At 48.7% G+C, this 50,872-nt stretch overlaps 1 protein-coding gene across 5 annotated transcripts; it reads left to right on the forward strand.

Moving 5' to 3' along the window:
• Nucleotides 1-5,989: 5,989 nt before the first annotated feature.
• Nucleotides 5,990-32,658, forward strand: LIMK1 (LIM domain kinase 1). 5 transcript variants are annotated; one of them, XM_066274564.1, is made up of 17 exons: nt 5,990-6,230; nt 8,009-8,105; nt 13,642-13,741; nt 15,293-15,431; nt 15,753-15,862; nt 16,990-17,196; nt 21,900-22,005; nt 22,105-22,271; nt 23,381-23,564; nt 24,378-24,464; nt 24,794-24,925; nt 26,086-26,145; nt 26,412-26,477; nt 29,058-29,214; nt 30,813-30,868; nt 31,095-31,252; nt 31,350-32,658. In XM_066274564.1, the coding sequence occupies exons 2-17, from the start codon at nt 8,078-8,080 to the stop codon at nt 31,510-31,512; spliced, it is 1,920 nt and encodes a 639-aa protein (XP_066130661.1). In that variant the 5' UTR covers nt 5,990-6,230; nt 8,009-8,077; the 3' UTR covers nt 31,513-32,658. The 5 variants fall into 5 exon arrangements, with proteins under 5 accessions (XP_066130661.1, XP_066130660.1, XP_066130662.1 ...); XM_066274565.1 differs by lacking the exon at nt 5,990-6,230 and adding an exon at nt 11,546-11,980; XM_066274563.1 differs by lacking the exon at nt 13,642-13,741.
• The last annotated feature ends 18,214 nt before the right edge of the window (nt 32,659-50,872 follow it).

Consider the following 50,872-nt stretch of genomic DNA (forward strand, 5'->3'; position numbering starts at 1 on the left):
GTGGACAAGTAGATTAAAAAGCAGTGGTACATATATACCAGGGGTAGTCAACCTTTTTATACCTACCACCCACTTTTGTATCTCTGTTAGTAGCAAAATTTTCTAACTGCCCACCGGTTCCACAGTAATGGTGATTTATAAAGTAGGGAAGTAACTTTACTTTATAAAATTTATAAAGCAGAGTTACAGCAAGTTAAAGCATATAATAATAATTTCTTACCAAGTACTTTATGTCGGATTTTCGCTAAGTTAGGCAGAATAAATCTTTATAAAACAACTTACTATAGTTAAATCTATCTTTTTATTTATATGTATACTTTGGTTGCTCCACTACCACCCACCATGAAAGCTGGAACACCCACTAGTGGGCGGTAGGGACCAGGTTGACTACCACTGATATATACAATGGAATACTATGGGGCCATGAAAAAGAAGGAAATCTTACCTTTTGCGACAACATGGATGGACCTGGAAACTATTATGTTAAGTGAAATAAGCCAGGCAGAAAAAGAAAAATATCATATGACCTCACTTATTTGAGGAATCCAATGAATACTGTGAACTGAGAAACAGAATTGAGACAGAGGAGACATCAAAGGGACCAGAGGAAAAGAGGACAGAGAAAAAGGGGATGATAGGATGGGATAAACCTGAAGGGAAGGGGGGAGGGTGCTTTGGGGATGGAGTTGAGGGAATACGGGGGAGGGGGAATGCATTCAGGGCAACACTAGAATCTATGTAAATACAATAAATTAAAATCAATTTAAAAAATGGTTAAGATAGTAAATTTGTGTGCTCCTTCCTGAATTTTTTTTCTTTTTTCTGAAGTTGGAAATGGGGAGGCAGTCAGACAGACTCTCGCATGCGCCCGACCAGGATCCACCCGGCATGCCCACTAGGGGGCGATGCTCTGCCCGTCTGGGGCATTGCTCTGTTGCAACCAAGGCCATTTTAGCGCCTGAGGCAGAGGCCACAGAACCATCCTCAGCTACCGGGCCAACTTTGCTCCAATGGAGCCTTGGCTGCGGGAGAGGAAGAGAGAGACAGAGAGGAAGGAGAGGGGGAGGGGTGGAGAAGCAGATGGGCGCTTCTCCTGTGTGCCCTAGCTGGGAATCGAACCCGGGACTCCTGCACGCCAGGCCGACACTCTACCCCTGAGCCAACCGGCCAGGGCAATTTATTTTATTTATTTTTTTTTTTTTAAAGAAGAAGTTGGAAGAAGAAAGGAACTGATTTTTCTCTAGAGCCTCTGGAGGGAGTGTGGCCCTCGACTTTCGCCTAGGAAAACTGATCTAGAGTTTCTGGCCTCAAGAACTGTGAGAAAATTAATTTCTGTTGTTTTAAGCTTCCAAGTTTGTGGTGACTTCTTACGGCAGTCACAGGAAACTAATACAATAAACAAATGATTAACTATAATGTCAAGTGAATCCATGCTGTGAAGATTAAAACCCAGGGAAGGAGGCATAGAAGACAAAGTATGTTAAGCTTCTATTTATTTATTTATTTACTCATTCATTTTAGAGAGGAGAGTTAGAGTGAGAGAGAGAGAGAGAGAGAGAAAGGGGGGAGGAGCAGGAAGCATCAACTCCCATATGTGCCTTGACCAGAGAAATGCAGGGTTTTGAACCGGCGACCTCAGCATTCCAGGTCGACACTTTATCCACTGCGCCACCACAGGTCAGGCCTGTTAAGCTTCTTGAGATGGTTGGGGACACCTGACCTCAGGCTAAAGACCCTGTGATAAGCACATGTCTGGGAAGTCAGAACAGCACAGAGGTGCACCTTGGTTAAAAACATAAGAAAGAAGAAAAGGCAAGAAGTAGCCAGGGGCTACATTCTGTAAGGGTTGAAGTAAGGGCTCTGGATTTGAAAGCAAGCGAATGTCACATTTTCACCCATGTGTTCAGAGACTCTGAAGGGTGACAGGGAGAGAGACTTGGGGTTGTTGCACTATAAGTCCAGCTAGACAAGGGAGGAGGGTAAGTGGTAGAATTCTGGATATATGTATTTGCTAATGAATCAGATGCAAGGAGTAGGAAGACAGAATGAGTGAAGTCAAGGACACCTACAAGTTTTGGCCTGAACCACAGGATGGTGGTGGCATTTACTGAGATAAGAAACACATGGGGAGGAGCAGATCCAGGCACAAATCAAGAGCTCTGGCCTGGATGCATCAAGTTTGAGATGCTCGTTTGGCATCCAAGTGGAGATGCCAAGTAGACATTTAGGTCTTTGTGTCTCCAGTTCAAGGAGAAGGTGAGTGAGTCACGAAGCCACATGTCTGGGCGAGGAAGAGGCAGACTGGGTCTGACAGTAGGCACCGCACGATGCCAGCTCCGGGTAACAGTCTTGGGCACATCTTGTGACAGTGTATTCACTGAGCCTCTCGCTTGTTGCCAGCTTGTGCTCAGCCAGGCACTGGTTGGACAAATTCTAATCACTGACCTGGAGTAATACAGCCTTTCCCACAGAACTCTTAACTCCTCGTCTAAAAAAAATTTTTTTTTAAATGCAATCTTTTTTTTTTTAATTTTATTTATTTTTTTATATTTTACAGAGACAGAGAGTGAGTCAGAGAGAGGGATAGACAGGGACAGACAGACAGGAATGGAGAGAGATGAGAAGCATCAATCATTAGTTTTTCATTGCACGTTGCAACACCTTAGTTGTTCATTGATTGCTTTCTCATATGTGCCTTGACCGCGGGCCTTCAGCAGACCGAGTAACCCCTTGCTGGAGCCAGCAACCTTGGGTTCAAGCTGGTGGGTTTTTGCTCAAATCAGATGAGCCCGCGCTCAAGCTGGCAACCTCGGGGTCTCGAACCTGGGTCCTCTGCATCCCAGTCTGACGCTCTATCCACTGCGCCACTGCCTGCGGTCAGGTTCCTCGTCTAAAATTTTTATCATGAATCCCATCAGGAAAATATATTTGCCACTTGGGTTGTAAATGGGCACCTAGGAAGCCAGAGCTCTTAATTTGCAGCCAAATTAAGATTTATGGCCCTGGCCGGTTGGCTCAGCGGTAGAGCGTCGGCCTGGCGTGCGGGGAACCCGGGTTCAATTCCTGGCCAGGGCACATAGGAGAAGCGCCCATTTGCTTCTCCACCCACCCCCTCCTTCCTCTCTGTCTCTCTCTTCCCCTCCCGCAGCCAAGGCTCCATTGGAGCAAAGATGGCCCAGGCGCTGGGGATGGCTCCTTGACCTCTGCCCCAGGCGCTAGAGTGGTTCTGGTCGCGGCAGAGCTACGCCCCGGAGGGGCAGAGCATCACCCCCTGGTGGGCAGAGCGTTGCCCCTGGTGGGCGTGCCGGGTGGATCCCTGTCGGGCGCATGCGGGAGTCTGTCTGACTGTTTCTCCCCGTTTCCAGCTTCAGAAAAAGAAAGAAAAAAAAAAGATTTATGCCCTATCACACATACACATGTAGACATATTCACTTAAATATTATATACATACCTGACTATACAAATAATAAAATATGCTATGCTCATCACCATAGCAATGCAAAAAGAATTTAAGAAGAGTGCCTTAAAGATAAGATAAACAATTTCTGAAAGATTTTATTTATTAAAAATACTAAATTCCTTTTTTGCTTTCAGTTAAGAAAAAATACAATACCTTTATGAGCAATGGGGCTGAATATGTCAGGTCTGAGGACTTGGTCACTAGTTTTACCAAGAAATGTTGATGACAAGGAGCTCAGCGAAGGGTGGAAATGACAGCTCTATTTTTTCTTGCCATATTAGTATTGTCTTCAATCTCTTTTCTCTTCAGCAATCTTTTGTAGCCATGAGTCCATTCTGTGTGGGTTAGTTTTGTTAAAACTAGGTAATATAGACTGACCAGGCGGTGGCACAGTGGATAGAGCATCGGACTGGGATACGGAAGGACCCAGGTTCGAGACCCCGAGGTTGCCAGCTTGAGTGCGGGCTCATCTGGCTTGAGCAAAAAAAAAAAAAAAAAAAAAAAAAAGCTCACCAGCTTGGACCCAAGGTCACTGGCTCAAACAAGGGGTTACTCAGTCTGCTGAAGGCCTGTGGTCGTGGCACGTGTGAGAAAGCAATCAATGAACAACTAAAGTGTCACAACGAAAAACTGATGTTTGATGCTTCTCATCTCTCTCCGTTCCTGTCTGTTCCTATGAATCCCTCTATCTGACTCTCTCTCTGTCCCTGTAAAAAAAAAACAACAACTAGGTAATATAGCCTGACCAGGTGGTGGCACAGTGGATAGAGCATCGGACTGGGATGCAGACGACCCAGGTTTGAGACTCCAAGGTCACCAGCTTGAGCACTGGCTTATTTGGTTTGAGCAAAGCTCACCAGCTTGGACCCAAGGTCGCTGGCTTGAGCAAGGGGTTACTGGGTCTGCTGAAGGCCCACAGTCAAGACACATACGGGAAAGCAATCAATGAACAACTAAGGTGTCGCAACAAAAAACTGATGATTGATGCTTCTCATCTCTCTCCGTTCCTGTCTGTCCCTATCTATCCCTCTCTCTAACTCTGCCTCTGTAAAACAAACAAACAAACAAAAAAGAACACTAGGTAATATAACTTAGCTAACCAGGGACAGGCCCACAGCCCCTCCAGGTCCTTTCTGCACACTCCCTTCACCCTGCAATGTGGCTCTCTCCTTAAGCCCTTTCACCCTTGGGTGGTAACTGCTGCTACCCCGAGAGTGCGCCTGTCCTCACTAGTTTCCCTTAATTCTGCCCAATCCACTGCGTAATACCCTTTATTAAACTCTCCTCAATAATCCCAACTGAGTGCTCCTGTTTCCTGCCAGGACCCTGTAGATATACCCTATAGAAAAGCAACAAACAAGCAAACACATTGCTGTACAGCCAGGCTCTGAGGACCTCCTTGTCTTCTTGGAAACTTCTGTAAGGGCTCTATAACCAGAAGGCAGTGAGGGCACTAAATTCAATCTAAATATTAATTATTTTTAAAGCTCAGCTTCTTTATTTTTAGAAATCATAATTTGAATAACCTCCCCCCAACCAGGTAATTGTTTTGCACCCGGGGGGGTTGAGTGCCCCATCCCCTTACTGGCCACTAGCCACTGGCCAGAGCCATAGCAAGAGAATTCCAGCAATCGTGATGGCTGAAGCCAGAGCCTGGGTACCTCTGCCTTAATTCCCGGGATGCACTTGGGCACTTGGCTCAACTTCTCCTATCATAATTTCCTGGTTTGTAGGATGAAGTGGGAAGGTGAGAGATAGGGTTGCCCCTTCCCAGAAGGCATTCTAGGATTCTCCATTTGTAGGCCAGGTGCTATACCCTTCTAGTCCTGGACTGGGCACTTGTGCTTTGGGAGCCACCCAATTCCTCTGGTCACTTCACTCAACCAAAATCCTGGACTCTGACCTGGGTAACAGTCTGGGCGCATCCTGTGACAGTGTCTTCACTGGGCAGGGCAGCACCAGCATTGGAAAGAGCAAACCCCTGAGCACATCTGTCACTGTCTGGCAGAAGGTCACTCCTCCCCCAGGTCCTGCTCCCTTAGTTCTTTGCTTAGCGAGTGAGGGCCTGAGGCTTGAGCCATCGCCTTCTCGCCCCTGCCCTCGCTGTAGGCCTCAGAGAGGGAGAAAAACTGAGCTGCGCCCTTCTCCAATGCGGCCACCACGGTACGTCTCCTCCGACTCAAGTACCGGTTCTCGGCCTCCATTCAGCTGACTTGGGTCAAAAGGGGTTCCCGAAGGGAAACAGACCCCTTCTTGGGCTTCTAAACCAGCCAAGCTGCCGCGTCAGCACACGCATCCCTCCCAAGACTCAGTTTTCGGTTTACGTATCTCCGCCTCCAGGCTCGCGACAGAAAGCTGCGGCTCCGTAAAGATGAATGAAGGGGAGGAGGAGCCGGGGGGCGGGGCGCCGCCGAGGGCGCAGGGCGGGGCCGCGCAAGGCAATTCCGCCGTTTGCCCGCCCCGCCGTGCCCGCCTACTGTCGCAGCTCCGAGGCCCCGCCCCGCCCCGCCCCTTTGCTCCGTCCCCAGGCCGCCGCGGCGCGGAGCCGGTGCCGGAGCGGGAGTCCGAGAGGCGGCTGCGGCGCCGCGAGCCCGGAACCCACCGCGGCCGGGCCCGCTCTCTCCGCCTCCGCCTCCCACACCGGCGGCGGCTGCGGGAGAGCTTGCGGGGCCCGGGCCGCCCCCAGCCCGCCGGGCACCGCCTCCCGTCGAGTGCATGAGGTTGACACTACTTTGTTGCACCTGGAGGGAAGAACGTATGGGAGAGGAAGGTGCGCTGGGCGCGGGCCGGGCGGGACGCCAACCTGGGGACCAGGCGGGCGGGGGCGCCTTCTTGGGGGAGCGTGGGGCACCGGAGGGGCCTTATCCCGGCCGCTGCGGAGGCCGGGTTGGCCGCGAGGCCGCGCCCCTCCCTCCTTGGGGATGAGCTCGACCTTCCGAAGCCCGCAGGCCCCTCCCTGACACGCTCCCTCCGGGTTTCACCTCTTCAGCCCCGAGTGGGCTGTCCTCCTGCGGGCGGAGAACACCTCCTCCTTTTTTTCCCTGCTTTCCCCTATGCCCCGACCGACGACCACCCGTTAGGAGTCCCAGGCAGTGCCCTCCACCTCCAGCTCTGGCCTTCATCCGCGTGCTCTGGCCACCCCGGGCTTTCCTTGGGCCACCTCTTATCCACTCTCTAACCCTTCCTGGGAAGAAAGAGGCGCTAGGGAAGCCGCAGCCCTGGGTCCCAGTCGCCGCTTGCGACTGCATGGCTTCGTGACCTTGAGCCAGACACTACCTGCCAGCCTCAGTTGCCCTATCTGTATACAGTTGGGGGCCACGTAGTTGTCCCCCGGTACTAATTGTTGGGGGCTAAATGGGCAGAGCCTAGATGAGCCTCCAGGGAGCCATTGGCAATATGCTGGGTGCCCTCACCCCCACTGTCCCTGTACCAGACCCGGTGCCTGCCATCAGTATCGGTTGGGTGGATGACTCTCATCCCAACATCCTCTTCCCTCTTCCTGGGACTCAAGACTTGGGACTCCATAGCAGTTAGGGTGTGAAGAGCAGACCCCTTCAAAATGCCTCCAGCCAGAGAAGGATCAAGTCTCCTTCCTTGGGTTTCCTCAGCTGTGCCATCACATAGGCCCACCCAGTCCTGATTAGCCAGACCCTCCAGCCTTGCCCTCCACCAGGCTACTGCCATTCCTCCCACCAGGTCCCTGAAGGCCTATGGAGCAAGGGCTCATCTCACTATTGCCCCTACCGTAGGTCCCTGGGTCCGCATGGAGAGCAGGCCATGACCTGGGAGCCTGCTGTGTGACCCAGCAATCCTCAACCTCTCCAGGCCTCAGTCTCCCCATCTATATAATGAGGAAGGGCAGACCTGGGGGATCTTTTAGGACTCACCCAGTTCCAACCGTGCCAGGCCCCAAGGATGACTAAGCATGCCTAGTGGCCAGCTTGTAGAGGTGCTCGGCCTCCCTGGAGTCGGTATCTGGGAGTACCCAGCTCTGTAGTCCCAGTCCCTGGTCATGTCAGGACATAACCAAGGCTCATTTGGGGCTGACACCTCTGGGCTTCCTGCCCTTCCCCTCCCAGGGGCTTCAATCCAGTCCTGTCCATTCCCACCCTGGACTTGAAGGGTCCTCTTAGTACCTTTTCCTGGGCAGGTAGGGGAGGAAAGGAGCTATGACAAGAATGTCCCCTGCTGCCTTATTTCCAAATCCTGCTGCTTTCTCTCTCCATTTACCTTGAGTTGGAGAATGCTATTGCTGGAGAGAGTAGACATCTGATCCTCCTCTTCAGTTTACAGCCAGTTTAGATAGGGAAATTGAGATCCAGAGAGACTTGGATCTCAATTTAGCCAAGGTCTCAGCAAGACTCTCAGACCTACCTCCTTTTTCCTTCTGCTCAGCACAGTGACTGCCCAGTCCAGGTGCTCTGTGTGTGTGTGCGCGCATGCACCCAAGGATTCCTGCAGGTGTATGTGGGGTTGGCAGGGCAGGTTGGGCCTGTACCAAACAGTGACTCCGTTAAGAATGGTTCCTGGCTCCCTTTCCTCCTGTAGGAAGTGAGTTGCCCGTGTGTGCGAGCTGTGGCCAGAGGATCTATGACGGCCAGTACCTCCAGGCCCTGAATGCTGACTGGCACGCAGACTGCTTCAGGTAAGGTGCACTGGCCAGGGGTAGGGTGCCCTAAGGAAGGCTTGCCGGAGACAAGAGGCTAGGTAAGCTATCTGGGAGAGCTGCCTGTTCCCCCTGGTGCTGTCTCTTGACTTCTAGCAAGTCCTTGGGCTCAGTTTCTCCATCTGTAAAATAGACATTTGGGCTAGAAGATCTCTAAAGGCTTCTCTGTTTTGTCATTCTAGACCAGTATTTTTCAATTGACCGTCTGGTCCACAGATTGATCCATCAGAAATTTCGTGCTGGTCTGCAAAAGAATTAACCATCCTGGTGTTGTATGAAGATTATAGACACAACGATCTTAGTCGAATTATTTATGCTCAGGGTGATTTCTGCCTTTACAGTCCCCAAAATAATTCTCCTATTTTCCCAGTCCCAAATGTAAAGGGGTTAAAAACCACTGTTCTAGACCTCTAAGGAGAGGAGGGGAGAAATCTGCCTTTCTACCAGTATTACCAAGGCCTGCAGGCACCCAGGCAGGGGGAGGAGGGGGGAGCAGTGCATCCTTACCTTCTGAGTGCTCATGCTCCAGGGAGGAAGGGACAAACCCGGCCTTGAGGAAAGGCTCCTTCCCCATGCCCTGGGTTGGGTGTGAAGATGCATAGCCTAGACACCAACTCCTAAGTGCTGCAAGAGGGGTCAAGGCTATAGCTGAGTACATGGGACCCAAAGGTGGCCCAGCAACCCAATGGGACCATAGTTAGAAGCAGGGTCATGGATAGCCTTAGAGTCGGCTCTAGATCCAGAGTTGGGGTTTCAAAGGATTCCTTCCCTGCATGGGAAGGAATTCAAGGCAGGAAGGAATTCTAGACAGAGGACCCTACAGGTGCAAAGGTTTGAATGGTGACAGGACCTGGCTCAGTCAGTGAACAGCAGAGTTCAGGCGGAAATGCATTGCAAAGGAGGGAGGGTGAAGTTGGGGGTCAGGGCATCGACCACCAGCTGATGGAGTTTACTTGAGTCAATGGGACCCTCTGACAAGGTTTTTTCTTTTTTAAGAATAATGTCTAATGTTTTCTACAATTTAGTAAGAGCCAGACACTGGTGTAAGGACTTTTATCCATTAATTGAGACACAGAGAGGTTAATTCTTTTGACCAAAGTCACACAGCTAGTGAGTGAAATGAACACACAGTACATATACCACTGACGAGTGAGGCCAGAAGACAGGCCGGCACCATGACCTGGCGTTCCCAAGCAGGTGTTCAGAAGGAGGTCTTCAGGGAGGCAGGAGATCCTCAGCAGGCGAGAAAGCCATGTGCACCAAGACAAGGAGTGGGACAGCGTGGGCAACTGAGGAAACAGGAACAGCTCATTTGGTTGGAACAGATTGAGTTGAGGGGTGTAGTGAGGAGGCAAACTTGGGATTGATTTGTGAAGGACCCCAAACACCAAGATAAGGACCTTTTGAGGGTACTAGGGAGCCAGCAGAGGAATTCAGAAAGCAGAAAGCAAGAGTGGGACATGGGTTGAAGTGCGATTGAAAAGTGCCATACCTGGCCAGTTAGATCAGTCAGAGTGTTGTCCTAAAACTACAAGTTGCAAGTTTAATCCCCGGTCGGGGCGCGCACAGGAAGCAACCAGTGGATGCACAACTAAGTGGAATAGCAAATGAATGCTTCCCTACCCCTCCCCTCCTTCCTCTCTTTGTCTCTTTTTTAAAAATCAATAAATAAATTTTAAAAAATTAAGCTCTGACTAGATAGCTCAATTGGTTGGTATGTGGTCCAGAAGCCCAGAGGTTGCCGGTTCGATCCCCAGTCAGGGCACATACAGGAACCAGCTTGATGTACCTGTCTCTCTGTCTCTCTCCCCCTACTTCTCTCTAAAAAAAAAAAAAATAGTGCCATCCCAGTGGCAGATGATAACTTGGCAGGGAAGGGACTGTCATAGTAGTTCAGGGATCTATAGTCAAGGCCTGACCTAAGGCAGTGACTAAGAGTGGAAAGAATTGCAGGTATAGAAGGGACAGTGTTTGGCAAGTCTTGGTCATATGAGTCACTACTTATTGATCACCCTTTTAATGTTATTTCATTAAACCTTCGACATAACCAAATGAAGTATCGTTACTTGCCCAGCTTGTATGTGAGAAATGGAGACCCAAAGAAATCAGGTATCTTACTGAAAGTCGTAACAGCTAGAGCTGGGACTTGAACCTATGTCTGTCTCATTCCAAAAAACTGCAGAGTTGAAGAGGTGAGATGCCTTGGGATGGGGCTGGGGGCTGGTGAATGGCAGGTGCTGGATTTAAAGTGGTCTGTTGGCTCTGGTGGAGTCAAGGGCTGGGTGAGTGATGAGATGTGCCCTGTCCCTGTTGAATTGGAGGTGTGGTGGGCTATCCAGGGAGGCAATGCGCTGCCCAGAGCTGGCCTAGGTGGTCTGAGGCCAGTCAGAGGTGAGAAGGCCAGAGAGAACAGCCCACTGAGGGCTGGCATTTAGCTGGTGGAGGGGATTTGCGATGGGGCCAAGGGAAATCAGGAAAAGAGCTGTGCCTCAGGTGGGGAGGGCAGTGGAGCCTTGGGAGCCATGGGAGAGGGCCAGGAGTACAACCATGGAAGTCACAGGAGTCAAGTAGTGGGTTAGGACGCATCAAACCGAGCTTCGAAGGGTCCCTGCCCGGCATAACCGGATGGTGAGGCCCCTGGTGGGGGCAGTAGGAAGGAGGCATGTTCAGGCTATCTTCCTGATGACAGGGAAGGCTGCCACAGTGAGGAGGGCTCACAGGCAGTAAGGGCCACAGGTTCCACATTGCGGCTTATGCTAGTGTTCTGACCCCGTGGTGTGGTTCTTCCAACAGCCCCTAAAACTGGGGAGGTCAACAGTGTCCACATCCCATGATTGTTAGAAAGGCAGTTCAGACAGGGGGCACTGTTTGCCTGGTCCCCATGACTAATAGGCAGCCCGTCTGGCCCTCAGTGGGATGCACAAGGCTCCAGATTCTGCTTGGTTTCTCCCTGGGAGCATCACAGTGCCATGAAGTAGGGCTGCCACCAGCTCCTGGGCTCTGAAGCCTTGTGGTGGGAGAGTTGCTCTGGGCACACAGGATGCTTCTGGCATTAACATTGGGAGTCTTTGTCACTCCAAGCCCCTCCTTTCTCTGTTCCAGGCACCCCACCCCTGTGGGCCCCACCTCCTGGACGTTTATAGCCAGGCCCAGAGTGGTCCAGGCTTCCCTTTGGCCCACCTGATGCCTTTGGGAGGTCCCTTCCCAGCAGCCTGCAGTGCATGAGCCCTGGGGCTGCTGTAGCTCTGGTAACATCTTCCTGGGGGCTGGGTGGGCTGGCCTGAGGCGAGGAGGGGTGAGCACGCAGCTGGCACTGTGGGTCTGAGCCTGGGCCAGAATGCAGCCTCCCTGTCTTTGGGAGACCTTTCAGGTAAGGAGGTCAGACCGTCCATGAAAGTCGACCTATGTTTTCTTGGCAGTGCTGGAAGAAGCAGCTACTTTTGAGTTTATCCCTGTCCCAAGAGATCCCTGGGCCCCAGTGCCTTTGTCAAAGTAGAGGCCGAGGAACAGAGAGGATGCCTTTCTCCGTGTGTAAGGCTGTGGGCAGAGTGACAGCCACAGCCTCCCTGCCTGCACTAGACCCTCGGCAGAAGGCCTGTCAACTGCTTCCTGTTGCGGGCTCAGACCAAGTCCTCCTGCACCCACGTGCCGTGCTGTTCTCCTCCCATGCGGGTGGCCACGCAGGCCCCACCTTCTGCAGCCTCCAATCCTGAGTGCCTGGAGTAGGATGGGGAAGCAGGCGGGCGCACCCGGCCCTATGCACTCCCCAGAGGCCTCCAGAGCCCCTGCTGTGGGGAGCTGCAAAGGATGCTGCCCTCAACCCTGAGAAGACGGCACTTCTTTAGGGGGGCCAAGTAAGTGGAAAGCCCCTTCCCCACCTGTCCCAGGCCTCAGGTAGGGCTCTTGGCACACGGGCTGGAGCTGGAGGCAACTGTGGGACAGACGGACCTGGGTCCAGGCTGTGGGGCGGGAGAACTGAAACTCCCGGGCACTAGTGGCCTGTCAAGGGGAAGTAGGCCGCTACTGAAGCTTCTGGCCTCTCCGGTAGTCTCTGCATGAGGCTGGTCCTCCAGCTGCCCTTCCTTCACCTCTGGTGTCCAGGGATGTGGCCCTAGAGAGAGAGCACCCCTGGGAGTAACGGACCTGTCATTGCAAAGGTTGCCACTGCCTCCCAGCCCAGCCCTCTTATGCCCTCCCCAGTACCTGAGCCTGGGTTTGTCTTCTGTTGTCAGAGAGGGTACCGTGGATGGGTCAGATAGACAACTGTCCCCTAGGAGTTCCTCTGTGTTCAGCCCTGGACCATCTCTATACATATAGCCCTATATATCCTACCTCTCTATATATCCTTAGTACCTGGCACAACTCTCTTTGACAACCTGGGATGGGGGCAAGTGTAGGGCACCCCTAAGAGCCAGGCCCACCTGCCCCAGGTGCCTCCTCTGGCTGCTCGCTGGATGTGGACCTGAGGACTAAGGGACAGACAGGGTCAGAGGACTTGGGTGCATTCCACAAGCAAAGGTCCACTGAGGCCACAAGTGCCAGCCACCCAGCTGCTGAGTGAGCTGGAGCCAGATCCCCTATCTGGGTTGGTGGTCCCTGTCCCCTCTCTGAGATAGCGCCCAGTTGGGGTGTCCTGGAGCAGTTCTGAGGATGCTGGGGCTGGGAACTACTTCAGATGGAGTGCACAGAGCAGGCCTCTCTGGCAGGAACCACCTATGTTCTCGTTGGGGTCCAGTGTGTGTAGATGCCTGGCTTGGGACCTGAGAGTCCCTGCAGGTTAATGGCAAAGACTGATGGGTCATCAAAGGTTTGCTGTGAAGGCTGCAGAGGTGGGGGAGGGCGCACCTAGCCAGGCCTCAGCGCAGGCCTCACGGAAGTGGTGACCAGGTTCCGACTGCATTCAGATCCCTGGGGTGAGTCAGCATCAGGTCTTCCAGGGCTGCTTCAGCTATGAATGTCTGTGAAGGAGTTTGCAGGCGGGAGAAGAGCATTCTCTCCCCCAGGCGAAGGCAGCTGCTCCAGAGCCTAACCGCCCACCCAGACACAGTGGGGGCCCCACTTCCTGTATCCTGGCAGCCCTGGAGTGAGGGGGAGACTCCTGTGCTGCTGTGACACGATGTGTCTGGTCTGTGGAAGGGTGATGTGAATCACTGATGAGTGCAGTGCGTGGGGGGCCTCCCCAAGGGCCTGCACCGCCTCTTTGCAGAGCCTGCTTCTCCTGCAAACCCCACGTAGTGAGATGCCCACCCCTTCGGGGCCCTCGGCAGGAAGGGTTGGGGGAGGAGGATGACATCACAGCTCTGGTCCAGCTGCTGCTTCCGCTGCCTCCTCTCACATCCCAGGGCAGTCTCCGGAGACCTCCCCTCCCCACTTCCCTCTCTCATAAGGAAACGGCATCAGACCCCCATTCTGGGTGTACCACCACCACCACCACCCTGCTTCTGAACCCAGGTATTCTGTGCCGCCCCTGCCCCTGCTATGTGCCCCCCTCAACCTGTCCCCTCCTCCCCTTCAGGCTCCCAGACAATGGGGAACTGGCTGGATCCTCTTAAAGGGACAGTGTCCCACCAGCACTCTTGGCTGCTGTCCTCTGCCTCCTCACCCCCATTCGCTAGGTAAGGAGTAGTCAGTGAAAGCAGACTAGGAGAGTGAAGGGTTCCCTGGGGGCTGGGGCTGTCTGATTCATGTCCCAGTCTTTCCTACCTCCCTCTCCCCTGGATTGTTTCCCTGAGCCATAAACTCAGCTGGGTCCTTCTGATCCTGTGTGGCCGTGGCTCATCACCCAAAAGGCCCAAGCAGCAGCAGAGCTGGATGGAGTCTATGCGTGGTATGCGCTCTGGCCCCTAGGACCCTGGGTCAGGCTTTTGCAAACATGCCCCTGAGGGCTCACTGGGATCCTCGCATTTCTGTATTTATTCATCCAGAATTAGCTGGGCTATTGGTGCCTGCCCCACTGGGACAGACACTTGGGTGGAAAAGCCAGGCATGCTGGTCTAGCTCCAGGTCTGTGGGATAGATAACACCAGGAAGCTGGAACATCCTTCTTCCCCATCTGCTCTTCAGGAGCCCCTCTCAGGAGGCCTCCCTGGGAGCCCCTGCTGATGGGAGAGGGGAATCGTGACCTGACGGTGGTACTGATGATCAATCCTGTACATTTGGGCATTCTCCATACAGCATGACTGCTCTTCTGAAGGAAGGTGTGGGGACTAAGGCTCTGGTTGAGGTGGAGGGAGGGGCTATACTGTGCTGCCCCTTAAGCCCCCTTGTTGTGGCTGGCAGCACTTGTAGGGCTGGCTGGAGTTAGGAAACCAGCAGATCCCATCTTTTTTTTTTTTTTTTTTAATTTTTCAGAGAGAGAAAGGGAGATGGAAACCTTGATTTGTTACTCTACTTATTTATGCATTCCTTGGTTGATGCCTGTATGTGCCCTGACCAGGGATCGAACCTGCAACCTTGCCATATCAGGACAACGCCCTAAGCTACTGAGCTATCTAGCCAGGGCCCAGATGCCCTGTCTTGATTGATCCTAGCAGGTCTCTGTTAAACTGAACTCCTGCCTCATACCTCAGTGGAACAGGGAGTAGGTTGGGCAGTTTAGACTCTCTGAAGCTCATCTGCCTCATCTCTAAAATGAGGATGCCCATATCTGCCTCATGGTGGCCTGTAAGGATTAAGTAAATGTAACAAAGACAATGGGAAGGTGCTAGCATTTAGTAGGTCTTCATGGTTCTAACAAGTCACTCTTATAAACATGAGTTAGCTCAGGCTTCCTCCACATTGCTGGGGTAGGGGAAGGGAACAGGAGGGGAAACTGACTAGACTAGAGGAGTAGGGCCCGTGGTTTGTTCAGGCCCTCCCCCTCAATCCTGGGCTCTCTGGTTCCATTACCCCTTCCACCTGACTGATGGTGACCAAGAGCAAGTCGCTCTTGTGCAGAACTGCTGTGGGTGGTTGTACATCTGTGCACTGCACAGAGGCTTCTGGCCAAGAAGGCTGAATCCATCCCTGCCTCTGCTTGCTAAGCCCAGTGCTCCAGTGCAGGCTGCCTCTGTCCAGAGGACACACCTTTTCCAATTCTCACAAAGGCACCTCTAGACTGGCAAGACCCAGCCACGGGGCAGGGACGGGAGTGGGCCGTGCTAAGCTCTGGCTCCTCTTCTATCCAGGTGTTGTGACTGCAGTGCCTCCCTCTCACACCAGTACTATGAGAAGGATGGGCAGCTCTTCTGCAAGAAAGACTATTGGGCCCGCTATGGCGAGTCTTGCCACGGGTGCTCGGAACACATCACCAAGGGGCTGGTCATGGTGAGCACCCCCGCCCCACTCACGCTTCACCTGGTGTGTGTGTCTATGTCCTCACAGGTTTTCCTGCTCCAGATCTCTCTCCCATCATGTCTCCCATGCCTCCTTTCACTGGCTCTCTAATTCCCTCATGCCTTCTTAGCCCACTTGTCCACCTGTGTCCTCAGCCCCCAATCTTTAGAGTCAGCTGTTCAGGAGCTCAGCAGCTGACCAGCGAGGTCGTCAAAGCTTGTTTGAGGCTGCCGTTCTGAGAGAAGGCCAAGGGGAGGAGATACGGGGCCTGAGGGTCTGCTGAGTCGGGTTGTCCTTCCGTCCCCCCTCCAGGTGGCCGGGGAGCTGAAGTACCACCCCGAGTGCTTTATCTGCCTCACGTGCGGGACCTTCATTGGTGATGGGGACACCTACACCCTGGTGGAACACTCCAAGCTGTACTGGTCAGTGCCCTGACCCCTCTCCGAGTCTGCCATGCCCACCTGTATCACAGGTCTCCCACCCCGGGGCCCTTTCCCTGCCCACGTGGGGCAGTCATTAATAAAAGTGCTTTGTAGAAGTGACTGGAAAATATGACATAAGAGCTGCACTGGAAGCATCAGACATCAGCCTTCTCATTGGTGTATTACTGCAGTGCAATTCTGGCACCAACCACTGACCCCACAAGTTTCGGGCCCAGTCCCCAAAAGACCACCCTCACTTCAGACAAGTTCAGGGGTCCCCAGGCCAATCCCACTTCAGACCAGCTAGTTATAGATCAGGGATTCCCACCGCCCCCTGAGGTTTGATAATCCGCTAAAGACACACAGAACTCAGGAAAGTACTATAATTAGGATTCAGTTTTTTATATAGGGTACAAATTAGGACCAGCCAGATGAAAAGATGCAAAAGCACAGGGTCTGAGAGGATCCTGAGAGCAGAGGTTCTATGCATGACACCCCACCTCCTTGCACCACCAGAATTTTTAATGAGATTTCATTATGTAGGCAGAATTGAATGAATCATTAGGCACATGACTGAACTCAATTTCCAGACCCCATCCCCTCCTCAGAGGTTGGACTGGGTCAAAGCCCCAACCTTTTCTAATCACAGGATTGGTCTTTCTGGTGACGAGTCCGCCCATTCTGAATCACCTTGTTAACATAAACTCAGGTGTGGTCTGAGGTGCTCAGGAAAAACAGACACTCTTATTTCAAGGACTAAGAGCCTCTTCCCCAGAAACCAGGGGCAAAGACTAGAGAAATTTTTTATTCTATAACACTGATAAAACTGGATTCAAGGGCAACATGGCTTAATCCCAGATGGACTTTTAATGACTTACTCCTGAACTGAATTTAACCCCAGGCCTTTTTCTGGTCAGGTTATAACATAACGAGAGGAGACAAACCGAGAATGACTTAGCACCAGAGGGGCAAGGGTGTGTGCTGTTTCTGCTCCCAGTCCCACCGGGCAGCTGAGACCATCCTCCCGTGGGAGCCTGGGGCTTGGCGGTGGGGAGTGGTGATGCTGGTGACTGCTGATGCTCTTTTCTTCCCACTCTTTGGGTTCCCACTGCCTGTGGCCCCTGCAGCGGGCACTGCTACTACCAGACCGTGGTGACCCCCGTCATCGAGCAGATCCTGCCCGACTCCCCCGGCTCCCACCTGCCCCACACAGTCACCCTAGTGTCCATCCCAGCCTCAGCTCATGGCAAACGTGGCCTCTCAGTCTCCATCGACCCCCCTCACGGCCCGCCAGGTTGTGGCACGGAGCATTCCCACACCGTCCGCGTCCAAGGGTGAGTGGCTGGCCTTCTGCGGCTACAGCTGTTATGGCTATGGTCATGGATGATTTAGATGGGTAGCCATCTTTGGGACTTAGGGCTCTGAAAAAGGGTAGCATTTAGGCCCAGATAGAGCCCAGCTCTGACAGCCTAGTGTATCAGATGGCTGGGTCCTCTAAAAATCATTATAAATGCTAGATAAGATGTTTTTAAATATTTTCTTTAATCTATGTATGATCCAATAAGAAAGAGAAGTAGCCAGGTTAGGATTAAGTGAAGAAGGGAACTGAGGGATGTCAGCAGAATACTAAAAGTAGCCAAGCTTTGAGGGCAAATCTAAATTGGGTGAACTTAAGCTTCAGTTTTCGAGTCCTTTCATGGCTGGGTCTCTCAAAGCCTCTACCTGCTAAGGAGGCTAATCTAAAAGAACTACTCCTTCCCCCATTAAGCTATTACCCCCAAAGGGCCCTGAAGGCAAGGATGAATAAGAAATAAAATACACCTTCCATCAGCCCCCCCACCAACTTTGAGGACTGTAAAATAAACTGATTTGAACCTGAATGGAAGAAGAAAGGAAAGCTAAGAATTCACACTTGGGATTGCAAACCAAATTCATATGTCTGGGTGGTTCAAAAACCTTAAGGTAAAATTGTAAAAGTTTAGAGTGCTTCCCAACTGGTAGTGCTCCCAATCCCTGACAGATGCAGATCCTTTCTGAGGAAACCTACTTTCTGGCTTCATTGAATTTACTTAGATAAATGTCTCCAGGATGATGAGCCATTCAGTCAAAAGTCACTAAACGTGTGTGTGTGTGTGTGTGTGTGTGTGTGTGTGTGTGTGTGTATATATATATATATAGGCAAGGCATTGTGAGCAAGAGTCAGCAGAAACAACAGGAAGCAGAACCAGACCTATAAAACCTTCTGAACTGGAATTATCAGAAACAATATAATCATACTCAATACGTTTTAATAAAAAAAGATGCTTGAAAAATAAATTTGTAAAGGAACCAAATATAACCCATAGAAATAATGTATATAATTATTAAAATGAAAATATTAATGCAGGCATTTAACAGTAGACTAGGGTTTAAAATAGCAGAAGAAAGAAGCAGAGATACAAAAGGATGAAAACTGCGAAAGAGACAGTAAGACATATGGAGGACATTGATCTGATCAAGTCATCTATTTAGAATCCCAAAAGAAGAGAGAACCAATGGGAGAGAGGCACTATTTGAAGATGTAATGGCTGAGAACTTCCCAGAACTGATAAAAGATACAAATCCACAGATTCAAGCCCAGTAAATCCCAAACAGCAAAATAAAAAGAAATCCACCCATGAATCACCCCCTTTAGTGAAACTGGTACACCAGAGGCAAAAAGACCTTCAAAGTAGCCATATAAAAAAGACAAATTACCTTCAAAAAAGGACAATGGACTGACGCTGATTTCTCCACAGAGACCGTGTAAGCCAGAAATTGGTGAAATGATATATTTAATGCACTGAGCAAGAAAAAGCTATGAACCTAAAATTCTATATTTGAAAATATCCTTCAGGAATGAGAGTGAAATAGACATGTGAAGGCGGACAAAACCAAGATGTAGTATCATACTAGCAGATTATCCCTAAGAGAATTCCAAAGGCTACGGAAAGGTCTGAGATACCGGAAGGAATGATTAGGGAGCCAATCCAGTTACCAACCCACTATGATGTTAAGCAGCTCCTGGTCCTCTTTGGGCTTCAGGGTCTTTGAACAGTGAGGAAGTTGAACACTTTGGAGCCTTCTAAGATTTCTCTGAGGCCTTCACTGACTCCTTCAGAGGTAATTTTAAATGTCTCCCACGTCCCCATGTCTGGACGTGGGAACCAAATGCCAGCTTCCACAGGATTCAGTAAACTTTCTCACATCCCTGCTGGGTACCAGGCAGCACGCCTTGGAGCTGGTAGGAAGTGAAGATGGTACTGAGGAAGGAGAATGCTATCAGGCTTGACTCTCCATCTCCACCCCCACCTTGAGCATCAGCCAAGCCAGCAGCTGCCTTACATACACAAGTAAGCAGACAGACTGGTGAGAGAGATGGGGAAACTCCCAGACCAGCTGGTCCCTGACAACCAGGCAGAATTTTAGATATGGAGAGCCGGTGGCACCTCCCCCCATCTCCCTTACTGGCTGAGCATTCTTTCCAGCGAACATCTGCTTTCCAATTTCTGCAAAAAGCCCAAAGGCTGCCGACCGGATTTACTGGTATTAAGCAAGTCTTAGTTACCACTTTTCATTTTGTTTATAGCAGCATTTTAAGGAAAGCTTGATTTATCTGTGACCCAGCCCACTGCTGCCTTAACAGAAAGGAAGGGAGATGGGGAGTCTAAGGAATATATTTTTGGGACTGTATCTACGAGAAGCTTATATCAATGAAAATATAAGGTCTACCGGAAAGTTCTGTCCGTTTTTGGAATAAAAATACAAATTTTTCTTATCGTCAATAAACTTTATTAAATAATATAATTGCCATTATTATTAATGATTTCTTGCTAGTGTGAGTGCAATTTGTATATCCCATTTTTGAAAAATGTTTTATCTTTTGATGTGAAAATTGAACCAGTGCTTGTTTGATATCTTCTTCATTTTTGAATTTTTTGCCCTTCAAAAAATTTTGTAAGAACAAAAACAAGTGATAGTCGGTATTATTCCTTAAACACTTTCAATAAATTTCTACATGCTTCTGTAGCATTTCTTCCTTGTTGAAATTCGTAAAAATTACAGTGGCTTAAATGAACTTTACCAGTCGCCATGGGTACACTATCGCTTCACACATAAGACTAACATGAATCAACTTTTAGTTAATTTGCTACGTCAGTATGTATACATTAAGTGATAAAAATAGAGAGGCACACATGCGCCAAATAAACATGTGCTTACGTGTCGAAACTTGTTGTGATAGAAACGGACAGAACGTTCCAGTAGACCTTATATATTCATTTTTTTCAACTTTTTATCTTGACATTTACAAATTTACAAAAAAGTTGCTAAAGTAATAAATACATTAAATATCTATACATCCTTTACATAAGTTCACCAATTTTAATTTTTTGGCCACATTTGGGTGTATGTGTGTGTATACACATAAATGTAGAGGTAGACACATATACACATATATTGATTTATATTTATATGTATACATATTGTTACTGTTCACCAAACCATTTGAGAGTAAGCTGCAGATATCATTGACCCATCCTATCCCCAAAAGAAGTTCATTCTCCTAAAAAAGGGCATTCTCTTACATAATTATCAACTGATAATTAGTCAAGGAATCAAAGCTAACTTTGAATATCTTAAATGTAATCATGACATTTAGGAAATTTAAGATTGATACAGTACTTTATGCAATAGACAGTCCATGTTCAGATGTTGCCAGCCGTCCCAGACTGTCCTTTGTAACAGTTCCCCCGAGCCAGGATCTAGCCCATGACTATACATTTCACTGAATCCTCATGTCTCTTCAGTCTCTTCTCATTTGTGGCAGTTCCTCAGCCTTTCACGGTCTTTCATGACACTGACGAAGAGAGCAGGTCAGCTGTTAAGTGGAGTGTCCTTCCATCTGGGTTTGACTGACATTTCCTCTTTATTAGATTTCGGTCATGCATTTCAGCCGGATAGTGCATGAGCGATGCTGTGCTCCATGCCTTATGCACATGTCAGTAAAGTGCCCTTGATTGGGGATGTCAGCTTTGATTCGTTGACTAAAAGCACAAATAATCCTCTCTGCTGTAAAGGACTTTTTCCTTTTGTAATGTAATCAATAAGACATTTATGAGATTTGACTCTGTAAATATCCTGTTCCCCATGAACCTTTCACCAAATGGTGCTGGCATCCATAGATGGTTCTTATCTCTATCAATTATCACCACGATGGCTACAAAATGATGGTTTTTCCAACTCTGTTCTTCCTTCTGCATTTAGTACCTGGCTTTCTGGTGTAAGGGAGAGATGCCCCATGTGAGAATATGTTTCGATAATGAAATCTTTTATGAATCTATTTTTCCTAATGTCCTCTCTGTCCTGACCTCGGCCGTTCCCCATCTCAGGGTAGAGGCAAAGTGAACATTCTTTTAAAAGCTTATATGAAGACAAAAGGAAAACCAGATAATTAACACCAAAGAGTTAAAAGACGCTATTAAATCTGGCAAATTGGCCATTCCGTGAGTTAGCTTCTGGCTAGCTAATCAAGGGCGTTATCCCGTCTCCGCTGTGCAGCTGTGGCTCAGGGCAGGCTGTAGGCTCCTTCCCGCTGATTCCAGAGGGCGGGGAGCCATCCTTCACTCCATCTTGCAGGGCAAGTTTGGGAGTCAGGTAGGAAGCCAGTGGATTCAGACATTCTGCTCCAAGCACACCAGGAAGTTTGCAGGGTCAGTCTGTCCTCCATGGCAGAGACAACGCTCAGTTGAACGGCTCTAGCCCCTGAGCATCTGGTATGGGGTAGCAAATACCTAGGGGTGTGCTGCCTTTCTCCAGTTTCACAAAACAGACATCAGTAATTAATTACAGAATTCTTCCCACCAAGACTTCAGGGTTCTAGACCATTGCCACCTACTAATTACACAGGATAGAATCATCTGGCCCCTCACCCCAGTCCGATCCCTTTGGCCTTGGTTTCTCCTCAGGGCTAGGGGACAGGTGGGCAGGCAGGGCTCTAACCACTGCTCTATGCCTACAGAGTGGACCCAGGCTGCATGAGCCCAGATGTGAAAAACTCCATCCATGTTGGAGACCGGATACTGGAAATCAATGGCACGCCCATTCGGAACGTGCCCCTGGATGAGGTATGGGTCCTGAGTCTGGTAAACAGGATTGGAAGTGGTGCCTTCATACCCGCCCACCACCACCTGGGACTCACCTGTCCACACACCTCCTCTCCCCAGATTGACCTGCTGATCCAGGAAACCAGCCGCCTGCTCCAGCTGACTCTTGAGCACGACCCCCACGACACAGTGGGCCATGTGGCGGGGCCTGAGCTCAGCCCCCTGGCCTCCCCGGCTCACACTCCCATTGGAGAGGCAGGCAGCTCTGTCCGGCAGAAACCTTTCCTGTAAGTCGGCCCTGCACCTTGGTGTGTCTAGCTAGGTACTTTCATTGATGCTGGGCCTTGGGATGGGACCGGATTCCCGCCCTTCAGTTGCTCAGTCTCTGGGGGAGTCAGCCTTACAAAAAAGTAGGTCAGCAAAAGGTCCTCGGGACTGAAAGAGGAAGGCGGGGTCATGAGAAGTAGGAAAAGAGTGGAAGCAACTCCCCCAGCTGGGCATTACAGAGCGTTCTTGGCTTCAAGGAGTAGCAGATGAGTAACTCAAGATGATTGGAGCATTGGGTGTGGTTTGAGAGGGTGAATTTCAAGGCAGAAACTAATTGCAGGGCTTTAGATGCGGCAGGGGTCTTTGGCCCTTGTCCACCCATCCCGGGGCCTCACTGAAGGGTGTTGCAGCAGAGTGGTGTGTTTCACAGAGACCACTCTGGTTTCCTGTGTGGAAGAGTACTCAAGGCCAGAGACAGCTAGAGAGCTGTTGCGTGGTCCAGGTGGGGGGTGCCCCATACCCTCTTTCGGGGGGTTGGGGGACGTGAGGGAGAAACCCAGAAGCAGCCTGGTCCTCACTCCACTTACTGTGGGCCTGCTCAGGACTCCTGGTAAAGTCTTGGGGAGGGGAGGTCACCTTCCGGGGGGACAACTTTTACACTAAGAAATAGTGATATTGAGGTTATGTATTTCCTACCCATTTGTGCCTGTCTGGAACTCATGCCACCCTGTATGGCAGAGTTACGGGCTTCCTGGGCAGGTCGTCTGCTTCTGCACTCCAGGACCCACGTTCTAGGAGACTGTCTGACCCAGGGCCACCAATTAGAGAAGCCCAAGGACAAACATTCCCACCAGTGGCAACTGAACAATAGTGGGCCACAAACAGGAAAGCCCAGCGGGACAGGACACCAGATGCTGGCATCAGGATGGGGGGAGAGCACTGCGACCGCCCAGGAGGGCTGCCCTGTGCTGCCCTCCACGAACAGACGACTGCGTAGGCTCACAGAGGGAGCATGACAGACAAGAGGAAGGGGGCAAGTGGAGGCCTGGCCTCCCCAAGGGGGCCTCAGTCAGGTGTCCACCTGCCCCCAGTGGCACTGGGCGTGTGTGTGTGTGTGTGTGTCCCCCAGGAGGAGCTGCAGCATTGACAGGTCTCCGGGTGCCGGCTCACTGGGCTCCCCTGCCTCTCAGCGCAAGGACCTGGGGCGCTCCGAATCACTCCGTGTAGTCTGCCGGCCACATCGCATCTTCCGGCCATCGGACCTCATCCACGGGGAGGTGTTGGGCAAGGGCTGCTTCGGCCAGGCCATCAAGGTACAGGGCATGCCGGGCAGGGGCCAGCCTAGAGTGGGAGCAGGGGAGCAGCTTGGGTGTGACCTGTCAGTCCTGCCCTCCTCCCCCCAGTGCCTCTAGGAATCCACGTGGAAGGGGCTTCCAGACTCCTTAGCCAGTACTCACCTCCACCTGGGCCTTCTTTAGCTAGTGAGGGGGAGAAGACCTACTACAGATAGACCCAGAGCTTTATACGGAGGAGGTTGTTGGAAGGTGAGGAATGGGAGGGCAGCCTGGCCAGATCCTGGAGGCCTGACACTGAGCTTGCTGTCAGCCCACGTGGGGCTTGGGGCTGGGTTTGCTTTCTTCACACTCTCCTCAGCAGAGACAACCTTTCCCTGGCTCTCATGGCACTTGCTATGACTAGGCTAGAAGATTCAGGATTATACGAAAGGTGCTGGCCAGGCCACCCACATGCCCTTGTCCAGATAGGCCTTGGCCCCCAGCCCTGTCTCTGGTTCCCTTGCTAGGGGAGGAATTCCTGGTAAAGAAACCATTCTGCCTCTGAGAAACAGCCCAGCAGAGCAGAGGAAAGAGAGCTGGCCTCTGGGTCAAATGGTCCTGGACACAAGCCCCAGCCACCCCCCTTTCCTGTCCACTGGGTGACCTTGGGCCCTGATAGGAAAACTCCCTGAGCCTCGGTTTCCTTATCTGTAAATATATTAAGTCCTACGTCCCTTGAGGGCCAGGATATCACATGAAATCTCTGAAGATCTGGAAGCCGATTAATTGAGGTCCTGGGGTAGGGATGGAGCCTCTGTCTGTCTATCTCCATGCCTCGGTGTCCCCACGCAGGTGACACACCGGGAGACAGGTGAGGTGATGGTGATGAAGGAGCTGATCCGGTTCGACGAGGAGACGCAGAGGACATTTCTCAAGGAGGTCAGTGAGTAGAACTGCCACATTCTCTTCACCAAACTCCTGGTACATGCTGTGCTCCCCACCCCTTTCCCTCATAAGAGGGGTTGGCAGAGGGCCCCAAAAGGATGTGACATTCAAGTCATTGAAAGAAGAGACTATCTACCAGGAGGGTAAGAAGGGCACGGCCACCCCTGGGGGTGGGAACAGCTCAAACAAAGAGCACAGTGGCCAACAGGTATGGCAGGAGTGCCACGGGCTGAGGAGGCTCCTCCGTCTTTGGCACTGTCTGTGGCCTCCAGTGGGACAGGGAAGCACCGCCCCAGGCCCAACCTGTTGCCCCCCCCCCCCAGGTGAAGGTCATGCGATGCCTGGAGCATCCCAATGTGCTCAAGTTCATTGGAGTGCTCTACAAGGACAAGAGGCTCAACTTCATCACCGAGTACATCAAGGGGGGCACACTCCGGGGCATCATCAAGAGTATGGTGAGTGCTGGGCTGTCCCATGCAAGGCGCCTCCCCTCTGCGCCTGACCCTTCTTCACTGGGGCCGGCCTCCGGTCTCAAAGGCTCTCCAAACCCTGATTCAGAACCCAATAGTGTTGCACTGATCCCCATCTAAAGCCGGGGAAGAGCTGGGCCCAGAGAAAGTGGCAGCTTTGCTGAGGGGACACACGGGCTGTTAGCTGTCTTGCAGGGCCACAAGCCAGAACCAGTCACAGCTGTCACAGGTCAAACACCTGAGGAGAGGCCCCTTCCTGTGACTTGTTCACAGTGGGCCTTTATTTTACTTCTGGTAAAACCAAATCATTTGTACTGTTTGCAGCGTTCCATAAAATTCGGAACTCTCTTTAAGGGCTTGGAAAAAATTACAAAGCCATCTTTAGAAACGAAGGGCTTGGAGGGGTGCTTCTAGCACTCTTGTGCTGCTGGCGTGGCCCGGGGCCAGTGCTGGGGCCAGTCCAGCATCACCCTAAGCCCTCTAGTTCTTGTCTTCCCTCCATGCCCCCCGCTGATTCCTCACCCCTGGGCTGAATCACCTGGTCTTGCCAAAGTGTCATTCCTTTGGGCTCCTAAGAGATACAACTTCTTCTGAGGGACTCTGTGGTCAAGTACGGTCTAGAAAGTCTGGGCTACACCAACTGAGACTTCCTAACTGCACTCTGAATCTAATACGCTCTGATGCCCCACCCTCCTGCTGGAGGTCTCCTAGGGGAGGAAGGGAGAGGTGTTTCCCGAAGGCCTGGGGCCAGAGGCCTGCTCTCCTGCGTGAGGCGGCTGCGCTCCACAGTGACTGCACCAGGCCCATCGGTCTCTGGTGGTCCATGAAAGTGGATTCAGATGTTTTAAAAACTTGAAAGAATAGGATTTTATAGAAGATAAAAAGAGCTTTTTTCCTCAGAGGTGAAGGATCAGGAACTATAGAGGAGTCTTTCCCCCTCCCCTTAACTGTTTGAAATCAGTTCTGTTAGAAAATTGTTTTGAATTATTCACCCACACCCCTTAAAAGGAGCAGGTGTGGGTGCAGAAGAGAGTGGGGGTCATTAGCCTCTCTAGGACACTTGCTCCTCCTGCCTTTCTCTCACCCTCTTGTCCCATCACTGTGGCTTCGTTAGCCCCTCCTGGCCATTGTCTCTCTGCCCGCAGGACAGCCAGTATCCGTGGAGTCAGAGGGTGAGCTTTGCCAAGGATATTGCTTCGGGGATGGTGAGTAGGCTCTGGTTCTGACTTACGGGCTGTGGGCTGGGTGATCCAATCCCACTTATCTTAAAATTCCACAAGGAATTTAGAAATGGAAGCCACAAGGAAACTTTGAGGGTAGGCAGAGGGGACTGAATGCGGGGGTGGGAAGAACCCCTTGGAGGGGCACTTCTGGCCTGATTGAGGCATGAGGGGTGATAAGAGCCTCTAGGGACCAAGTCTGGGGTCCTCCAGTGCAGCTGCCTCCTGACCTCTGTGCCCCCCATCCCCAGGCCTACCTCCACTCCATGAACATCATTCACCGGGACCTCAACTCCCACAACTGCCTGGTCCGTGAGGTGAGCACCTGGGCCAGGGAGGGAGGGGGCCCCAGGCACCCTGCCCACCACACTCCTCGCCTCGAGGCCCTCTCTGAGTAGAGGTGCCTGGGTACACACTCCTACTCCCGTTTGGTATGTGGGGAGCAGCTCAGGGCCAGGAGCTGTGCAAACAGACCTTGCTGTGCCACTTACTTGCAATGTGGCTCCAGCTCTCTGAGCCACTGACATTGTAGGGTTTAGGAGGGTCTGACAAGTCAGTGAGGGAGAAATTGGTGTATAGACCATAAAGGACCAGAGTGTGGCAGTCGTAGGACAGCCCACGGCAGAGTGGCCAGGCCTGCACGGAGCAGCACCCACAGAGGCGGGTCTAGAGTAGGCTCTGGGCATGTAGGCTGGGTGGTCAGGGCAGGCTTCTTGAGGGGACATATTTAATGGAGGACAGTGAGGGCAGGGAGTCAGGCTGTAAGGGGTGGTGACTGAGTGACCACAGGCTGTTCGCATGAAGCAGAGGAGGAAGTGACTGACCGACCATGCCCGAGCAGAGAAGTTTCCTGACGCGACCATTATAAAGGACCACAAACTGGGTAGCTTTATGTAACAAAATGTTTTCTCAGGCTCAGGAAGCCAAAACTCCCAAACCAAGGTGTTGGCAGGGTTGGTTTCTTCTAGAGGCTCTGAGGGAGGATGTCCCTGCCTCTCTCCTAGCTTCTGGTGGTGCTGGCACTCCGTGGCTTGTAGCTGCATCACTCTAATCTCTGCCTCCATCTTCACATGGCCTTCTTCCCTCTGTGTGTCTCTGTGTCTTCTTCTAAAGACACCAGTCTTTGGATTTACGGCCCACCCTAATCTGGTGTAACCTCATCCTAACTAATTGTATCTGCAAAGACCCTATTTCCATATATGTTCACATTGAGATTCAGGTGGACAAGTATTTGCTGGTGAACATGATTCCTCACACTATAGGCAGGTTGAGATCCAGACCCAGAGGAGGAGGTTCTACAGACAGGTGTTTGTCCAGCAAATTCAGTTACAGGAAATGTTTCTGATGGTGGGAATGGGCCATGCAAAGGCCCAGTGGTATGACATTCAGGAAGCCAGGAGTTGCTCACTGTCTAGTGGTGGGGTGGTCTCAGCTCTCTGACAATGTCCAGGCAGCTCTGGGATCCTCGGCCTGCGGGATGCAGTGGGCAGTGAGCACAGAGAGGTGGGTGAGGCTAGATCCACTCCATAGCCCTCCCAGGGAGCCTGCTCCGACTGCTCCTGCTGGCAATGGACATCACTGCCAAGTCTTCCAGTGTGCTAGGCAGGGTGAGGACAGGGTGATCTGTCACAGCCTCAATCCCACAGCTCAGCCCATCCTTTGAGAATCCAGTGAGAGTTTTGAACGCTCTTGTCCCCAAAATTCATCTATGTATAACCAATACCTTTGTCTACAATTTGGGGCCTCAGAGAATCCAGTGGTCACCCTGGCTGGTTTCCCTAGAGCTGTTTCTCATAGCAAGGTCTGCAGAGCCCTATACCATTGGATCCCCAAAGGGTTACAGCCCTGAGCCCCCCGCCTCAGCCCTTCTGAAAGCGGTAGGGCAGGAACCAGCACTTGAACTATCCTGGTGACCTTGAGTTTCAAAAACCACTGCCCAAGGGTCTGAGGATCCCAGGTCAAGACCCCTCAACTAACCTTTTACCTAGTATTACACCTGAGGAGATGAAGCCCTTAGAGGAACTGTGTCACCTGAGGCCCCACTGAGATAGGTTCAGGATGCAAATTCATCCCCTCTCTCACTGGCTATCTTTGTAGAATTTTTCCCAGATGGCTGTCCACATTTGTGTCTCTCCCAAAGGCAGCACAGGGTCCTTCCCTTCAGAGTGAACCAGGCCCTAACTGCCACCTGTCTGGGGCCCTGCCACCTCAGCCTCTCTGTGCCCACTCCTCAGTGTCCACCCAACAGTGGCTAATCCTGGAGCTGACAAATAGGTTCCAGAATTCCAGGGCCTTGGACACCAAGCCCAAGAGGCTGGACCTCGGGGCACTTGGAGGCCCTCCCCAGCCCCCTTACAGGCCCTGTGCCCTGGGGCTCCTGCCTCTCCCTCATCTCAGGAGGCTCTGTCCTTGATTCTTCTTCGTGGGGTTCAGCAGTCCAGCATCACAACTCTGCCAGGGATCTGGGCCAGACCCCGGGAAAGGCCTCTACAAATCTCAAATAATAGAGCCAGGGGCTCCAGAGTCCTGAGTTTGAATCCCAGTCCTGTCACTGACCAGCTGGGTGGCCTTGGGCAATTCTCTTAATCCCTCTGGACCTGTCAGCTCATCTGTAAGGTGACATGATGGAGAATTGAGATAAATAATAAATAGAGAAGTGGGGCCACACTGGTGTTCTCTGAAGCTTTAGGCAGCTTTATTTGCAAAGGGGTTTGGGGAAGGAAGGGAGTCCCCATCCTGCAGCTGAGCCCCTCTGAGAAGTGGGATCGCAGCCTCCCTGGCAGGCCCCAAGTGTCAGTTCTCTGGCTGTCTGGCTTTGTGTGGGGTCCAGGCTAGAAGCAGGAAGCTGGTGGTGTCAGGAGCATGCTCAGTGCGGCCCTGCTTCCCCATCGCTCCAGAACAAGAACGTGGTAGTGGCAGACTTTGGGTTGGCGCGGCTCATGGTGGATGAGAAGACTCAGCCCGAGGACCTGCGAAGCCTCAAGAAGCCAGACCGGAAAAAACGTTACACGGTGGTAGGCAACCCCTACTGGATGGCGCCGGAGATGATCAATGGTGAGTGGGTGGCCCCACCTGGGACGTATCCCCCTGGGACCCAGCCGTCTGAGGCAGAGCTACAGCCATCCGACTCCTGGCCTCCTCGGCCCCTTCCCTTCCTCTTGGGTCCTGTATTAGTTTCCCATTGCTGGTGTAACAAGTTACCACACACTTGGCTTAAAAAGCACAAATTATTGTAGTTCTGGAGGTCAGGAGTCCATTGTCAGTCTCACTGGGCTGAAGTTGGTGTCAGCAGGGCTGGTTCCTTCTGAAGGCTGCAAGGGAGGATGTTCCCTTCCTGTTTCCAGCTTCTAGAGACTGCCTCACTCTGCGGGTGACGGCCCCTCTTCCACCACGGCTGCAGCCTGGCGTCTTCTCCCTAACACCTGTGTCCTGTGTCACTTGTCTTTTCACAAGGACCTTTGTGATTGCATGGGGCTCAACCTGGTAATCCAAAGTAATCGCCCTGTCTCAAGATCCTTAACTCAGTCACACCTGCGCAGTCCTATAAGGCAGCGTATTCACAGGTTCCAGGGCTCAGGACGGGGACATCCTTGGGGGTCGTTATTCAGCCCAGGACTGTCCCTCTCTGTCCCACTCCTTTTATTTCTTTACCAGGCCTGTCACACACTGGTCCTCTGTGTGCCTAGACTGTGGGTTAGAAAGCCCCTCCACAGGCAGGGCATATGCAAACACAGGGTCAGGGCAGGCAGACCAGCAGTGATCTCAGCACTCGCTCTGACCGAAGTTAACATTGTTCCCCAAGTAACTTCATCTGTAAAATGAGGTCAACAGTCCCTATTTTTAAGGTGTGGTGTGAGGATTGGATAAGATTATAAACTATGAAGAAAAAAAAAGATTATAAACTATGCAATATTCAATAAATGAATATCATGAGGTAGATGATATTTTTCCCATTTTACAGATGAGGAAACTGATGCTTAGAGTCTGTATCAGTTCCTGAGGCTGCTGCATGAGATAACCACAAACTGGATGGCTTACAACAAAAGAAATTGATTCTCTTCTGTAAGGTTCTGAAAGCCAGAAATCTGAAACCCAGGAGAGCTGTGCTCCCTGCAGAGACTGTGGGGGAGAGTCCATTCCTGGCTGCTGCTAGCTCTGGTGGCTGTCTTGGCGTTCCAGGATTTTGGCTCCGATCTCTACTTCCATCTTCCCATGCCACTGTTTCCTTCTCTTCTATCTTTCTTATAAGGACATTTGTGATGGCATTTAGGGCTTGCCTGGATAATCCAGGATCATCTCATCTCAAGACCCCTAGTCATAATCTGCAAAGACCCTATTCCAATAGAGCAGCATTCACAGGTTCCCAGAGTTTGACATGGTTTTCTTTTAGGGCCACCATGAAGTCCATGATTTGTCCAGAGTCATATAGCTTGTTAGTGACCAAGCTGGGCCTGGAACCCCTTGCCCAGGGCTCTCGTCCTCATCCCTCAAAAGTCTGCTGAGAACTGGTGGGGTTCGGGGCCGAGCCTCTGCCTCCTGTCCTGACCTGCTGGCCAGGGCACCCACTTGGCTGGCCTGGCTGGCCCGGCCCCGCTGCCGCGTTGGTCTCCTTGGCCCCGCCCCACCCACTGACAGTCAGTCTCTTTGTCTAGGCCGAAGCTACGATGAGAAGGTGGATGTGTTTTCATTTGGAATCGTCCTGTGTGAGGTAGGTCCAGGGAGGGGCAGCAGTTGGCCTCCGGCCCGGTGGCTCCTCTCCACTCTCCCAGGCTGCAGGCTGGAGATCTGCACAGGTCTTGGACTAGGGACGCTCCTGGGAATTGGGCTGCCCACAGCTATTTGTATCCAGGCCCAGTGTGACCTGCCTGCAAACCCACCTGGGTGGCACCCAACCCCAAGGGCTCCCAGGTAACTGCTGACCCTGTGCTGGACAGATCATCGGGCGAGTGAACGCTGACCCCGACTACCTGCCCCGCACCATGGACTTTGGCCTCAATGTGCGAGGCTTCCTGGACCGATACTGCCCTCCAAACTGTCCCCCGAGCTTCTTCCCCATTACCGTGCGCTGCTGTGATCTGGACCCTGAAAAGAGGTGAGTGGGGTGGCGCTTGGCCTGAGCAACCTTGTGGGTGGGCTGGTCCCCAGCAAAGCCAGAATCCACCATCTCTCTCCCCCACCTGTCACCCCAGACCCTCCTTTGTGAAGCTGGAGCAATGGCTGGAGACTCTCCGCATGCACTTGGCCGGCCACCTGCCACTGGGCTCACAGCTGGAACAGCTGGACAGGGGCTTCTGGGAGACCTACCGGCGTGGTGAAAGTGGACTGCCTGCCCACCCCGAGGTCCCTGACTGAGCCTGGCCCACCCAGCAGCCCCTGTCCCTACTCCGGAGAATCCACCCTGCATGAGAGTCCTCTGCAGGAGGTAGCCAGGTGTGGAGCCTTCAGCGGGCAGTGGGCACCCAAACCCCTCCCCAGCATCAGGCCCTGACTTGCCTCCTCTACCTTGTGAGCCATGGCCCCTGCCCTGTCTCTGCCCCTGGCCTCAGAGCTGGCCTGGCTACACACACACCATCACCTCACCCACCTTACCTCTGTCTCGGTGGGGCTGCCCCCTCTTGCTTCTCCTTGCATGAGCTGGAGGGTCCCTGTGAGTTGTGCTCCATCCACACCACGCCTCCCCGGCCGCCCTGCGCACGCTCCACCTGTCTGCAGCTCCTCCGAGGCCTGGCTGGAGGACAGCTTCAGACTGTGCCCTGTCATGGCTAGGTACATAGGACGGTGTGTCAGGGGAGAGGCCATGTTCCCAGGAGCCATAAGGGAGCCCCAGGGTGTCTAGGTAGTAACAGGTATTGATAACTATCCAAACCCCCAAAGCATAGAGAGGTCTGCTCCTGTAGGAGCAGCAGCCCTCCTTGCTTTGGGTCTTTTTGTTTCTTTATTGAAGCCACTTTAGTGAGAAGCAGGTACCAGGCCTCAGGGTGAAGGGAGGGCCCCTGGGCCAGACCTGCTGGGAAGAGCAGCAGAGTGAGGTTGGGTGGAGCGGCAAGGCAGGTGTCCACCAGCATCCTAGCCCCTGAAGTTCATCTCAGCCCCCTCCTGGGCCTCTCTCTGAGGCTCCTTACCAGTGGCTACAGCAGCCCCTGCCTCTCCCCATGGCCCCTGTCCTCTGGGTTCTTTCTGTGTAATCTATTTTTTAAGAAGAGTTTGTATTATTTTTTCATACGGCTGCAGCAGCAGCTGCTGGGGGCTTGGGGCTTTATTTTTTTGGGCGGGTGGGGGTGGGGGGGCCATTTTGTCACTTTGCCTCAGTTGAGCATTAGGAAGTATTAAAACTGTGAAGCCTTCTCAGTGCACTTTGAACCTGGAAAACGATGGAAACAGGCCCACTGGACTGCGACTCAGGGAGGTGGGACACACTCACCTCCATCCAGGAATCATGATGTCTAAGGAACAAAACCCAGACTCAGAACAATAAACTCAGTTCTGTACTCCCCCCCAGATGGGCGTCACCGTGTGTGTCTAGGGGCCCTGAGGAAAGAGGACGAGAGAGGACCTTTGCGCCTAGAAGCCTGGTGGGAAGACAAGAATGGAGGGGAAGTGGGGATGGGCAGAGGACGCGAAGGGCAGGAGCAGAGGTGGTGGCCCAGCCGGACAAGTGAAGACTCCCAAAGCTGGGTTTGGGAGGGGGAAGAGTGAGGAGATGCTAGGGAATGTATTGCTTTCGTTTCATGTGTTCTTCCTGAAACTTAAAGGGTTCAATCAGGAAAACAAACCACACTAGTTTTCACAGTAGCGCATTTAATGTAGGCAGTTGTTCACACAGCTGTTGAAATAGTGGGTACTGAGGTAACCTGGAGGTGATGAGCAGCAGGAAGCAGCTGTCACCCCATGGTGGTATTTAAGGAAAGAGGAGGTGACTTTTGTTATCTGATGTTGTACAACAAATCACCCCTTAAACCCAGTGGTTTAAAATAGCAGTGACTAAAAAAAAAAAAAAAAAAAAAATAGCAGTGACTGCTCATGGCTCACAACTTCTGTCAAGAATTTGGGAGCAGAGTGGGTAGGTGGTTCTGGTTTGGGATCTGTCCTGAAGTGGGTGGGATGGTTCTGGTCTGAGGTCTCTTCTGAGGTTACGGTCACATTGCTTGGGGCTTCGGTCCTTTTGAGGGAATGACTGGAGCTGGAGAACCCACTTGCAAGCACCCTCCCTGTATGTGGCTCACTCACATGCTGCAGGTTGTCACTGGCTGTCGAGGCCTCAGGCTCCTCTCCACAGAGCACTGTGAGTGTCCTGATAGCATTCTCTAGGGCAGTGGTCGGCAAACTGCGGCTCAATCAGATTGAGGACATTTTTAGCAAAGGCCAGCTTCGGAGTACCCTAATTAAGTTAGTAACAATGTACCTACCTGTATAGTTTAAGTTTAAAAAATTTGGCTCTCAAAAGAAATTTCAATGGTCGTACTGTTGATATCTGGCTCTGTTGACTAGTGAGTTTGCCGACCGCTGCTCTAGGGTGAGCATCCCAAGAGAGCCAGGAGGAAGTTCCACTGCCTTTGATGACCTACTCTCAGACACTCACCATATTACACTGGGCACACTGGCCCACCCTGATTGGATGTGGGAGGGGACTACACAAGGCCATTAATACCAGGACCAGAAGGGATCACTGGGAAGCTGGCCAGAACCCTGCGGGAAGGTGCCCCATGGATTTTTTATATGTGCTGTGGGGAAGGGTCGGATTTTAAGCAGCTGGTGCTGGAATTTCTAATTAGATAGATACACAATGACCAATGCTGGAGCTAAATGTCTACTTCTGCTAACTAGTGCTGGTGAGCAGAAGAAAGTCCCTTCCCTTCTCTCACTTTTCAGTCTCCCTCAGCTGGCCCCTACCTGCAGGCTGACTTTAACAGGAAGCCAGCTGGCAAGGGAGTCTGGGAAGTGTGTTCAGCAGCCCAGCCACAGCATCACAGAACAGAATATGGAGTGGGCTTGGGGCTGATACAATGAGTAACCACAGTCCAATCCTTTGGCTCCTCATCACCCATACACACCTTCCTACCATTCAATTTCCATACAACTCTAACAACTTCTTGCTTCCACCTAACACTATGAAACTGACCTTCCTACACAGATGTGTCATTCTCTCCCTCAAAAAGAACGACAGCAAAGATCTATAGTCATCATATCCATCACTGTTAATTCCTGTCAAAGTTCTATTTGAATATCCCATAACTGTTATGTGAGGTTTATCATCATCTATACTTTTACATAAAATACTAGAAGGAATAAAAAATAGTTAATAAACATAACAAGCAAAGAAGAAATTATGCAGAGCTACTGTAGTCTTCATTGCTACAACTGATAATGATGTAATTGGTTTTATAACAACTCACATACATGTCGCCTACTTAAAATGTAAAATGCAATAGTTTCTAATGTGTTCAGAGTTGTGCAAATATCACCACAATTTAATTTCAGAACATTTTCATTACCCTAAAAAGGAAACCCTGTGCCTATTAGCAGCCATTTCCCATTTCACCCCACCCCTAGCTCCAGGCCAACACTAATCTTTCTGTCTCTATAGATTTAAGTAAGTTTGTCTATAGGATAAGTAGCCTTTTTTGATTGGCATCTTTTTCTGAACATATTTTTAAAGTTCATCCATGTTATAGCATGTTTCAGTATTTCATTCCTTTTGGTGTAGAACAATATTCCAGTGTAAGGATATGCCATTCGTAGACACGTGATTTGTTTCCTTTTTGGCATCTGGATAGTGCTACTATGACAATGGTGTACAAATTTTTGTGTGAACAGATGTATTCATTTCACTTGGTTATATACCTGAGAGTAGTAACTACGCTTAACGTTTTGAGGAACATAAAAATTGTTTTCCATATCAGCTGTTCCATTTTACATTCCTACCAGCAATGAATGAGGATTTCAATTTCATCAAGTCTTACTAACACTTATTAGTGCCTATTAGTTTTTTTTTCCTTTATTATTGAATTTAATGCAGTGACATTGATAAATCAGGGTACATATGTTGAGAGAAAACATCTCCAGATTGTTTGGACATTTGATTGTGCTGTATACCCCTCCCCCAAAGTCAAATTGTCTTCTGTCACCTTCTATCTGGTTTTCTTTGTGCCCCTCCCCTCCCTCACCCCCTCTCTCCTTCCTCGACCCATCCCCCCTCCCCCCACCCCTCACCCCTCTTGCCATCACATTCTTGTTCATGTCTCTGAGTCTCATTTTTATGTCTCATTTATGTATGGATTCATATAGTTCCTATTAGTTTATTTTTATTTTTTTAGAGAGAGAGCCAGACAGACAGACAGGAAGAGAGAGATGATGAGAAGCATCAACTCGTAGTTGTGTCACTTTAGTTGTTCATTGAGTGCTTCTCATATATGCCTTGACTGGGGGGCCCAAGCCAAGCAAACCAGTGACCCCTTACTCAAGCCAATGACCTTGGACTTCAAGCCAGGGATGCTTGAGCTTAAGCCAGCAGCTGTGGGTGATCCCACACTCGAGCTAACAACCTCAGGGTTTTGAACCTGGGACTGCAGCATCCCAGGTCAGTGCCAACACAGGCCAGGCTAGTGTCTATTATTTTTATTATAGACAGCTTATGGGTGACGTGTTCTCTAATTGTGTCTTTTTATGTTTTTTGATTTATATTTTAATTTAACTTATTGGGGTGACTGGTTAATAAAATTATATAGGCTTCAGGGGTATAGTTCTATAATACATCATCCTTTTTTTTTTTTTTTTTTTTTTTTTACAGAGACAGAGTCAGAGAGAGGGATAGACAGGGACAGACAGACAGGAACGGAGAGATGAGAAGCATCAATCATCAGTTTTTCTTTGCGCGTTGCAACACCTTATTTGTTCATTGATTGCTTTCTCATACGTGCCTTGACCGTGGGCCTTCAGCAGACTGAGTAACCCCTTGCTCGAGCCAGCGACCTTGGGCTCAAGCTGGTGAGCTTTGCTCAAACCAGATGAGCCCTCACTCAAGCTGGTGACCTTGAGGTCTCGAACCGGGTCCTCAGCATCCCAGTCCGACGCTCTATCCACTGCGCCACCACCCGGCAGTCCATCTTCCATATATTGTATTGTGTGTTCACCACCCCAAGTCAAGTCTCCTTCCATCACCGTTTATCTCCCCTTTACTCTCTTCTACCTCTCCCCACCCCCTGTCCCTATTGTAATCACCATACTGTTGTCTGTGTCTATGAGGTTTGTTTTGTTTTTTTAGCTTAATCCCTTTACCTTTGTCACCCAGCCCCTAACCCCCTTCCTCTCTGACAGCTGTCAGTCTGTTCTTTGTGTCCATGAATATGTTTCTGTTTTGTTTGTTCACTTATTTTGTTCATTAGATTCCACATAAGTGAAATCACATGATACGTGTCTTTCTCTGCCTGGTTTGTTTCACTTAGCATAATAATCTCCAGGTCCTCCATGCTGCTGCAAAAGATAAGATTTTCTTTTTTTACAGTTGAGTAATATTCCATTGTCTTCCCTTAATTACTAATGATGTTGAGCATATTTTCATGTGTTTATCGGTCATTTGGATATCTTCTATTGAGAAATGTCTGTTCAAGTCCTTTGCCCATTGTCTAACTGGGTTATTTATCTTATTATTTTTTGAGTTATAATAGTTCTTTAAGCCTGACCAGGTGGTGGCATAGTGGCTAAAGCGTCGGACTGAGACACAGAGGACCCATGTTCAAAACCCCAAAGTCGCCAGCTTGAGCACGGGCTCACCAGCTTGAGTGCAGGGTTGCTGGCTTGAGCATGAGATCATAGACATGACCCCATAGTCGCTGGCTTGAGCCCAAAGGTCGCTGGCTTGAAGCCCAAGGTTGCTGGCTTGAGCAAGGGGTCACTATGCTCTGCTGTAGCCCCCCAGTCAAGGCACATATGAGAAAGTAATCAATGAACCACAAAGGAGCCACAAGGAAGAATTGATGCTTTTCATCTCTCTCCCTTCCTGCCTATCTGTCTCTCTCTGTCACTGTCACAAAAAAATAAAAATTAAAAATATAGTTCTTTAAATATTCTAGATACAAATCCCTTATCATATATATAATTTGCAAATATTTTCTCCCATTCTGCAGATTGTCTTTTCACTTCTTTGATAATGTCTTTTCACTTCTTTGATAATGCATAGAAGTTTTAAATTTTGGTGAAATGGACTGATTATTTAAAAAACACAAACAACCAAAGGTCACCAAGAAAAAAATATATAATGTGATTAATAATTTATATACTGAATGAATTGAATTTGTAGTTTAAAATCCTCAGAAAAACCCTGTCTGGTGGCATAGTCGATAGAGTATCATCCTAGAGCACAGAAGTCGCCTGGTCCCCCAAGGTCATCAGTTCGAGCCCCAGTCAGGGCACGTATGAGAATCAATCAACAGGTGAACAACTAAGTGGAACAACAAGTTGATGCTTCTCTCTTCCTCTCCCTCTCCCTCCCTCTTTCAAAATCAATGGGAGAAAAATCTCATGCATAATGCTACAATAAAAATTATTTTAAAAAATAAATAAGAAAATCCTCAGAAAAAGAAAAATTTAGATAGTGTCACTGGCAAATTCAAAGAAGAAACAATTCTATACAACCTCTTCCAGAAAACGAAAGAGAAGGGAACACTTCCTAAACTTATTTTGAGGTCAGAAATTCCCTGATACCAAAATCAGATACAGACTGGAAGAAAGACTTTACAAATCATATATCCAAGAAAGGGCTTTATACAGAACATAAAAACTGTCAAAACTCAAAAACAACAGATCAAAGCAACCCAATTTTTAAACAGGTAAAAAATTTTTAACATTCACTCCACCTAGAAAGATATCCAGATGGCAAATAAGCACATAAAAAGATGCTTCACATCATTAGTCATTATTGACATGCAAATTAAAACCATTATGAAATTCAACTCACACCTATTAGAGTAGCTAACAGTTTTAAAACTGGCAATACCAAATATCAGGGCGTATTGGAGCAACTGGAGTGCTCATATATTGGTATCGGGAATGCAAAATGATACAATACAGTCACTCAGTACTGTAATTCCTACAAACAAACACACCATGTAATTTGCTATATAACCTTGCAATCCCACTCCTAGGTATTTTCTCTAGAGAAATTAGAACTTATGTTCACACACATACACACCAAAAAAATGTTTAAACTCTATAAGGACATGGATGTTCGTAAAAGCTCTATTCATAATTGCCAAAATCTGGAAATAACCCAAATGTCCTTCAACAAATGAATTAATAAACTGCAGTAAATCCGCCTGACCAGACGGTGGCACAGTGGATAGAGCGTCGGACTGGGATGCAGAGGACCCAGGTTCGAGATCTCGAGGTCGCCAGCTTGAGCGTGGGCTCATCTGGTTTGAGCAAGGCTCACCAGCTTGGACCCAAGGTCGCAGGCTTGAGCAAGGGGTTACTCGGTCCACTGTAGCCCCACGGTCAAGGCACATATGAGAAATCAATCAATGAACAACTAAAATGCCACAACAAAAATCTGATGATTGATGCTTATCTCTCTCCCTTCCTGTCTGTCCCTATCTGTCCCTCTCTCTGTCCCTCTCTGTCACACACACACACACACACACACACACACACACACAAAGTACTGTTTGCGTGGTATATCTTTTTTTTTTTTTTTTTTACAGAGGCAGAGATAGATAGGGACAGATAGACAGGACTGGAGAGAGATGAGAAGCATCAATCATCAGTTTCTCGTTGCACATTGCGACTTCTTAGTTGTTCATTGATTGCTTTCTCACATGTGCCTTGACCGTGGGCCTTCAGCAGACCGAGTAACCTCCTGCTGGAGCCAGCGACCTTGGGTCCAAGCTGGTGAGTTCTTTGCTCAAGCCAGATGAGCCCGCGCTCAAGCTGGCAACCTCGGGGTCTCGAACCTGGGTCCTTCCGCATCCCAGTCCGACGCTCTATCCACTGCGCCACCGCCTGGTCAGGCACACAAACACTACTTTAAAAAAAAAAGATAGACTGGCTCTATTTAGATTAGATTAGATTGACCCTGGCCGGTTGGCTCAGTGGTAGAGCGTCAGCCTGGCATGCGGGAGTCCCGGGTTCGATTCCCGGGCAGGGCACACAGGAGAAGCGCCCATCTGCTTCTCCACCCCTCCCCCTCTCCTTCCTCTCTGCCTCTCTCTTCCCCTCCCACAGCCAAGGCTCCATTGTATCAAAGTTGGCCCAGGCGCTGAGGATGGCCAGCGCTCTGTGGCCTCTGCCTCAGGCGCTAGAATGGCTCTGGTTGCAACATAGCGACATCCCAGATGGGCAAAGCATCGCCCCCTGGTGGGCGTGCCAAGTGGATCCTGGTCAGGCGCATGTGGGAGTCTGTCTGACTGCCTCCCTGTTTCCAACTTCAGAAAAATACAAAAAAAAAAAAAAAAAAGAATAGCTGGGTTGGTTCAAGGTCACCAACTTGAGTGCAGATTCACCAGTTTGAGTGCGAGGTAGCCAGCCTAAGCATGGGATCATAGACATGACCCTATGATTTCTGGCTTGAGCCCAAGGTCACTGGCTTGAGCAAGGGGTCACTGGCTCAGCTGGAGCTCCCAGTCAAGATACATATAAGAAAGCAATCAATAAACAACTAAAAGGAGACACAACAACAAGTTGATGCTTCTCATCTCTCTCCCTTCTTGTCTGTCTCTATCTTTCTGTCTCTTCTCTCCCTCCCTCCCTCTCTTTCTCAGAAAGGAAGGAAGGAAGGAAGGAAGGAAGGAAGGAAGGAAGGAAGGAAGGAAGGAAGGAAGGAAGGAAGGAAGGAAGGAAGGAAGGGAAGGAAGGAAGGAAGGAAGAAAGGAAGTTGTCTTGGCACTGAGGATGGCTCAGTGGCTTCAGCCTCAAGCACTAAAAAATGGCTGGGTTTCTCAGCAATGAAGCAGCAGCCCCAGATGGGCAGAACATTGCCCCATAATGGGCTTGCTGGGTGGGTCCCGGTCAGGGCATATGCTGCAGTCTGTCTCTCTGCCTTCCTCCTCTCATTAAAAAAAAATTTTAAATAAAGGATGTGAGTTTAGTGACCAGATTTTTTTTTTTTTTTGGCACTTGTATAACTAATTATTGCAGTACCATTTGGCTTTTTGCTTTTTATAAATTGAGAATTAATTAATATATTATGTTAGTTTTAGAAGACAACATAATGATTTGATGTATGTATACATTGTGAAATAATTAATACCATAAGTCTAAGTGACACCATGTGTTTCTTGTTTGAAGTTCTGTTATTAAGTGCCTATACATTTAGGATTGCTATGTCTTCTTGTAGAAGTGACCCTTTACCAATCATGAAATGTTCTTTTTTTTTATTATCTCTAATAAATGTAACCATTACTTTTTTCTTAGGGCTATTTGCATAGTATATCTTTCTTCATCCTTTTACTTTCAACTTATTTGTGTCTTTATTTATTTATTTGTACTTTTCTGAAGTTAGAAGTGGGGAAGCAGTCAGACAGACTCCCGCATGCGCCCGACCGGGATCCACTCATCATGCCCATCAGAGGGCGATGCTCTGCCCATCTGGGCCATTGCTCTGTTTTGGCTAGAGCCATTCTAACGCCTGAGGTGGAGGCCATGGAGCTGTCCTCAGCACCTGGGCCAACTTTGCTCCAGTGGAGCCTTGGCTGCTGGAGGGGAAGAGAGAGGTAGAGAGGAAGGAGAGGGAGAAGGGTGGAGAAGCAGATGGGCGCTTCTTCTGTGTGCCCTGGCCGGGAATCGAACCCAGGACTTCCACACACCAGGCCAACACTCTACCACTGAGCCAGCTGGCCAGGGGCCTATCTGTGTCTTTATATTTAAATTCCATCTCTTGATACTAGGGGGCTCAAGCTGAGCCAGTGATCCCTTGCTCAAGGCAGTAACCTGGGGCTCAAGCCAGTAACCTGGGGCTCAAGCCAGCAACTCCACACTCAAGTTAGCAAGCCTATACTCAAACTGAAGAGCCTGCACTCTAGCTGGTGACCTTGGGGCTTCAAATCTGGGACTTTAGTGTCCCAAGTTGGTGTTCTATGCACTGCGCCACCACCACCGGTCAGGCAATTACTGTACTTTCTTTGATACGAGTTTCCATCTGGTATCATTTCCCCTCTGACTGACAAATATTCTATTGTAATTTCACAGTGCGTGTCTACTAGAGACAAATTTTCTCAACTTTTATTTATCAAAAAAGTATTTTACTTTCATTTTAAAGGCCATTTTCACTAGCTATAGAATTCTAGGCCCTGGCCAGGTTGCTAAGTGGATAGAGCATCATCCTGGCATACCAAGGTCATGGGTTTGATCCCTGGTCATGGCACATATGAGAAGCAACCAAAGAGTACACAACTATGTGAAACAATGAGTTGATACTTCTCTGTCTCTTTCTCTCTCAAATCAATAAGAAAAAAATTTTTTTAATTCTAGGCTGGAGGTTGTATTTTTAGTCTTTACACATGTCTTTCTATTGTCTTCTGGCTTCCAGTGTTTCTGAAGGTTAGCTATTATTCTTATTGTTCCTTTATATGTTGTGTATTTTCCCTTGGTCTCCTTTTACGATTTTTCTCTTTACTGTTTGGTTTTCAGATGCTTGACTCCAGTTTACCTAGGTGTGATTTTTTTTTTTTTTTGGTATTTATCCAGTATGGGTTTCATTAAGTTTTTGTTTTTATTAAATTTTTTAATTTATTGTATTAACATGGATTCAAGTGTCCCTCTCAATATAACACCCTCAACCCCCCAAAACATACCCCCCATTACACCCCTTTGCCTCACCTTCCACTCCCTCCCTACACCCCTTCCCTCTGGGACTTGCTGTCCTGTTGTTGTCTGTATCTGTGTGTTATGTATATATAATTTCACTAATCCCTTCACCTTCTCTGATCCCATTCCCTTGTCCCCCTTCCCTCTGACAGCTGTCCCTCTGCTCCCGGTGACCCTGCCTCTGCCTCTATTCTGTTCCTCAGTTCACCGTGTTCATTTGAAGTTTTTTGAACATATGAGTTAATGCTTTTCATCCAAGGTAGAAAATTTGACCTGACCAGGTGGTGGTGCAGTGGATAGAGCGTAGGACTGGGGTGCAGAGGACCCAGGTTCAAGACCCCGAGGTCACCAGCTTGAGTGCTGGCTCATCTGGTTTGAGCAAAAGCCCACCAGCTTGAACCCAAGGTCTCTGGCTCCAGCAAAGGGTTACTCGGTCTGCTGAAGGCCCATGATCAAGGCACATATGAGAAAGCAATCAATGAACAACTAAGATGTTGCAACGCACAATGAAAAACTAAAGATTGATGCTTCTCATCTCTCTCCGTTCCTGTCTGTCTGTCCCTGTCTATCCCTCTCTCTGACTCACTCTCTGTCTCTGTAAAAAAATAAAAATAAAAAAGGTAGAAAATTTGTTTTTTGGGGTGGTGAACATATCATACAATGTACAGATGGAGTGTTTTGGAACTGTGCACCTGAAACCTGTACAATTTTGTTAACCAGTGTCACCCAAATAAATTCAATAAAAAGAGGAGAGAGAAAATTTGGTTTCACTTTTAGTATGGCCATCTAAGCACCTAACAAACCTGACCTTCCTAAAGATAACAACTGTAAATTCTAGACAATATTGTTAAATGGCATGAAAGCACTGGAGGGTGAACAGAGCAGGCAGATTCTAAAGGAGGGTTGAAAACTAGGAGAAGGGACAGGTGCAGTGTGAGTGTCCCACTTTTACAGCTTTTAGCCTAAGGTCAAGACAAAGACAGGGTCACATAGTAAGTGCTCTGTCCAAACCAAAATTAATATTTCTAACTTGAAGAATCAAAGGACAGTATTTGGGACAAACACAGCCAGTGGACAGTAAAGGGGAGTTGTAAAAGGGGAGCCAGTGGGGTCTCGGATGCTGACCCAAGTCTGCCCCAAGTCACTGGCTGACTCTCACACCCCGGATGCAAGGCAGACTCAAGACAGCTGAAAAGGACTGAACTGAGATTTGAGCTGCCGCCCAAAAGACAAAGTTTGAATTTGAGTCCACCAAATTTAATTTTCGGCTAAAAAAAAAATCAGCACAGAGTTATATAAAAGAATCTAAAATTTCTGCAACATAATATTCACAAGGTCCAGGATAAAATCCAAAAGCCTCAACATACAGCAAAAAAAAAAAAAGAAAGAAAATCATCCAAGGTCGATCCTAAAATGACCCCAGTGTGGACATTGACACTATAGTATTTTATTTTTAAAGTATCAATTACAATTATGCCAGTGGAGCAAAGAAAATATTTTCACAATGAATTGAAAGATAGGAAATCTTAGCAGAGAATTAGAAACTGAAAATGGAAATTCTAGGACTTTGTTAGAATTCCAGAAGTCTGTTTAGAGGTTTGGTTTTGTTTTCTCTTGTGTATAGGTCATATTTCTCTGCTTCTTTGAATATATATATTTCTCTCTTTTTTTTGTTTTAGATATTATATACAAAAGAAAAGCAGATGCTAATGTATAATGTTTTTGTGGTGTTAATATTTTTCTCAGAGGATGCAATCCCTTTCCTTCATCAAGAAGTTAGCAGCCTGACCTGTGGTGGTGCAGTGGATAAAGCGTTGACCTGGTAATGCTGAGGTTGCCGGTTTGAAACCCTGGGCTTGCCTGGTCAAGGCACATATGGGAATTGATGCTTCCAGCTCCTCCCCACTTCTCCCTCTCTGTCTCTCTCTCTCTCCCTCTCTTTCCTGTCTAAAAATGAATAAATAAATAAAAATTTTAAAAAAAAGAAGTTAGCATGGAGCCCTGGCAGGTTGGCTCAGTGGTAGAGCGTCGGCCTGGCGTGTAGAAGTCCCGGGTTCGATTCCCTGCCAGGGCACACAGGAGAAGCGCCCATCTGCTTTTCCACCCCTCCCCCTCTCCTTCCTCTCTGTCTCTCTCTTCCCCTCCCGCGGCGAGGCTCCATTGGAGCAAAGATGGCCCGGGCTCTGGGGATGGCTCCTTGGCCTCTGCCCCAGGCGCTAGAGTGCCTCTGGTCGCAACAGAGTGACGCCCCGGAGGGGCAGAGCATTGCTCCCTGGTGGGCAGAGCGTAGCCCCTGGTGGGCGTGCCAGGTGGATCCCGGTCAGGCACATGCGGGAGTCTGTCTGACTGTCTCTCCCCGTTTCCAGCTTCGGAAAAATACAAAAAAAAAAAAAAAAAGAAGTTAGCATGGAGCCTGACTGGTGGTGGCACAATGGATTAGAACTGGGACCCGAAAACCTCGAGGTCACCAGCTTGAAGTCACTGGCTTTAAGCATGGGATCATCCATACAACCCCAAAGGTCACCAGCTTGAGCCCAAAGGTCTCAGGCTTGAAAAGTTCAAGGTCACTGGCTTGAGCCCAAAGGTTGCTGGCTGGCTTGAGTAAGGGGTCACTGGCTCAGCTTAAGCCCAAGGTCCAATCCCCAGTCAAGGCACATACAAGAAGAGAACAGTGTACAACTAAAGTGAAAGCAACTACAAGTTGATATTTCTCACTCCCTTTCCCTCTCTCTCTCTCCTGTACATTCAAAAAAGAAAAAAAGGATTAAGGTAGAGAAATGATCACTGAGATTCCCCCCAAAATATAGTTGATATGGGGATTGTCTGCGCTTTTTTTAATTTTTATTTAGAAAACTTAAATTTAATAGGGTGACATTGATCCATAAGAACACATAAGTTTCAGGTAAACATTTCTATAGAATTTGAACTGTTGATTATGTTGCAATTTTAATTAGGCTGCGTTCACCTTTGATTTCAGAGGGGGTTAAGGAGGTCTCTCTGCCTTAAACCCAAACTCTGGCTTCCAATCCCATCACAGAGCAGCTGATCTTTGATCATGTCGGGATTTGAACTCAGAAGGGTTTGCAGTTTAGCCTTGATTAGCTTCACTTCTCTTTCTTATTTAATTCTTCTAGTATCTTAGACTCTGAGCACCATGACACTGTCAACTCTCTGCTTTGTAGCCTCAACTCCATTGCCAGGTACTCAGCAAAATTCCCAGAGGCAGTGTGGACAGTAGAATTGTCAAGTTGCTCAAACTATTTGTTTTTTGAAAATATAATCATTAGAACATAACACTTTTTTAAAATATATTTTTTAATTTATTGATTGATTAGAGAGAGAGAATAACATCAGCTTGTTGTTCTATCCATTTATGCATTCATTGGTTGACTCTTACAGGTACCTTCACCAGGGATCCAAATGGCAACCTTGGTGTAGCGGGATGTTGCTCTAACCAACTGAACTACCCAGCCAGGCAGAACATAATCCTTTTTTTTTTTTTGTATTTTTCTGAAGTTGGAAATGGGGAGGCAGTCAGACAGACTCCCGCATGTGCCCGACCGGGATCCACCCGGCATGCCCACCAGGGGGCGTTGCTCTGTTGCAACCAGAGCCATTCTAGCGCCTGAGGCAGAGGCCACAGAGCCATCCTCAGCTCCCGGGCCATCTTTTGCTCCAATGAAGCCTTGGCTACGGGAGGGGAAGAGAGAGACAGAGAGGAAGGAGAGGAAGAGGAGTGGAGAAGCAGATGGGCGCTTCTCCTGTGTGCCCTGGCCAGGAATCTTTCTCTCTTCTCCCCATCTCCCTCTCTCTCAAATCAATGGGGGGGGGGGTCATTAAGTACCTGAAATTTACGCTGGAGTTGATTTATAAGTCAAGTAATGCACAAGTTTACTTTTAGAAAGAATGTTTTGTGGTCACAATTAACTTCAAAATGTAATTACAATCTAATAAACTGACATCCTGGTTTAGCAATTATAGATGTATGATTTTGTTTTTTTGTATTTTTCTGAAGCTGGAAATGGGGATAGACAGTCAGACAGACTCCCGCATGCACCCGACCGGGATCCACCCAGCACGCCCACCCGGGGGCGACGCTCTGCCCACCAGGGGGCGATGCTTTGCCCCTCCGGGGTGTCGCTCTGTTGCGACCAGAGCCACTCTAGCGCCTGGGGCAGAGGCCAAGGAGCCATCCCCAGTGCCCGGGCCATCTTTGCTCCAATGAAGCCTCGGCTGCGGGAGGGGAAGAGAGAGACAGAGAGGAAGGAGAGGGGGAGGGGTGGAGAAGCAGATGGGTGCTTCTCCTGTGTGCCCTGGCAGGGAATCGAACCCGGGACTTCTGCACGCCAGGCCGACGCTCTACCACTGATCCAATTGGCCAGGGCCAGATGTATGATTTTTGACACATGGCAATTTTACAAGTTAAATAAATGTAAAATATTGAAAGATGTGAACAACTATTCCTATGTTTAAATTTAGAGTGCTGCATAATGTAGGCAATAGTTTTCAGTTAACATAATCAGACTATAATGCAGCATTCTAAATCATTAAGACTTGGAAATACAAATCTAAAGAAGGTAATTCCTTTGCCAAATGACAAAATTTTGGCAAATCAATTCAGTACCTTGTAATAAAATAAAACAATGTTGGATTTGTTGGACTTATATATCACTTCAATGATAATTTCCACAGCAAAAATACCATTTAAGTGCAAAATCAAATTACTAGGTCTTTTTTCCAGAGTTTATAGAAGAGCTAGTTGTTTTATACAAATTAATATGGCTTTTAAAATTATATCATTTTGTCCTAGCCAGTTGGCTAAGTGGTAGAGCATCAGCCCGGCATGTAGATATCCTGGGTTCGATTCCTGGTTGGGGCTCACAGGAGAAGGGACCATCTGCTTCTCCACCCCTCCCCTTCTCCCTTCTCTCTCTCTCTCTTCTCTTCCTGCAGCCAGTAGCTTGATTGGTTTGAGCACTTCGGTCCCAGGTGCTGAGGATGGCTCCGTGGAACCTCTGCCTCAGGTGCTAAAAGTAGCTTGATTACAATCATACCCCAGATGGGCAGAGCATTGGCCCCACACAGGGGTTGCCAGGTGGATCCCTGTTGGGGCACATGAAGATGTCTATCTCCCCTCCTCTCACTCAGAAAAAATATTATATCATTTCCTTCTTTTAGAGTGCATTCCTTCTTGCAGGCTGAGGAGTTAACATTGCAGGGTGATCGTGTATATACACAAAATGTGTTGTTTCCTTCAGAGACTGGCCCCAACCACTCATGAAAAGCTTTAAAATCCTAGTTTAAGAAGCTCAAACATGCCAATAACAAATTGAAGTAATTTTTTCAAATATTGGTGGATCTTCCATAAATAGGGAAACCTTCAATAATATACTGCTCACAAGAATTAGGGGATATTTCAAAATGAATATGAAGTGATAAAATATCCACTAACTTTTGTGAGCAGTAGATTCAAATACCATCAGTTTAGTTTCTTGTTTTGCTCTACTAAAGAGTCCACAAAAGAACTACTAGAACTGATATATGAATTCAGTAAAGTAGCAGGATACAAAATAAACATCCAGAAATCAATTGTATTTTTATATACCAATAAGGAGCCATCAGAAAAGTAACTAAAAAAAACAATCCTACTTATAATTGCATCAAAAATACCTAGGGATAAATTTAACTAAAGATGTAAAAGATCTGTACTTGAAAAATTATGTCACTGAAGAAAGAAACTGAAGAAGATACTAATAAGTAGAAGCATATACCATGTTCATTAATAGAATTAACATCATTAAAATGTCCATACTACCCAAAGCAATGGATAGATCCAATACAATTCTTATCAAGATACCAATGGCGCATTTCACAGAACTAGAACAAATGTTCCAAAAATATGTATGGAATCACAAAAAAACCCAAATAGCCATAGCAATCTTGTGAAAGAAGAACAAAGTTGGAGGAATCATGCTACCTGATAGCAAACTATACTATACTACAAGGCCGTAGTAATCAAAACAGCATGGTACAAAACAGCATAAAAATAGGCATAAACCTTTAAGGTTAATTAATTAATTATATATATATTATTTATTTATTTATTTTTAATTTAGAGAGGAGAAAGAGAAAGAGGAGAGAGAGAGAGAAGGTGGGGAGGAGCAGGAAGCATCAACTCCCATATGTACCTTGACTAGGCAAGGCTAGGGTTTTGAACCGGGGACCTCAGCATTCCAGGTGCAGTGCTTTATGCACTGCACCACCACAGGTCAGGCCTAACATCCAAAATTATAAAGAACTTAAAAACTCATTACCAAAAAAACAATTCAATTAAAAAGTGGATAAAGGACTTGAATAGACACTTCTCCAAAGAGAACATATACATAGCGAACAGGCATGAAATGATGCACATCACTAATCCACAGAGAAAGGCAGAAACCACAATAAGATATTACCTCACACACACACACAAAAAAAGATATTACCTCATGCTTGTCAAAATGGCAAATATCAATAAATCAACAAACAAAAAGTGTTGGCAAGGATGTGGAGAAAAAGGAATCCTTGTGCACTGCTGGTGGGAATGCAGATTAGTACAGCCACTGTGGAAAGAAGTATGGAGTTACTTCAGAAAATAAATTGGTCCTGGCCGGGTAGTTCAGTTGACTGGCAACCTTTGCATATCTGGACAATGTTCTAACTAACTGAGCTATTCTGCTAGAGCATTTTTTTTTCTCATATGTGCCTTGACTGAGGGTGGCTCCAGCCAAGCCAGTGACCCTTTGCTCAAGCCAGCGACCTTGAGTTCGAACCAGTGTCCTTGGGCTTTGAGCCAGTGACCTTTAGGTTCAAGCCAGTGACCATAGGGTCATGTCTATGAATCCCACGCTCAAGCTGGCGAACCTGCGCTCAAGCTGGATGAGCCAGTGCTCAAGCTGGAGACCTTGGGGTTTCAAACCTGGGTCGTCAGCATCCCAGGCCAACACTCTATCCATTGCCTGGTCAGGCAGTTTCTGTTCAGTTTTATTCATGGTTTTTGTGTTGGGTTTGTTTTTGTTTTTTTGTTTTTTTGGTCTTGTTTTTGTTTTTAAGCCTAGCTTCCTAGGTCTCACCCTGAGTTGGCATAGCTTAGTGGCCAACCAGTGGTTGGTCAGAAGTTTTTCTTAAACACCTTGAGCCTTCTACCTTTGCCAAAAGGATCCATGTGTGTGGCTGGGGCACATGAAGTTCAGGCAGGTTACAAGTCTGACTTGCTTTCTGCTTCATGAGGCCTTGTGATCGGCTGTGGACCTGGGGTTGGGATCCTTTCCTGCATGCACATGCAGCTCTCAGTGTGTGTGCTCTTTGAGATCCCCAAGAACATGTTGGAGCTTTCTCAAAACCCCCTATAGCTATCTTGTGCTCTACATCTCTCTTTTTTTTTTTTTCTGAAGTTGGAAATGGGGAGGCAGACAGACTCCCGCATGCGCCTGACCAGGATCCACCCGGCATGCCCACCAGGGGGTGATGCTCTGCCCATCTGGGCCATTGCTCTGTTGCAACCAGAGCCATTCTAGCACCTGAGGCAGAAGCCATAGAGCCATCCTCAGAGCCCAGGCCAACTTTGCTCCAATGGAGCCCTGGCTGCGGGAAGGGAAGAGAGAGACAGAGAGGAAGGAGAGGGGGAGGGGTAGAGAAGCAGATGGACGCTTCTCCTGTGTGCCCTGGCCAGGAATCAAACCCGGGACTCCTGCAAGCCAGACCGATGCTCTACCACTGAGCCAACCAGCCAGGGCCTACATCTCTTTTTTAAAAATTGGATATCTCTGCTTGCCTCAGACAGCAGTGTAGCCTTAGGCGACTGTGACATCAGCCTTGCCCAACTGCTTGCCACCAGTTGATATTATTTTCAACATCACTCCTCACCAGGAGCTTTTATACAGAGCTCCAAATCAGGTCAGCCCTCCAGTAACAGTGAGCTGCCAGTTTTCTTGGCTACCATGTCACTTGTAGGGGAAGGGAGGGAAATGGGAACTGTATGGAGATAAAATGCCACAGATTGCCACAGTTCTTACCAAGGTTCAAGAGTTTTTCTTTATTAAAAATGTTTTGAGAGAGGGAGGAAGGGAAAGTGGGAGAAGGGTAAGAGAGGGAGGAAGGGGGGAGAGAGAAAAAGAAGCACCAACTTGTTGCTCCACTTTAGTTGTGTATCTGCTGATTGCTTTTTGCATGTGCCTTGACTGAGGACTGGACCAGCAACAACAGGATCAAACTGGTGACCTTGGGATCAAGCCAGTGACCTTGGGTTTCGAATTGATGACCTTGGTACTATGGCTCGATGCTCTAGCCCAGTGTTTGGCAAACTGCAGCTCACGAGCCATATGCGGCTCTTTGGCCCCTTGAGTGTGGCTCTTCCACAAAATACCATGTGCGGGTGCTACCTCAATAAGGACTATACCTACCTATATAGTTTAAGTTTAAAAAATTTGGCTCTCAAAAGAAATTTAAATTGTTGTACTGTTGACATTTGGCTCTGTTGACTAATGAGTTTGCCAACCACTGCTCTAGCCACTGTGTCACCATCAGCTAGGAGATTAAAAAAAACCCTTTTTTTTAACTATTATTTCTTATGACCCAGTTACAATTATGTTTAGGACTCATAGTGTTTAATGACTCAACAGTTCTGGAAAATTCTTAGTCATTATATCTTCAAATATTATTTCTACCTCATTCTTTCCATACTCTTTCTGGAAATTCTATAGACATATGTTGAATATTCTGATTCCATTGTCTGTGTCTACTAACTTCTTTTTCATATTTTTTCGTCATTTCAGCTCTCTGTGCTTCTTCAACTCTCTCTTCCAGGTCACTAATTCTCTCTCTCTCTCTCTCTCTCTCTCTCTCTCTCTATATATATATATATATATATATATATATA

The sequence above is a fragment of the Saccopteryx bilineata genome, chromosome 4 (genome assembly GCF_036850765.1).
Source record: "Saccopteryx bilineata isolate mSacBil1 chromosome 4, mSacBil1_pri_phased_curated, whole genome shotgun sequence".
NCBI lineage: Eukaryota > Metazoa > Chordata > Mammalia > Chiroptera > Emballonuridae > Saccopteryx > Saccopteryx bilineata.

What these genes read in the sequence shown, in the direction of transcription:
- LIMK1 (XM_066274563.1), top strand. Translation starts at nt 6,176, where the DNA reads ATGAGGTTGACACTACTTTGTTGCACCTGGAGGGAAGAACGTATGGGA. An exon ending in AGAACGTATGGGAGAGGAAG is followed by an intron (nt 6,231 to 8,008) that starts GTGCGCTGGGCG and finishes TTCCTCCTGTAG; the next exon opens with GAAGTGAGTTGCCCGTGTGT. An exon ending in GGAACGTGCCCCTGGATGAG is followed by an intron (nt 22,006 to 22,104) that starts GTATGGGTCCTG and finishes TCCTCTCCCCAG; the next exon opens with ATTGACCTGCTGATCCAGGA.